This window comes from Talpa europaea, assembly GCF_964194135.1.
Source record: "Talpa europaea genome assembly, chromosome: 8".
Classification (NCBI taxonomy): Eukaryota; Metazoa; Chordata; class Mammalia; order Eulipotyphla; family Talpidae; genus Talpa; species Talpa europaea.
This window is the reverse complement of record NC_140075.1, coordinates 107,303,693-107,364,733: the sequence shown is the minus strand read 5'-3', so window position 1 is coordinate 107,364,733 and position 61,041 is coordinate 107,303,693. Positions and strand designations below refer to the sequence as shown.

Below are 61,041 nucleotides of genomic sequence, written 5' to 3'. Positions count from 1 at the left end.
GTACTTTGTATAGATGAAGGTTATCTTTCAAGACAGGTTTCTAATTTAATTCCAAGCCAAGATGGAATTTGCTTCTCAGTACTTATGAACCACACCATGAATTAAAATTTTTTGCTGTCTTAAAGCTGTGGATTGGATTTAGGGGAACTTTTAGCCCCCAGAGATGGGTTCCTGAACACACTTGGCACCTCTCTCTCCATGGCCTTATCTATTCCTGATTATCACTGAGACTCAGATGTCTTCACAGAAAGATTATGCACACCTAAAATCATGGCTTACCCACCAATTTACTTACAATTTGTTATCTCTTTGCATGTTTTTCTCACCTGTGACATTTGAAATGTCACACCCTGCTTAATAATGTGTTTTACATTAACCAGTGCAAATAATGCTTTTGAAACAGTCCTAGAAAAATAACTTCGACAGATGTGTTACTAAAATTTACATTCATAACAGGAAATAAATTTTCTTCTTATGAAACAACTGTGCTGAGTTTTAGAGTATTACTTTTTGTAATTTGTAAACTTCTCTTAGGGCCAAAATTATGTGTTAAAACTAACAAGTAAAAAACAATTGTACAGGTCCTAATAAATGCATGCTAGTAAAAAAATTATTTGTTATCAATAACTTAAGTAAAACATTTTATTTTGATTACAAATGCTCTTTGTGTGAAAAAAATACTCATAGGGAAATGAATTTTTCTTCATTGGCTATGGCAATGATGGGTAAAAAACTAGCATTGACAATAGGAGTTTAATTATGTGCTCATGAAAATAATAAATGTATAAATCTTGGCCAGAGTTCACTTTATCTGGCAGTTTTTGAATATCTGAGAGCTAAGAGATAATGTTAAGTCAATTAATTTCTAATCATTATGTGTAGCCAAAAGATATGTCTAAATATCTACAGCTCAAAAAACAGGTACATAAATATATAACAGAATTACAAAATAACCACCAGAAGAACTAAAATCAGAAAATAGCTAAAAACGGCTTCTCTGGAGATTGGGACTAGGTATTGAGTAGTATTTTCTCCCCAAATTCATATATTGAAATCCTAATTCCCAATGTGATGACATATGAAGATAGAATCTTTTGGGTTAAATGAGGCTGTAAGGGTGGGCTAGTAATCCCACAGGACTAATAGTTCCTTATAAAAAAAAAGGAAGAGGCATCAGAGATCTCCCTCCCCGTCTCCCTGCATGCACAGAGTAAAGGTAATACGATAACACAGTCAACAGTGGAATATTACTCAGCAATCAAAAAAGATAAACACATGCAGTTTGCAGCAACATGGATGGAGCTAGAAGGGATTATGCTCAGCGAAATAAGTCAGAAAGAAAAAGAAAAATGGATGGTCTCACTCATAGCAGGAATTTAGAAAATCTAAATAAGGGACCAGGAAAAAGACTAATTAATACAAAGTAAAAATCAAAATCAACAAGCAACTATAAAACAGAAACACATTATGGGGGGGGAGGGACAGGGAGAGGAAGAACTAGGGTCAAAACAAGGTGGGGGGGTGCAATTATATGGGGAATATAACCAAAATGAAAATGCATACATTGTGCAAAAATGAAAAATTATGTAAGAATTATATAAAATAAAATATATTTTGAAAAAGTCATAAAAAATAAAAATAATAAAAATAAAGGAGTTTTTAACCACCAAAAAAAAAAAAAAAAACAACAACAACAAAACAAGGGGCCCTTAGCTAGCTGGGAAGAGAGCTCTCACAGGAAACTGAATTTTGTACTTCAGTCTTGGACTTCCAGCCTCCAGAACTGTGAAAATAGTAATTTGTGTTAAGTCCACCTCGTCTGTAACATTTTGTTATAGAAGCCCAAGCAAACTATTATAAATAGAAACGTTTCCAAGGTACTTTTCTCTGCTGATGATTTTTTTTTTATCACATGCATACTTTTAAAAACATGGTAGTGAAAAGTTATATGCTGTGTGATAATAATTAAACATGGCATTTTTTTTAAGGTGCAGAATGGTTAATTTTACCAGCTAGTTGAGTTATTATGTCTTTAGAATTATAAGAAGAGGGAGATATCACATTAAGGGTGATTTGAACAATAATGTAGCATTATGAAATTTAGGTTTTTTAGGATGTGATAAATCTAAGCCAGTGAGTATTAAAGTGCTTACTTTGTAGCAAATTTAGTAAACAAAACACAAGAAAGTAAACTCCTTTATAATTTATTCTATTGGACAGCCTAATCATATTAAATTAGAATTTTTATTTGCCATTAATGCATTACTACAAGTAGCAGAGACAAATGAATCATTTTGTTATCGGTCCCAAATTTGGTAAGGGAAATGTAAAACTTTAAACAAAGTAGAGAAATCAAAATTGCATAAACAACTCAGTTCTCATTTAGAATAATATTGGAGTTCTTTCTGAGAACTTGGGAATGTTTGGGAACATTCTGTCTCATTTATTAAAGTATTTTAGATGAAGAGGGATTAAGAAAGAGATGGGAAACTCCTATTTGACAACATACAATACAAAGTTTAATAACATCTCAGCTCTGAGCCTCCTAGTCATAAAAAAACAACAGTATTGGACCTCCCCTGGTGGTTCAGTGGTTGAGCGCTGGGTTGCGAAGCTGCCCGCAGCCTCTGCAGCGCTGGTTCGATCCCCGGCCACCGGGGAGGGTCCCACATGGCTCGCAGACCTCTCCTGCCACCCATTGCTCCCCTCGGCAGTATATTTTGTCAATCTGCCTGTTCTGTTCCCTGCTCTGGCTCTGGTGAATTCTCTCACCCTCTCACGCTTCTGACTATACCCAGTGCTTGTATAAATAAATAAATAATTCTTTAAATAAACAAACAAACAAACAAACAAATAAATAAATAAAAACTGAAAGTCAAGAAGAAAAAGAAACCTACGTTAGGCCCCATGTTCCAATTTGGGTTTTTTTTAAAAAAAAACAAACAAACAAACAGTATCATTCCTTTTGGTCCCTAATGGGACTTAAGCAAAGGAGTCTAGTCATTAAGAATTTTATGATAGGACCTCCCCGGTGGCACAGCGGTTGAGCGCTGGTTTGCGAAGCTGCCCGCAGCCTCTGCGGCGCTGGTTCGACCCCCGGCTGCTCCCCGGCCACCAGAGGAGGGTCCCACATGGCGCGCAGACCTCTCCTGCCGCCCGCTGCTCCCCTCAGCAGTGTACTTCGGTCCTTCTGCCTGCTCTGCTCCCCGCTCTGGCTCTGGTGAATTCTCTCACCCTCCCGCGCTTCTGACTGTACCCAGTGCCTGTATAAATAAATAAACAAATCTATAAAAAAAATTATGATAAAATAACAACAACAGCACTACAGATCTGCTCCTTACGAAGTGTTTTGAAAAAAATCATATTAATGACTTATTCCTATGACCCAGTGTCTTTCACTACAGGTGCTGTAATTTAAGGGTTAACCCCAAAGGGAACTGCAAAAAAAAAGTCCAAAAGAGCCTCATTTCTCTAGGAGGCTTTGCAAGTTTCTCTGCAAGGGCCATCTTAAACAGATGAGGTAAAGTTTGAGAAAAATAAGACTACTGTGATCCCTGTTGCAAATCCAGGTTTAAATTCTATTGTATTACATCTCTTTTCCCCAGACATCATGTGATAAAGGCTTCTGAAATGATGATGGATAAATTAAGATATTGTCATGTTAGATATTGGCAAACAATTTGTGGATCTGTGAGAATATGTGACTCTTAGAAGCTGTTAGGAATAACAAATAGAACAATTTGATTTCATTCTATTTGCTCTAGATGTTTCTCTAATTTTTCAAAGTTTTCCTTAAGCATTCTGACAGAAAAGGGATTAGGGTAAGTAGTAATAACTTTAGCAACTGTTGGAGATGTGAGATACCCTGACTGATGGATGCACTGTCCGAAGGAAAGATGGAGGTATCTGACAGCATACCTGTTTTCACTCTCTGTAGGCCAACTCTGGAGATGGGAAAAAGTGGCCATTCACCTCTGGCATTCACAGGTCTTCCCAGACATCCAAGTTGCTACTTGATTTCATTTTAATTGGTGCAGTTGAGCCGCTAGTGAGAGCAATAACTGGAAGAAATTCTTTTCTTCTGCTTCTTTCACTGCTTGATGATGCACCAAACTCATTCTCCCTCCAGTCACGGAAGTGTGACTACCATGGCATCATTAAGGAAAGGAACAAGCATGCCTAAAGCCTAGAGGACAGAAAGTAGGGAAAGGAAATTGCTGGTTATTCTCAGAAGCATTCTTCAGGCTTTTCTACTCTGCAGAGACTGACTCCTACAGACTGTTCCATCCATATTCAACTGCCCTCTGGATTCCAGTTGATTTGGCAAGGAGGGCATTGACTTGACATAGGAGCAAAGGAGGAGAGACAGTTGGGGTATCTATCTGCGATCCCTTCCTGACTCTTGGTTGCTTTAGCGGTAGTAGATAGCTCAATGATTACAACTCCTATCTGTGATATCCTGTCCAGGGCCTGCTACCGCCCCTCTTTTCCCTGACCATCCAGCCTCCTGGATGATAACAGCATTGCTGTGGCTGACTCAAGTATTTGATCATCACTGATTGTTTTCCTTACACCTACCCACCACTGTGTAAAAAGTCTATTAAAATCTCCTCAGATTAACTCTGAGTTAAGCCACCTGTTTCTTGCCAGACTTCACCAACACAAGTAGATAAAAGCCAGATCGTGGAGAGAATAGTGTGTGCCAGACTGTACGATTGGCCTCTATTCAGTAGACAGTGGAGATTATCAAGGTTCTTAGCATAGAGTTGTGCGGGCTGTGCACTGTATGACTATGTGCGGCTTCCCACGTGTCTCAAGAAAAGGGGCGATATGATTAAGAAAAATGGAAAGGAGGAAGCTGGCCTGGGAGACAATTCCAGGAGACAAAATCTGATGTCAGATTATCGTAGACACATACTACTAACAGTGGGAAGAGGAAGCAAGGTTTATCAGTTTTAAATCAAGACTGTTACAACTCCTTAAGTCTGAGCTGAACAACTCATATTTTCTCCCACGTTGTAGAGCTCATCATTTGGCGCAATCTGTGCCCACTCATTCACTGTATTTCTGGCTTGGAAATCAGTTTTAGTTCAAGGAGCTTTGGCAGTTACTTCTCAACATCCTCACTTTCTAAGTTGATCTCTGGTGGTTCTGGAAACCAGATAACCAAGTATAAGGAAGATAAGAGATTTTCCTTTTGATTTCAACCAGATTCTCTGACCAGCGACAGCTTTGTGTTCCCCAACCTTGTTCACATCATGACACATGAGAAAAATCATTTGGCATGCACACCAGGTACAGAAGTTGTTGTTCTTGGCCAGAGAGAACTAATAAAGCTGCTCTGGCAGCCCCAAATGTAGTCAGCTTCCCCAAAGTTTAAACAGTTCAAGAGTGACGCCTTCTTGCAACACACTGGAGACGTACTAGTTGTGAAGCTCCACCTTAGAGCTCCAACCCCATCTGTACAAGAGTTTCTTCCTCTTGGACTTTTCTCATGAATTATCGCTGACCTCAGGAAGGGCTTGGTCCTGCTTTAACATGTGACCCAATTACGGACACATGATTTCTCCTTTGATTTTCTGATACACAGTGAAGGCAACAGCTCATCATTATTAGGCCTTTATGAATGAGAAAAAAACACCCTTGTTCTAAATGGACATTACCAGGATGTTGCAGCAGCAGCCAGCCAAGAGCAGGGATATTTAAATAAGGTTTTATTAAAAATCCATGGACTTATAGAAATAAAGAGCAAGTAACATCACTCATGAATTAGTCTTACCTGCTTAACTCAGCTTGGGGCCCATGAGAAGCCTGTCTCCATAATTTACTAGGCACCTTTCCACTCTCTGCAAGTCACTCTGTTTTTGAGGCCTTTTTACTTGGGAATTGTCCAATTCTATTGGCTGTCTTTTCCCTACGTTGCTTATCCTACTCTGAAAGCCATAATTGCATATCAAATTCTGTGATACATTTTCAACTTCCAATGTTGTGCTGAGCTTTAGGATCTATCTCGATGACACCCAAGATTTCATGGAAGTTTGGTCAGTTTACAAACTTTCTTGAAGCTTCTACTCCAATTTCTGCATCTGAACCACCCAGTAGCTTAACTAATCACTCTTATCCACGGCATAACACACCAACCATACTGCATAGTAATAATTTGATCAAAATCCAGCCCCTGCTTCCAAAGGTTGGCAATACAGAAGACTAGAAAAAGCAGAAGTGGAAGGTTTTTTGGTTCAAGTATCTATCCCTTCTTTGTGAAAGATCTCATTCCTTAGTCAATTTGAATCTGGGCTTAATGTTATTAGGGGATTGACAGAAAGTTAAGACATGAAAGAGTCTCCCATGAGTCAAATACACATGCCTTCACAATGGAATATTAGGGCCCCTTGACTAGTTCTATGTTGCACTTGACCACATTTAAGTTTTCTCCTATGTGCTAGGTAAATCTAGTTACTGGACAGATGAACTCCTCAATAGTAACCTAAAACGGATCTGGTAGACTCAATCTCTGAGTCAAAACGTGGCAAGGATGAACTTTTTTTCCAAATGTGGGGAAGGTTAACATGACCTAAAAACCAAAGCTTCTCTGTTCCTTGCCAGATGTAGGTGACCTTTTAGTGAAGAATAAAAAAGTGAGCGCTAATGAAAATACCTACGTCACCAGGTGAGCTAACTACAGACACTTACTCAGCTGGTCTGTCAGGTCAGTGGATGAGGTCAAGAACTGAAGGGTCATTGTCAGCCAATGAAACAAGGAGAATGAAAAAGAAGAGGAAAAAAGTTATTTTTGAGCTGAAACATGAGGCACAGTTTCCTCCCTACAGCTGCTGGAAAATATTTCTCCCCTCTACTCCTGCCAGGGAACGAGGGACCTCTCAACATATTCATGGCCGGCTGATGCCACACAAATCCTCACCTGGACAGCACTCTCTCCCTTTGAAGGCTGCACAGCTGGAGCACAAGGAAAGCACCTCTCCTCACCAGTCTCTAAGTGTGTCTGATATATCTCCTGTGTCCCTCCTTTGGATGTCATTCTCTCAGCCAGCTTCACAGTAACAACTAATTGCTCTACTACTGACTCACGGACCAGGAAATACAAGATCATGGCTGAACGACATGTAGACCTGAAAGTTGGTTCTGTGCCTTTAAGGCAGATCCATGTTAGTACACAGTGGTATGAAAAAACATTAAATAAAAGTGCTTTCTGGGGTCTCCCTCTTGGCACAGGGTTAAGTCTCGGTGCTATCAAGCTATAAGCCAGCCAGCCACTGCCTTGGCCAGAGAGGTGACCCACATGACACAGCAGACCTCTCCTGTCTTGCCCACTGCTCCCCACCAGCAGTGTATTTTAATAGATCTGCCTGTTCTGCTCCCCACTCTATCTGGTGAATATGCTCAGCCCCCACACCTCTGGCCTACACCCCAATTCTTGTATGCGTACGTAAATAAACAAAAAATAAATCTTTAAAAAAAAAAGTGCTTTCTAGCATATTATGAGAACTTCAACTCTTTGTGTTAGTTAGAACTGTCAAAGATCGCTTGTTCTGTCTGATAACACCGGTTGAATTGGAAAATAGTAATTGCACCACTCCCCTCCCCACCCTCCCCAGTCCCACTCTTCTCATAATTATGCAAGTAATTATGAAATGAATTCTCTCTGACTTTAGTGCATACTGTATACCAAGCATCATTCTAAGAATTTCACATGCATTACTTCACTAATGTCATTTTTATAAATAGAGGAATTGAGGTCAGAGATTAAAGATCACCAGAGGAGCTTGAATTAAACTGCAAAAATAAGATTTGTTGGCAATAAATATCTATGATTATTTTAATGATTAAAATTTGCATGTTTCCTGGACAGTCTGTAATAGCATTAAAAATTACAAAAAGGCAAATTGCTTAATGATCCTTTTGAATTATAAAGTTAAAATGCTAGTTACTTAATGCTATCTAAATTAACAAAGTACAGAGTGAAAAAGAAATTAAAGAAAAATTTTAAAAGACTGCCCTCAAGTAATTTTATCTTAACCTATTTTTTTTTTTAAAGATTTATTTATGGAAGCACTGGGGTGCAGGCCAGAGGCATGGGAGGGTGAAAGAATTCACCAGAGACAGAGCAGGGAGCAGAACAGGCAGAACAACCAAAACACACTGCTGAGGGAAGCAGCAGGCGAGACAGGAGAGGTCTGCCATGCCACATGGGAATCTCCCTGGCCTGCCGGGAATCGAACCAGCGCCGCAGAGGTTGCAGACAGCTTCACAGTGCTGCGCTCAACCCACTGCGCCACCCGGGAGGCCCCTATCTTAACCTATTTTTTGATATAGTATTCATTCAGTGTACTAATTATATCAATTTTCAGTTATACTTTGTTGTGAATTTCGCCCAAATGAAATTTCCATGTACCTGGTAAATACAACTAGTCTTTTTAAAAGCTATTAAGAATTTGTAACATAACTTAAAATCTCACACTGACACTCTACCCTACTATTTTAAAGGTATACAGAATATGTTTTATTTAAATAAATGGAACTTATTAACAATGTGAAGTATGTTCCTTTCTAAACTATGGCTTTTAGTTTTCTATATAACAAATGTTATACACACCAATAAGTAAACCAATCAACATTACTTTTTTTAAATAACATCTTTAATTAAAGTTTTTGCAAAGGTAAAATATTAAACTTAAAATAGGTCTTAGTACATCAAAATACTAAGTTCTCTAATCGTATTCCAAGATGGTCTTTAAAACATAATATCCCATATATCACAGAAGAGCAACTTTGATCTGCAATTGTACAGAATGAATTTTACAAACATAATAAATATATTTACGCCCTTACACATAACAGTATGTACAACAGCAGTTGACAATAGTAGCTCAGAACAGCAAAAAGGATTAGCCCCTCCCCCCAAATTGTAGCTGTAGATTGGACCAACTAAAGAAACCTTGACTGAAATAGTAGTTACTAACAAAGTAGTTCTTCCCTTAAAAGAGAAGAAAAGGTTTCTTTTGTTCCTCAAAGTAAACTACTAGGTTCGGTGTACTCTTCCTTAAGCCATAGAAAATGACAAAAGATAAGACTAAGGCAGGCTTAAAAAGGGAATATAAACTTCAGAATAATTTCCGTAGCATAATAGATTAAAATGCAAAACAGCCTAACATAAACCCATGAGGAAATACATAAAACTTTTTTAACCAATGAATTCAAAATCTGAAATAGCTGATTCAGACAGGTAGTTGAGAGACATATATGAAATAAAATGAAAATGTACAAAGATGGATCAATAAAATATTACATTGCACAAAAGATTTCTGAGTTCAAGATGAAGTAATCTGAAAATATAGGAAATTTTCTCAAGTGGAAGAAAATGCTAGGTTATAAAGGGACCTCCCAAAAGGAAATTATGTCTATTTTCCTATACAAGGCATATTTTACCTTCTGAAAAGAATGGTGACATTATTGCTATAAGATAATTAAAAGTTACTGGAGATAACCCTTTTCATTCTTCCATAAAAGCCAGAAAAAAATAGAAAACCAAGTCCTTGTTTTTCACTATAGCAAAACAAAATCTTTATACAAAAGGTATTATATTTTTGTGTTCTTGCTTTCTAAAACCTGAATCTATTAGAATATGCTCTTCAAGAATACATTTTAATCACTATACACACTGCTCAAATCTTGATGTATTCCTAGAAGAATAACATCAAGGTGGCTTTGATTTTAAGAGGCAACAATATAAATGTGGTTATTATGATGGCATTTAATTAACAGAAAGAAATGTGAACACTTAAAAAAATATAAAAGTCCAATATAAAGATCCCCCTCATATAACAGACTTTACTCCAGAAACTAAGTGCACATGAAAGAATCACTTTAGCCAAAAGTGGCACTCCACAGAAATTAAATGTGCTCTCAGGCATCCAAAGGGTCTGATTATCCAAATGACCACCAAGAGTACAAATACTGAAAGGCACACATTTCCACACTTTACCTAGTCCTACTTAGCATTGTTGATTAATGTTAATTTTTTTTTTTTTTAGTAAAAGGTGCCATCAACATCTGCGCAAATCTAAACAAATCCTCCTGTGAAATCTTTACTTATTTCATTAACACCAAGTCTGAACTATTTCCCCTCTGTGAATAAACACGCTATTTTCATTCTAAGATTCTGAAAGTGGGAATCCCTGCCTTTTCAAAGGAATGACATTTTTATGAAACCTAATGAAATGATTTGTTAAATACAATGTTAAAAACATGATTAGGACTTCAAGTACAATAAAAGGTAAGTGGCATAAAGCAAGCCACTACAAAAAAAAAAACAAAACTAAAACATGCTATTTGATTAAAAAGGAACACGATGCAGTAATATATAAGAGCACAATTTGGTATGCAGTATTGTTTGGACCGGCTTTCAGAAATTTCACAGGTGAAAGAAAAGCATTTGCCAAGTATGCCTTAATTAATATGCAATACACAGATGCAATTACAAAGGATTATTTCCTGCTTCATAATAACCCTAACGAGTCACTCTGAAAGCAGTGGTTGTTCATGTTTGAAAAATAGTGGCCAGTATACAACTCTACTATGAATGCAAATGTTTGTCTATATAGAGGGCCCAAAACATGAGCCGAATATCATATAGTAAGCCAAGATTCAGTAGCATAAAGACTACTAGACAGCCAAAGGGTTTCAATCAACACTGCAGCACTACTAAACTTTTATAGGTAGTTTAGGTCATTGACTTCTTCATTGGGTAAATATAAACTTACTAGCAACTATACTGTAGGACAACTAAACAACAGGACTTCTGTGATTTCACTCTCTCCCTTCTCTTCTCACAGTCTCGTTAACAAAAACAAGTAACTCTGCTCTGAGAGTAGTGGAGTAAACAAATAAATCTTCCCCCTAAAAACTAAATGTAGTAAAAATAAAAACCGTATCACCAACTATAACATCTAAATAAAACTTTACTAAGCTTGCTAGAAACCACCATTTACACCAAAGTTCAGAACATAAGTTAAAGGGACCAACTGCTAAGTGAGGTGGGAAATAGTCAAGGGAAAAGAAAAAAATTTCATTAGTCTTTTTGCGAAGTTTAAAGATCTGTGTTAAAAATAATATATAGTAATAGATCACAGTTTTCCTTTGCAATGACTTTAAAGTGTTTCTATGTTACTTCTGGAAACACAAAAGGTAAATAAAAGACAAAAATGGAAGACTAGAATAAATCAATATACAAGTAACTTAAACACATGTGAATTGTCAAGATAAACTATAAAAAGAATTAGTTGTAAGAACACACAGGTGAAGACAAGTGTTCTTACCATTCTCCCAGGCAACTAGGTCACACTGAACACAGCAGTGCCAGATTGCTCTTTAGAGCCTTTTAGAGAATACAGAGCTATGCATTCTTAATATACATATTAAATTTCTATTTTTAAAATACAAGTCAAATTTCTATGCTTTCTTCCCAATGTGCAAACTGGAGCCCATGTTTATGGCCTAGAAGAGCCAGCAAATGAGAGGTAAATATGTATTAGTGGCCCACTCCTTTTACTCCCCAAATTTCCCCCTCAAATTACAAAGTTGCATTTTTTAAAATTTGTTCAATGAAAGGTTTTGAAAGTTTTTACTAGTTAACACAAGAAACTTTTATAATTACTAAATTGTTTAATAAAAATTTAGGTCCTCAACACCTGCTCTTGCTTCAATCAATGCACAGAATGTTCTCTGATGCTTGTTTACCTTAAAATGACTAAGCATGTATATAAGCATACACTTCAGCCCAACAGGGAAATCCATTCAAAAGTAGACAATTTTAGCAGGAGGGTACATTTGTGAAGTAAAACCTATTTCTGTTGAGTGTGTTTGTGTCTGTGTGTAAGTATTTTAAGGAGTGGGACTAAAACAAAATTTTTCTGCAAGGAAACTGATGTTGTCATTTTAATTCTGATCAACTTTCATGGGACCCAAGTATTTAAATTACATTTAATAAGTATGACAACCTAATTAAAATAAATATCCAGTCATGGGGTAAATTCTTTCTCCAAACTATGATCACTTGATTACTTCCTTTAATTCTTAAACAGATGTTTCATAAAGCAGGGAAGGAAGAGGTATATATTACTGAGAGAGAATAGTAAGTAAAAATATTTAAGACCTATTATGAGAGTTTGAAACTGTTTCCTTATACAAGTGAATTAAAGTTCAACACCATAATTCTTACCCTTTTGTAAAAAGCTTACACGTAAGTTTTAGCAAATATAACCACATACAATAAGCAGTTTCAATTCCATCTATCAAAAGGGAAGTTTCTTCCGTTCATTCCAACAAGTATCTTCTGATTGAACCCAAGTTGGAGGAAGGAATATAGACAAAGCTTTACATGCTAATTAGCGGTGGCAGGTACCTGTATTTAAAATCGACAATTATGGTTTACCTACACAAAACCCCAACCTCCCACCCTCAACAACCCCAGGTGCTACAGTTCCATGGCTTGCCAGTTAGGAGTAGTGTCTATGTTGTCACGGTTTCTTTGTTCCAGTAGCTTTGCTTCTACTGCACTTTTCTGACATGCAGAAATTAAGTTTTGGTTGGTGTATGTCCCAAGTTTCAAACTGTCCACTTTAAAATTTTTTAAGTTTCTTTTGTTTCACTTATAAAAGAAAAGAAGCATCTCTTCACCATTCTGCATCGCCAATGGCTTTGGAAAATATATAATCTCTTCCATTGAGATTCATAATGCCATCTTTGAGATGAAATTTCCATTTGTTTTTACTTCTGTGTATCTAAATAAATAAAAACATTATGAGATATGAGTGAAAGACAGTAATCGACAAAAAACCCACTCACACACTAAAAAATTTCTTATTCAGTATTAAATTACAAATTTTTAAACTGAAATATAATTAATACATATGACATTGTATTAGTTTCAGGTATATAACAATGATCTGATATTTGTACATATTGTGAAATGAATAACCACCTAAATCCAGCTAATATCCATTACCATACATAGTTAAAATTTTTGTTATGAGAACTTTGATCTACTCTCAGCAATTTTCAAATATATAATATGTTAACTACACTCACCACGCTGTACATTATATTCCTAAGGCTTACTGATTTTATAACTATAAGTTTGTACCTTCTGACCATCCTCATCCATTTTCCCTACTCCCTCAGCCCCCACAACTTCTGGTAACCATCACCTGTATCTAATAATTGGGTTCATTTTTTAGATTCTACTTGTAAACAAAATCATACACTAGTCATCTTTCTCTACATAGCTTGTTCATTTTGTACAGTGCCGTTGAGGTCCATCCATGTTGACATAAGTGCAAAATTTCCTTCTTTTTACGCTAAATAATATTCTATGGTATGTACATGCACACATAGATACACAGATCACATTTTCTTTATCCATTCTTCCAATGATGGACAAAGGCTGCTTCCTTATCTTGGCCACTATAATGTCATAGCGAACATGAGGGTGCAAAAGTATTTTTTCTCGTTAAATGTTTTCATTTTCTTTGGGTAAATACCCATAAGTGAAATAGCTAGATCATAAGGCAGTTGTATCTTCATTATTTGGGGTCTTTTGTGGTTCCATATACAACAGGCTTTTTTTTGTATACTGTGTCCTGCAGTTCTGTTTCCTGGTGGAGTCTTTAAGGTTTACAATATATATGTCATCGGTAAACAGTGACAGTTCTACTTCTTCCTTTCCATTTTGGATGCCTTTTCTTTTTCATGTCTGATTGTACTAGCCAGAACTTATAATAACACTATATTGAATAAAACTGCCAAGAAAGGGCACCCTTGTCTTCTTCCTTGTTTTGCATGAAAAGCTAAAAGCGGGCCTTTCTGGTGGCTCAAGGAGTTAAGACACAACCTATGAAGTTATCCACAGCCACTGCAGCAAGAGTTCAATCCCCGGCCAGGGAGGTGACCCACATAGCGCAGCAGACCTTTCCTCTCTCGCCTGCTGCTCCCCTCAGCAGTGTATTTCAGTTAGTCTGTTCTGTTCCCCACTCTTGTCTCTGGTGAATCCTCTCACCCCTCCCCATACCTCTGGCCTGTGCCCCAGTTCTTGTATGCATAAATGAATAAATCTTTTTTTTTTTAAAAAAAGAAAAGCTAAAAGCATTTCACTGTTGAATGTGATGGTAGCTGTGGGCTTGTTTATAATGCTGAGGTACATCACCTCTCTATCCACTTTTTCTCAGTTTCTAATATAAGTGGATGCTGAATTTTGTCAAGTGCTTGTTCTGCATCTTTTGAGATCATGTGACTTTTACCCTTAATTTTGTTAATACATCACATTCACTGATTTATAGATACTGAACTGTCCTTGTATCCTTGGAAAAAATCCCACTTAATCATGCTGTATAATCTTGTATGTATTGTTGATTTCAGTTTGTGAATATTCTGTTGAGGATTTTAGTGTCTATGCTCATCAGGAATATTGTCCTGTGTTTTTATTTTCTTGTGGCATCCTTATTTGGTTTTGGTATGTTATAGTTCCATTTGTCTCAAGTTATTTTTTTCTCTGTAGAGGCTGCGGGCATCTTAGCAACCCACCGCTCAACCACTGCGCCACCGGGGAGGCCCTCTTTTGATTTCTTATTTGACCCACTGGTTGCTCAGTAGCATGTTGTTTCCTCTTCCCGTATCTGTGAATTTTTAAGTTTTCTTTTTATAACTGATTTCTAGTTTCATACCGTTATGGTTGAAGGAGTTGGATTCTTAAGCTAAATTGAATTTAAAAAAAAAAAAAACTTCTACTTACTCACGAGGTGGGGTTTTTAAAAATAAATCTATCTGGAATTAGTAGTATTTTATAGCTCTTAGTACTTCTGCTCATAAAAATATTAATACCTGCAAAATGCCTCTACAGGTTTGCATACACACACACACACACACAAAACCTTGTTTTCCCAGGCAAATTTATACTTGAAAACATTTAAAACTAAAATATTCCTTTTCTCCCCTATGCGTCTAGATCACGGCCTTGCTTTTTCTCAGTAACGCCTTTCGGGGCCTCCCTGGTGGCACAAGAGGTTAAGATACAACCTATGAAGCTGTCCACAGCCACTGCAGCACCCGAGTTCAATCCCTGGCCAGGGAAGTGAACTTTGTGGCGCAGCAGACCTCTTCTCTCTCACCCACTGCTCCCCTCAGCAGTGTATTTCAGTCAGTCTGCCTGTTCTGTTCCCCACTCTGTCTTTTAATATTATCACGCTGTCCTGAATCATCATTACTTCTCACAGGGATTACTATAAAATCCTCCATTAGGCCCCTGTTCCAACCTTCACTGCCTCCACACACACTGCTCAATAAAGCAATCCTTTTAAAATTAAAAGGTAGTTTTCACATTTGTCTATCTGAAACCTTTTATTAAGTTTTCAATTCACTCAGAATAAGAATGCATGTCCTCACTAAGTCCCACACCATCTGCCCCAACTTACCTCTAACTTACTACTGTATGTCCCTACCACCACCAACCCAGTCCAGCCACATTTGCCTTTCTCCTTGCACACTAAAGGCAGGCTATGCCCCTAGATAATAACAAGGCTAACTATCTTCAAGTCTTTGTTCAAATAGTCATCCTTTTCCTTTCAAAAGACATTATATGACAATCCCCTCTAAAATTAACCTGTCCTTTTTCCCACTCTCTAATACCAATTGTAGTTTCTAACATATATTAATTTATTTAGTGTTTTAGCATTTCAGGTATCTCAAAAATGTGTGAAATGAGGCTAACAACCTGAAAAACAATGGGATTATATAAACAAGAGAATTCCACAACTTGCAAGAATCAAGTGTAGCCAGTTAAAGAGAATTCCACAACTTGCAAGAATCAAGTGTAGGAAAAAATTCACGGATCAATTAATAGTCCATATACTCAGCACTCAAGTCTTATTGGGTAATAAATGGTAAAAAAAATTTATTGAGCAAAATCACAAAATACAACTTGGAAAACAGGTCATTTATTGGCCTTAACACCTTCATGAAGGAGAATCCTGGATGCTAGGAAAAAGACTGCTGTTACCCTACACTCAAGCCTGTATAGACCCACTCCCAGGCACATCATTTTTCCACCCGCCAAAGTAATTGTCATTTTAGCAACAGGTAGATATGGCAGAATGTCACCTAACACATACACATTTTTTCCTTCCATCAAATCACCCATGCCCTCTACCTTACATATAACTGAGATTCTCACTTGGTTAGCAACATAAATCTCATTATTCTTTTTATGATCACTTCTAAAATCCACTATGGTTGGAATTCTAACTTTAGGCTTTGAAAACAGATTACCAGGGCCTCCCTGGTAGCCGAGGAGTTAAGTCTCGGCATTATCACAGTATCACCACTGCAGCCTGAGTTCAATCCCTGGCCAGGAAGCTAGCCCACTCACAGCACTGCACACCTCTCCCGTCTCTTGCGGTGCTCCCCTTACCAGGGTATTTCAGTAGATCTGCCTATTCTGCTCCCCACTGTCTCTGGTGAATCCTCTTACCCCCTGCACCTCTGGCTTACACCCCAGTTCTTGTATCCATAAAATAAAAATAAATCTTGGACCTCCCCTGGTGGCGCAGTGGTTGAGCAATGGGCTACGAAGCTGCCCGCAGCCTCTGCAGCGCCAGTTCGTTCCCCGGCCGCCGGTGAGGGTCCCACAAAAAAAATTTAAAAATAAAATAAATAAAAATAAATCTTAAAAAAAAATAGACTACTGAACTTCAAACCATATCCAATCTCATTTTAAGCAGTCATGGAATGCTACTATTCTCTATTGTTAGCTAATATGAAATACATACCTCAAATCTCCAGAACTCATTTGATTCTAAAAATCAGATCTCTGAAAACTATAAAATCATCATTTCAACACACTACTTAAAGCTATCTTCAATTTCTTAGTTAACAAAATGTTTCTGGGGAGCAAAATAAGACAATTTTAACATTTAATATACTATGTACACAGTCTGTACCTAAGTAGAATACAACCATTTCTTATTTTAAGATTTATTTATTGGGCCTCCCCAGTGGCACAGCGGTTGAGCACTAGGTTGCGAAGCAGCCCGCAGCCTCTGCAGTGCCGGTTCAATCCCCAGCTGCTTCCCAGCCACGGGGGGAGGGTCCCACATGGCGCGCAGACCTCTCCTGCTGCCTGCTGCTCCCCTCAGCAGTGTACTTCGTCAGTCTGCCTGCTCTGCTCCCCGCTCTGGCTCTGGTGAATTCTCTCCCCTTCCCCGCTTCTGACTGTACCCAGTGCTTGTATAAATAAACTAAATGAATAAATCAATCTTTTTTTTTTAAAAAAAATACTTATTTATTTGTTTGTTTTGCAGAGAAGAACAGGGGTATAGGCCAGAGGTGGTGAATGGTGAAAGGATTCACCAGAGTGGGGAGCAGAACAGGCAGATATACTGAAATACAATGCTAAGGGGAGCAGCGCACAAGACTGAGTGGTTCCCTGCATCACATGTGGGTTAGCTCTGCGAATTCAGGCCATAGTGGTGATAGCACTGAGACTCAACCTCTAGGCTACAGGGAGACCCCAACCATTCTTTCTTAATAATAAAACAGTTAAAAGCACATTCTTCAGTCAAGTTAAGAAATCTGACATCTTGTTATCATGAAATTGTGTTCTCAATGAGGTTCCCTTTAACTGCCTGAAAATTAAGGGTTGGTTTCTCCTGTTTAAACCTCAATTACTCTTCCTCTACATGAATGTAACAGGGAATTACACTTATTATGAGTGTGTCTGGTATAAGGAACTAGTAAGTCATAATGTACAAAAGTGGATGCTCTTCTTTTGCACAGCAAAAGAGACAATAACAAAAACAAAGAGAAACCCCACCGACTGGGAGAACATTTTTGCACCCAACACTAATGATAAAGGACTGATCACAAAAATCTGCAAAGAGCTGATGAGACTCAACAACAACAAAGAAAATAATCCAGTCAAAAAATGGGCAGAAGAGCTAAAAAGAAACTTCTCTGAAGAGGAAATGCAAATGGCCAACAGGCATATGAAAAAATGTTCAACATCACTTGTCATCAGGGAAATGCAAATCAAAACTACCATGAGATACCATCTTACACCAGTGAGAAAGGCACATATTAAAAAAACTAGCAACAACAAATGTTGGCGAGGGTGTGGAGAAAAAGGAACTCTTCTGCACTGTTGGTGGGAGTGCAAACTGGTCCAACCACTGTGGAAAGCTGTGTGGAGATTTCTGGACCTACTAAACATAGAGCTTCCATATGATCCAGCAATCCCACTCATAGGTATTTACCCAAAGGACACAGAAACATCAATTCCAAAGAACACCTGCACCCTATGTTTATAGCAGCACTGTTTACAATAGCTAAGCTTTGGAAACAACCCAAATGCCCAAAAATCGATGACTGGATCAAGAAGATGTGGTACATATATACCATGGAATATTACTCAGCATTCAAAAAAGATAAACACATGCAATTTGCAGCAACATGGATGGCGCTGGAAGGGATCATGCTCAGCGAAATAAGCCAAAAAGAAAAAGAAAAATACCGGATGGTCTCACTCATAGCAGGAATCTAGAAAACTTAAATAAGGGACCAGGAAAATGAATATAAGAAAGTGAAAATCAAAATCAACAAAAAACTATGAACCAGAGACACTTTTAGGGGGGCGGGAGGGGAGGGATTGGGCTCAGAATGGGGGGGCTGCAATTGTATGGGGAATATAACAATAAAATTTATTAAAAAAAAAAAAATGAGTGTCCACTCACCAAGAAAACAATAAAATAACTGCTTTTGAGTGTAAAAAAAAAAAAAAAAGTGGATGCTCTAATAAGTATGAATAATGACCTCACTGACTTTCTAACTTCTCACTGCTTAACTTTACTTTTTCATTAGGAAGCGATAAAACCCATAGTGTTGACAGGCTCCTAACACACCTGGTTTGCAGTAAGCACGGCTATTTATAAATTCATTTCTATGAAAGCAACACAAATTAAAGAATTTTGCCATCCGTAATGTTAATTCATTCAGGACATAAAATTCTGCATGATCGTTACTATAGCTTCCATGTCTGGCCTATTTAGGCACTTAACAAAAATTCACTTAACGAGTAGCAGTTACAAATAAAACCTAATCGCTTCTGTTAGAATTTTCAGCATTTGGTAAAAACTCCTGCTGAAATTAAACATACATGCAACCTAATAAGTAGATTTATTATGAACCAAGTGATTGGAGTCAGAAAACATTTTTTGTTCTGAATTAAACGTTTCAATAAATAAAAATTTCGTTAGTAACTGTAACAGAAATACTTAAAAAGTAGCACCCTTTTAAGAATTAAGAAAACAAGAAGTCAACAGCTAATTTTCACAGAACCTAGTTTAAAAATCCTTTAATGTTACCAAAATACAGCAAGGCTAAGTGATTCTCTAAACTATTTTCAGTAAAGACAAAATTATTAATTACCAGTCCTAATTTACTGCCTTAGGGGAGATCGTTAAAAAAAAAAAAAAAAAAAAAAAAAGTTATAGTAATAAAGGAAACAGGCTTATCCCACTAGGTTACTATTGATATTAAAGGACAAAACCAAAGAGGCTTTGTTTAATTTGTTAGACAAATTAAGAGACAGTCTAAACTGGGAAGAAAAAAAAAAAAAACCATAAATTTCTCATTTCATTCATAACTTATTTTTCAAATGTAAAGTTACACAAACTAAGTTTTCACTCTATTAAAATAACCTATTAGAATGTTTTTGTTCACATTGGTGATACTGAATATGCAGCGTCATGAGCTGCCCAAGCATTTGAAAAGGTAGAAACAAAGATTTAGAGAATCACAACAGAAAAATATGTCAGTAATCTGGTGATAAAATCCTTACCTTATCATATTGGCATACAACAACATTTTCTGTATCAAACAGTTCCTGTCCTTCCTCATCACTCACATCATCTTCACTATTGAGGGGCTCCTACAAACAAAAAAGGAGAGCTCACTTGTTTATAATTCATGTACTAATTACCAGGAAAAAGTTCTTAATATTCAATAAAAACAGTGACCTTGATGTTAAGAACCAAATGCCAGTTGGTTGCATACACATAACACAAACACATTGTTAACCGGCTGTGTTAAGATCAATGTTACAGAAATTAAGAAATTAAATGACTATTACAATAGCTAAGGCATACAACTAAGTATAAAAAGGTTTTTTGCTTTATTTCCTTCATTCTTTCAGAACAGCAGCACAGTAGATAATTCTCTCCTATAACTATTTAAAATGCCTAGAAATAGTTCTAAAAAACTATGAAGGTTTAACAAGATAAAGGCACTTATGTAGTAGAAACAGTATCAAAGAATAAGCAATAGTGAAACTAGAAGAGAGAACACAAGGCTATAAAATAGGTCAGCAATCTGGCTCTTTACATTAAGGACTAAGACTTTAAATATTCTACCACTCTGATGGTGATGATGGATACTCAACAGTACAATTAAGAAAGACAATCCAATTAAAAGGGGATGGTAGGGGGAGGGATCTGGACTTCAGTACCAAAGACAATAGTCAAGATCTATATAGCATAAAATCACCAACTTTGTTAAACTTGACCTCAGTCATGTCAGAGGATAAAAAACTCAGATTTCTAATTGGAAAAAGAGGCCAAAATAAAAGCAGAAAGGTGAATTATAGAGATCTAATAAGTCTTGGCCTATACCTACTCGAACACACACACTCTACAAATATTTATTTTTAATGTAAAATAGACACCACCAATATAAAATTTAAAAAAAAAAACTGACATGAAATTCACAATAAAATTCACCATTTAAAGTGTAAAATTCAGATCAACCTTTAGTACATTTATAACGTGTGAAACCATCATCATTACTTCCAGAACAATTTCATCACCTTTACCACTAAGCAGTCACTCCCAAATACACCTTTCCCCAGTCCATGGAAATTACTAATCTGCAATCTCTACATATTTGTCTATTCTATTTTTGGAATAATACACATACACAATATACACATATGTGGTTTGGCTACTTCAACGTAATATTTAAGGTTCATCCACAGTATAGCACTACTTTCTTACTTTTCATAGCTAAATAATACTCTACTGTATGAACACAGCACATTTCATCCGTCTATCAGTTGGTGAACACAGGGCTTGTTATACCTTACAAGGTTTGTGAACAGTGCTGTTATGAATATTCTTATAAAAGCTTTTGTTTGAATACCAATTTTTAGTTCTCTTATAGGGTGGAAATGCTGGATCACATAGTAATTCTATGATTAACTTTTTGAACTACCAAATCAATTTCCACATTTTATGTCCCCACCAGCGATGCAGTAGGAGTTGCAATTTCTCCTCATTCTCACTGATATTTATATTTTTTCTTCCTTTTCTGATTATAGTCATACCTCATTATAATTTTGAGTTGCTTTTCACTAATGATCATCTTTTTAAATGAGCATCTTTTTAAATGCCTGTTGTCTATTTGCATTTAGAGGTATGTCTACTAAAGTCCTTTGTCCTCTTTTGAGTTAGGTTGTTTTGCTGCCAAGAGTTCTACATATATTCTGGATAGTAATCCAAGTATATGATGTTTATATTTTCTCCTATTTTGTAGGTTATCTTTACTTTTTTGACAGTGCCTTTTGATGCACCAAAGTGTTTAATCCTAAATCATTTTTCCTATGATAGCTTGTTGCTTTTATTGTCATATATAAGAAACCACTGCCAAATCTAACATCCTGAAGCTTCTGCCCTGTTTTTTCTTTAGTGTTATGTTTTAGGTGTTATGTTTAGGATTTTGATCCATTTTGAGTAAAATTTAGTATATGGTATTGGGTAGGACTTCAAATTCACTCTTTTACATGTGGATATTCAGTATTCCAGTCACCATTTGTTGAAAAGACTATTCTTTCCCTACTCAGTAGTCATGAAATGCAAAAATCATAACATGATAGCACATATAGCTGTATTCCAAATGACAAAGATATATCTAAAGTTTAATAAGGATCAAAAAAGTTTGAAAGTGAAAGAATGGGAAGCAAATTCTAACCAAAATAAAACTAGGATGACTATAAGCACTACACAAAATAGACTTTATGGCAAAACACACACAAATGACCCATATTATTGGAGACAAAACAGGACACTATGTAATCATAATGATTCAATACACTAGGAAAATACAATTTTTAGGTTATTTTTAGACTCAAACCACAAAAAGCAAAAATGATAGAAAAGTGAGAACTCCATCATTATTTCAGGAAATATGAACATTACACTCCAAATATCCAAAGAAACTACTTACAATCTAAATCTAATAGACAAATAGAGAAAAAAGTACCAAACAGCAGAAAGAACACTGGAAGCATATGGAAAAATTAATCATATAAAGCAGTTTTAAACAATTTCAAAAGACATGTGATCATACAGATCACATTCTCTACAAATAAGGTAAATTGGAACAGAGATTAATAAAATAGGGGAAAACACTCTTGAGAGAAAAATAAACAAAAGCTGATTCTTTTGGAACAGCAGTGAAATCAACACACCTCTGGCAAGACTGAACAAAAAAAAAAAGATCAAGAAAGCACAAATAATACAGGAATAAGAATATTATAAAAGAAAGAAATAACTACACATGATTCTGGCACTGGAAGACTATGGGTGCCTTATTGGACGTGGTGTGGTGGCACGTACATGAAGAGATGGGATCCTGTATTTCTGAACCATGTACAATGTTGTAAATCAATGTTACATTAATAACAAAAGTTTACAGAAAAAAGATAACAACTTTAAGCTAAGCAATTAGAAAATTTAGATAAAACAAAGTCCTAGAAAAATATAACTTGCTAAATAAACTCAGATATTTTTAGCATATTTAAACAAATATATTAAAAAACATTTTTTTAAAGACGGGGAATACTTGCCACAATCATTTTATAAGGTTGCCATAAAACTTGAAAACATGATAACAAGAGTATGAGAAGAGAAAATCACAGTATCATTCATAAATATAACCTGCAAAAGTCCTGAACAAAGTGAACTCTGTAATTCATTAAGATAGGTAATAAATAACGATGAAGTTGTACTATTCCAGGAATACAAAGTCAGTTTACAAAGAGAAAACCAATTAATGCAATTCACATAAATAAGGATAAGAAATAGTGTATCAAATAGTTGCAAAAAAAAGTGTTCAATGAAAGTCAACATTCACTTACGACTTTAAAAAAAATTCTTAATTTTAGTATGACTAGAAGAAATGTTTTTAATTTGATAAGGGCATTTATAAAAAGTCTACAGTAAACAGTATGGTGAGCCATACAAAGGTCTCCTTTTAAGATTACAAGATATGGGTGACCGCTACCATCATTTCTAATTAATATTCTCCTGGAAGGACTAGCCAGCAGGGCAAGAAGAGCTGTCATTTTTCGTATATTATTTGTCTACAGAGAAAATATACAAGAATCAAAAAGGCAAATCTCTTTAGTAAACAGAGAAATGCAAATTCAAACCAAAATGAGACACCACTTTCTAGCCACAAGACGGACAAAAGGAAGCCTGACAGAATCAAGTACTGGTAAAGATGTGCAGATATCTGCCCAATTACACCTTTTGCATATGTGTACCCACAATATATACTACAGTATCTTGTAAATATAGAAAATAAATAAGTGGGAACAATTCTAATGTCCATCTTATTAGAAAAATGGATAAATTATGGTATATAAAACAATGAAAAGAGTTCTAGGTTCATGAAACAATTTGGATAAACCTCAGGAATACCATCTTGAGAATAAAAAACAATTTGCACATGAATACCTAACCCATTTCTGTTATAAACAGGCCTGTCAAACTAAACAATATGCTATTTAGGAATAGAAGTACATAAAGTAAGATACAAAGACAAGTTAACGTTAAACACAAAATCCATGAATATCGGTTACTCTGATGGCAGAAGAAAGGGGAAGGAGATTGGGAAAAGGTACTTAAAGGACCTTAAGAAATGGAATTTTTAAAAAAACTGCATGTGGGCACCACAGTGCTTATAGCTTAAACTTTTTTATTCATTTTTATCTATTTAGTATTTATTAATAAAACAGTATTTTTAAAAAAAATTTAGATAATTTTAAACAATTTTGTACTAAGACATACAAGATTCTATCTTAGGCTGAAGGCAGCAATTAACAATGAAAACTGTGGCATAACAAATATCTTGAATATCCAAGTAACTACCTTGGAACAATAAGGAAAACATATTACATGCTTGTAGAAATATTTAAAGATGAATAAGAAAGGATGGTTAAACTGCACGCAGACAACAAGCATAGATAAGGTTATCTAACGTACTGATGTGTAATACGGACCAAAAAATTTTAAATAAATGTCTTGCTTAGCTTTTTTCTCTAGATTCCTCTCTTTCCAAATGTTGCCATGCCACCTTTTTAACTACTAAAGCAAAAGATTAACTGCATCTTTCTAATCTACAAATATCATGAAATCTTAAGTAAAAGAATCAGAATCATTTGTACAGTCTTCAGCATCCTTATAAATACAACTTAATTTGGTATACATTCATTTATTACCAAGTATATAAAACAGTGTTTTATGAATTAGTACAACCAGAACAATCTGAAAACTGTATTATATCATATGGTGTACAGCACCATAACAGCCTTAAAAAAATGAGATGTTAATTTGTCATTCAGGTACCAAACAAAGGAGAAAATGAGCAGCTTCTCATTTCAAGTCTTTTAACTAGAAACTTACTTCTTCTACCTGCCCATCTTCAGCTCCATCTTTCTCTTTGTCTTCCTCTTCATCATCATCATAGTCTTCTTCTTCATCTTCATCTTCCTCAGAAGATGTGTCCCCAGTTCCATCAACTTGTAACACCAAAGGAGTTTGTTGTTGAGCAGGCTGAGCCTGTGGCTGTTGTTGGCCAGTTGCAGTTATCTGTGCTTGTGCTGGTGTAGGAGCCGCCACTGTTGTAGGTATAACTTGAGTCTTATTTCCTGTAAATAAGATTTGCTGAGGCTGGATGATGACACCTGTCTGTGGTGAAATTCCTCCAGGAAGAGGGGCCAACACCTAAGGCAATAAAAAAAAAAGTCATATATTAGGCACTAGTTAGAGGATCAAGTAGCTCAATTTCATCACTTAGTATACAGAAATAGTCCCAAATGCTGAAGAATCACTGAAAATGGCTGCATTTCATATATAGCTAGAGCTACTAAAACACCAAAGGAAAACAAGATTGGTACACAAACCAACCAGATTAACTACTGCACTGATTCACAAAATTTCCATTTTACCATTCTAATTTCTAAAGGGGGAAAAAAAATCTTTTGAAGGTAACTGCTTCATTTATGGAAAACACATCTGTATATATGCCAGATTCCACATCAAAAGTTATTGATTTATATACTCGAGTATGGGGAGATTTAGTAATTTGCAAAGCTTGCAGTCACTAAAATTTCAAATTATGATGCAGCAGAGGCAAGTCATTAGCCTCTCTTGGCTTTAGTAACTTCACTGAGACTAGGACCAATGCAACCTTGGCTGCAAATTAAAACTGTGTGGTAGGGCCTCCTTGGTGGTACAAGTGGTTAAGCATCAGTACTATGGGGCTATCTGCAGCCACTGCAGCAACAGTTCCATGCCAGCCAGGGAGGTGACCCACAAGGTGCAGCAGACCTCTCCTGTCTCGCCCACTGCTCCCCCCAGCAGTGTATTTCAGTCAATCTGACTGTTCTACTCCCACTCCGTCTCTGATGATTCCTCTCCACCCCCCCTCCACCCCCCCTCCACCCCTGTACCTCTGGCCTACACCCCAGCTCTCGCATGCATAAATAAATCTTAAAAAAAAAGTGATAGTTTTAAAATCCTGATACCTAAGCCCCACTCTTTTTTTTTTTAATTTTTAAGAAATATTTATTTATTTATTTATTTATTTATACAAGCACTGGGTATAGTCAGAAGTGCGGGAGGGTGAGAGAATTCACCAGAGCCAGAGCGGAGAGCAGAACAGGCAGACTGACACTGTTGAGGGGAGCAGAGGACGGCAGGAGAGGCCTGCATGCCATGTGGGACCCTCACCCGGCAGCCGGGGATCGAACTGGTGCTGCAGAGGCTGCGTGCAGCTTCACAACCCAGCACTCAACCGCTGCGCCACCGGGGAGGCCCAGCCCCACTCTTAATAGTCTCATTTAACTGATGTGAGATGTAATCCACTCATTTTACTTATAGCTTTCCAGGGGAGTTTAATCATGCAACCATGGCTGAAAACCACCATCATATTATGATTTCTCTAAAGTTTCTTCCAGCTTTTGTATTCTATGATTTTAAAGTAAAACACAATTCATAAGAAAATACATGAATATTAATTGTAATATTATAGGGAACATATTTATACAGTGGGTCTTCAAATAACATCATTCATTTTAACATCAACAAGGAAGAGAATTGATTCCAGATGGGAGCTACTGTCTGTGGAGTTTATATATTCTCTCTGTCTGTGTGGGTTATCTCTAGGAAGTCTGATTTCCTTCAGCATGCCAAAGACAGGCACTGACATGTCTAAATTGTCACAGATGAGTTGAGTGTGGGTATGCTAGTGTACCCTGATGGAATGACTTCCTGATTAGGGCTGGTTCCCACCTTGTGCTCTCAGTCACTGCCAGGATAGTTTCTAGCCATCCCAGACTTTAAATTGGAAGCAGGTTGAAAAATGAATAAAGGACTTCCCTGGTGGCTCAAGGGGTTAAGACGCAGCACTGTGAGATTATCCACTGCAGCATCAGTTCCATCCCCGGCCTTGGAGCTGACCCACAAATGGCGCAGCAGACCTGTCTGCCTCGCCTGCTGTTCCCCTCAGCAGTGAATTTCAGTACATCTGCCTGTTTTGTTCCCCACTCTGTCTCTGGTGAATTCTCTCATCCCCTGAATCTCTGGCCTGCACCCCAGCTCGTGTATGCATAAATAAATCTTAAAAAGAAAAATGAATAAAAATTATTGCTTAATATTAGAAATATCTGGGGTCTTCATTTGTAAGTATAGTGACCAGAATACACCATAGGAAGTTTACGGTAAAACTGGTTTCATTATTTGTTGTCTCATTTAAAGTCAATTTCCAAAAATCTATCAATGGTGTTGAGTACTTAACTATAATTATAATTATTAATAAATCTAAAAAGCAGAGAATGCCTAAGCACTGAATGGCAATAAATTCAATGAATGCAAAAATCATGTCAGTGTTTCTATTAAGAAGTTACAGATTAATGATGCAACAGACAATGCAATAAAAATTCAAAAGAAAAACACAACATGGTGTTATGAGAACATAGGAAAGAGTACTAAATTTAGCTTGGGGAACAAGGAAGGCTTCTTGGTAGTTAATAACTAAATTTCTGTTTGTGCTTTGGGATATTGCTCAGGCTTTTCTGCTTGGTTAGTTTGTTCAGGGAGAGTGGAGGGAGTTGTTAGAAGGAAAAACCAAGCCTGCAATTTAAATAGAGTATCATCAAAAGAAACCCATAAGTGAATGAAATTTGCAAAGCTATAAGTAGCCTGGGTTAATGCTCCTTTGATCTTACTTCTTTCATCATACTAGCATACGTGGTATTATGTGTTAAAGTGTCTCTTTTTTAAAATACCTAAGTCCCTCAAGAAAATAATCACATATCTTTCACCTTTGAACTCAAAGTACAATTTGACACCTGACACACACACACACAAGTAGGTGCAAATATTTGTTTACTTTGATCTAAACAGCAGCTGAAGCATATAACAACTGTAAGCATGGAAAGAAATAAACCTGGAGAAATCAAAAAACCAAGACTCACCCCTCCAAAAAAAGAGCTTATGCAACATGCTGAGGTCTTTATAGACTTTTTTCCAATAGGCAACGGGAAGTCACTAGATTTTAATATTTTCACAAGAATCACTATAAATAGAGTTGCAGTTGCAGTCAAGTTAAGAAGGTACAAGACTAAAAGCAGGAAAATAGATTAAGAGGATAAAACAGGATTTTAAGTGAGAAATTATGAGTATGAACTAGAAATGACAGAGTGCAAAAAGAAAATTCACTGCAAATGTATTAAGGGACTACAAACAAATTAAAAATAATCTTTAAAAAGCAACTATTAGGAATTGGTGGAATTTCAAGATACCTTAGATACTTGGAGTTAAGAAACTATAGGAGTATCATAAAACTGAAATTCATGCCCGTCTTTTTTACTCCCAAATCTCCAGCAACTTGCAAAGACCCTGATACAGTCACTGAATAAATGCCAAATATCCAGCTTAGGAAGCTGGAGGGGGAGTGGTTACACTAATGGAAAAACACATTGAGAGGGATGATAAAGTAGAAGTACAAATTACAGGTTTAACATATTGAATGCAAATAAGTGAGGATATAAGAGGAGTTTAGAAAGATATGCAGTTGTGACAAAGAGTATAATTTGTATAGCTAAAACCACAAGAAAGGGAAGGAACAACCCAGAGAATTCATATAGAGGAAAAAAAGAACCCCAAGGTCATCATCCACTTAAGATTCTCTCACCTGTTGTATAACAGGAGCTTGTACTCCGCCAGGCTGCATTTGTGGTATAACCTGTTGTTGTAGAACCACTGACTGCTGCGGCTGAAAGATGTACTGGGCGCCATTGGCTGCTCTAACCACTTGAAGAAGCTGACCTAAAGCAAAAAGTATGCATTTCCAAGTTACGATTTTAGCAGTACAATTTCAAATTCACAGTGAATGTCAAACCACACAAAGGCCCTAGATATTATCAAGTAAAAAGGATAACAATTTTCTTAAAGGCCGTCATACATACACAGTGAACTGTAATACCTACCTTCTCTCCCTCCATGTTCAAATACATTACTTAGAATGTTCTATTTCCTCATTTATCATCCTTATAAAGTTGTTTCCCAACAAAGTTTTGATAACATATAGACTTGATTAAAAGTTTAAGTTATCTGTTAGCAGTCATTAGCAAGAGTAAGATCAGACAATTCAGGGGCTGCTCATGTTTAAAGTTTTAAGAAATCAAAGCATTAATATTCTGACCAAAGCACCAAAGTACTTATCTTGAAAACTGCTTAAAAATAAAAATTTGAAGAACCAATTATTACTGCATGTAACACTAACTGTATTGACTGACATATACACACGGAACTGAATCCCTCTGCTATTTTAGATGACCCAGAATCTGGAATTAATTAAAAAGTAAACATTTTTAAAGCAAAGTACTGTATTTTATTAAAATAGGTAGTAGCAAGGTTAAGTTCCTGGAGCTTGCCCCTCAACAAATTTAGAAATTAACGAAAAGTTGTATAATTGATAAAATACTTAATATTGTTGTAAATAAATTCTTCAAACATTAATATGCTAAAAAATACAAGTAAATTTCATCAAAGCAGAGATACTACATAAAATATAATGCAATAAATGCTCTTATAATATCATAGGATTTAATCTGGTATCACAAATTAGTTCAAGTGAATCAATTGCTATGTAATCATTCCTCATTCAAGTAAAAGGATTCTCATTCACAACTAAAAGTTCCTGAGCAATTCTCATGTATACTGCACCTTCAGCTATGACTACAGATTAATGTGTTTCAGTCCTCAGATATCTTATTTTAATAACCTAGACCAAACAGCAAAAGAAATACTAAGATTTTATTAAGAAATTATTAAGAAATATTATGTCTTTCAATGAAGACAAAACAAAGGTTAGATGGTATACACTTTTCTGAGTTATATAAATAATGGTTCTGTTACCTGAATTTGTTAGTATCTGTTGAACAGGAGTCACACCTGCAGGGAGTGCCAAGGTAGCAGCCGTAGCAGCAGCACTCTGAAGAAACAGAAAAAAAATCAAAAGCATGTATGTACAAAGTAGTACTGCAATTTATCTCTGGCATATTTTAATATCATATTGATATCATCTGGCATATTGACTGAAGTTTATCACTGCATATATAGAAATTAATATTCTAAGAAGACCAAGTCTCCCCAAATAAGACTAAATCCCATTTTCTAAAATGGTCCAATAAAGATCACTTAGTCTACATGCCGTAAATAATTATTTCAAGCAATTAAGTAGAATTATATAATTGGGCTCCTCCCCACCACCACCCCCAGAATAGCCTAAAGAAATCATCCTCACTAATAATGCTACACAATGTATGTGTAGCATATATATATGAAAAGCCTACTCCATTATTTTCTCTTCTGTTTCTTATTCCCAATTCCTTATTGTCAATAATATGTACTTGAGTCATAAGTGTATCTTTCACTTAAGTGTATCTTTCACTTTAGCAAGTTTTAACACTTCTAATTTATACTAGAACCAACAGGTGTCTATAGAAAACCTTCTGTAGCAAGACTGCACTTGGAGAATAACAGACAATTTTTCTAAGCTGCCATAAGATGACAATATTGGCATTAAATTCTAGATGGAACATAAGTAATATTTTTAAAAAGAAAAAATAACTTAAAATCTTAGAAAAGTCATAAGCTTTAATTTCTGACACTTAAACTGTAAAAATATACATGTAATTATACCCTGACTTAATCTTTAAGTACAGGACAAATTCTTGATTTGCTGTTTTCAGAGACTTTTCTTCTGCCCTTTCCTCTAAAAGAATTATATCACACTCTTAAGTTTTTTTGGTCTGTGCTTATAATATATCCATGTATTTCACCATAGCTATGTTCCAGTATGCTTTCCTTCTCTGCCTTCAATCTTCATTACATACTCAAATCTAACTTTTTTTTTTTTACAACACCCCTATATGAATAAGCCCAGAGAAGTAAATATATCTGTGCTTTGGAAATACTAATGTTGGAGAAGTCAACAAAATTTAGAAAATTATACTTAAGTAGATTAATGATACTACTATTTGTATAATAGCACTGTCTAGTTAGTCTAGCTTCTAGTTTTCCAAGAATATATGTTTGCTGTTACCAAATATGTTTGCTTGTTTGACAAGTCTAAGTAATTTCCATGTCTTAAGCGTGAAGTACCCACTATATACCCTGAAACCGGTTACACAGTCCACAGGGTTATCTTTTATGAAATGCAGGATCTACGCTTGTGTATTTGAAATGAAATAGCTGCATATAAATCTTGTCCATATAGTCATATGAAAGGTAATATAAATTTAAGGAACATATTAACAACCACTTACTACTGAGAAATACCACTTAGTAATATTAAGTGCCTATTAATTCATATTTACAAAATTAGATCCCCTCTTGGCATACTGACAAAGTTCCAACAGAGCATACATGACACAATAACCATCTATTGATACAAACCTCTGCACACCTGAGATGTGATCAATAAATACTGAGTAACAAGCACTAAGCAGACCACCTTTCAGTAATTACTGACTGAAAACTTCTACTCACATTTTATGAAACAGCCCAAACTTGAGTAACATATTTGAGCAATCACTTCATAAAGAGAAACCTACAAAACTGATTTGATATAGATCATGTTTTATAAGCTCCCTGAAATAGCCTCTACCTAATATTTTATTGCTAGCTCATATTCTTATAAAGTCAGTTTTTTTTTCAGTGTTCATTTCAACAAATTAAAATAATGAAAGCAGAAATCTTTCAATGGTAAAGAGCATATTCTGATTATGTTTCAGGATATGTAAAACACAAGGAGCAAATACTAAAAACATTAAGATGCTGAAGTACAACATAATGCTAATACATTTTATTAACTTGTTTCCAAGCAATGATCTGTTAAAATATACACGCTCTCAGAATCAAGGAACCCTAAGAAGTCAGTAAGAAGAAGGTCACTGAAGCAGCTTTGCCTTAGTCTCTTTAAACACAATTTTAATTCAAAAATTTCTCCCACAATACTTAAAATTCTTCAAAACAGATGAGACTATTTCAAGTGATTCTACCAAATTTTGTTTTAAAGAAGCATGGGCTTAACCACATATACAATGAAAATAGTAAGCATCTTCCACGTCACAGAAGTGTTGTATAAATTCATATGACATACTGTATAAAGGACACATACTGTATATATGACACAATGTATGAAGGAAACATTTGCCAAGTGTAAACTTCTACATACAAAACTGATAAATCCTAGTAAGAGTGACTATCAACAGTATTAATTACAATAGTAATAAACATTTTGTTATTCTATCTCTGGGTACAGAATGTCTGTGTACATGCACAGACATGCCTGCATGTTTTAAAAGGTCTATTTACAAATATACTTTCCTGCTGTCATTTCATCATCGGGTTGTGCTATGAATATGACATCATGCTCTTAGTGCAAATAGTGTTGGACTGGAACACACAAAATTGCCTTTATGATGGGACCTTTTCCTGAACTAAATACTAAGAGGGATGATGGTATGGTTAAAAGCAAGTTTCCTGGAATCAGACAGATTTGGGTTTAAATACAAGTTCTATCACTTATCAGTTCTGTATTCCAGAACTATGGAATATGTGAGTTTATATAATTATGTGGGTTTATATAAAAGTAGAAAATGGGTATGAAAAAGACAGGAAATGACTCCCATTTTTTTGTGCAGTTTCCCTTATCAGTGACTATATTTCACCAGAAATCAAGATGCTATATGCATACTCTTGTGGGAAAGGATTCTCTGGCTAAATTTTGTGAATCTGAAGAAGAGAACAGTATTTTAGTATAGTGAAGATTTATTATTCTTCACTGCTTCCAAGAGTTATTCTTTACTTTTCTATGAATGAAGAAAAATTCTAGTCTGTTTTTTTTATATTTTTATTGTCAGAAATCCATTATAATTATTAAAAGTCAAGAATACTAATTATTAAATAATTAAATAATAATTATGAAAAGTCAAGAATACTAATAATGATATAAGAACAAAAAGGTACTGCAAAAAAATTAAAATGAGTTATTCCCTAGGAAACAGTCTCAATAGCACCACTGCAATATAGATTCTAGAGTGAGAATGACATTTTTAAGGGTAGAAGTTAAAAAAGAAATTTGGAGTAGACTTGAAGTGGAACTTTTTAGTAATAAAATTCTTGAGCTATGGCAGCATGAATTTTGTGACATTCATGTAAAGTAACCAATTCCAATAACTTAAACTGGCAATACAAATAAATTCTTGATATATATATATATATATATGAAATTAAAAATTGCAATTTCTTCTACCATACAGAAATTTGTAATTCTGTCAAATTATAAATCTGTGAAGCTGGTATAGAAAAAAGGAAGTCACTCGTCTAGCAGCTGAGTACTGTTTCCTATCTGGTTATAAATGAGAAATGAGCTTTTAGGTTCACTGCTCATCACTCACCAGAATAGAAATGAATTTTTTAAATAGTAATTTTTGGTTCAAAAAAAATATGAATCTGACTAAGGGTAGCTGTGGTGTGGCAACAAATATCTGAAAAAATATCTGTAGTTCTGCATCATACATACTATGTAAACCTCACTATTTATTCGCAAATGAATTTAGCAACTGGCTCACAAAAATTGCTAAAACAACTGACTTCACCAATCAGGCTCTAGCATCCTACTGTCATGACCGCCCATACCATGTTCTTTTATTAAATAACATTGACTCCAAAGTTTAAAAAAAAAATCTCATTGCTAATACTACACTAAAAGCTCTTTAAAAATGATTCTTATAAACACATGCAATTTGCAGCAACATGGATGGCGCTGGAAGGGATCATGCTCAGCGAAATAAGCCAAAAAGAAAAAGAAAAATACCGGATGGTCTCACTCATAGCAGGAATCTAGAAAACTTAAATAAGGGACCAGGAAAATGAATAACTATAAGAAAGTGAAAATCAAAATCAACAAAAAACTATGAACCAGAGACACTTTTAGGGGGGCGGGGAGGGATTGGGGTCAGAATGGGGGGGCTGCAATTGTATGGGGAATATAACAATAAAAAAAAAAAAAAAAGAAAGAAATGTAACCAAAAAAAAAAAAAAAAAAAAGACATAAGTAAAAGGAAAAAAATTAAAAAATAAAAAAATAAAAATGATTCTTACCTTTAAGTAAAATATTTGACTGAATTTAAGAATGAAATATCAGAGCTGAGACTCCACTAACAGTCTATATATTTTAAACACAATAAAGAAAGGCTATTTATGAGAAAGCAATGGAGCAACTATGCAAATCAGACTTTTAATGTTCTAGTAAAAATAAAAACTTTTATGAATATAGGTAAAGATTCTCTAAGGATCTAAAAGAACAATTCTATTCTTACTACCTTTGTTGCAAATATTACGTGCCCTAACTGAAATATGAAAATCTAAACACTTTTCAACTTCAGTGGATAGCCCTCACAAATACCAAGTCTAGTGTATAATAAATTCAAACTAACTAAAAATATATCAAAGTAGAAATTTATATATTATAATAAATTGTATTAGACAATGCTATGGTTCTATCAGATCAAAATTTTTTTTAATGTTTCATCTTAAAAATAGTTAATTTGAACTATCTAAACAGTTTATTATCATTTAAAAAAAATTTACTAATCTTATTAGCACTCCTGACCACTTTAGTGGGTCTCTTGGCCTATTGTGTTTGGTAGGTCCCCTAAACATAATTTCCAAAAACAGCAGTGGCTCCATTAGCTCCCACAAAGCATCTTTTGGGGGGGGGGGGGTATTTTCAACATAAACTTGTCTAATTTTATGAACCTCGTTGTTTAAGTATCAAGTTAACCTTTACGGTTGCTGCTAAATTCAGTATTTAAAAAAAACAAAACTAAATAACCATTTTACTCAAGTTCTAAACAAAGTTCAAGTTGTAAATATACAACATGCCAGGAATAATCACATTAGGTTAGAATAAGCAGAGCCAAGCAAGGTGCTATGCTCTGAGTCATACCATGTTTGATGCATTCATATGTTGTATCAGCTTAGAATCAGGAACAATAACTTGTGGTGCTGCAGCTATAACATAAACACAAGCACACATGCAAATAAGGAACCACAAGAATTTCATAATCATAAGATACTATATACAATGCTAAAAACTTTTATTTTGCTTTCCACATTTTCTGTATTTGAATACACTCAACCATTTGGTATCTCAATGTTTTAAATTTCTATGGTAAATAACAGCTGTGACCTACCTACTTTATACCGGAAAATGTCAGTTAAAAAAGGATTTAATTAACAATACCTAAGGGGAAAAAAAGGAATTGTGGAAAGTAGTAAAATACCAAACACCCAAACAAACATATTTTCTATGCACTCTTAAACTGGAAAGTCTCAAACACAATGTAATCTTGCCTTGCTAACTAAGCACTGTTTTATTGATATAACAATACTATATAACAATATAACAATACTAATACTAGTTATTAACCCATTAAGAGTGAGTTCAAATCTTCAAATCTTGAAATGTCCTTACTTCCAATTTGACAGTAGCCAGAATAAGTTATTTTCCTTATCTTTTTTAAAAAATACAAGTCAGAGGGGCCTCCCTGGTGGTGCAAGGGGTTAAGCACCACCCTGTGAAGCAATCCGCAGCCTTTGCAGCATGAGTTCAATCCCTGGCCGGCCAGGGAGAAACCCACGTGGCGAGGCAGACCTCTCCTGTCTCTCTTCATCAGTGTATTTCAGTCAATCTGCCTATTCTGTTCCCCATCTGTCTTGGTGGATCCTCTCTCTCTCTCTCTCTCTCTCTCTCTCTCTCTCTCTCTCTCTCTCACACACACACACACACACACACACACACACACAAACACCACCCCCCGCCCCACATCTCTGGCCTGTGCCCCAGCTCTCGTATGCATAAATAAATACTTAAAAAAAAAAAAAACTATATAAAAAAATACAAGTTAGAAATGAGTTACTTAAGTGTAAAAGTGTTTGATTCCGCAAATTTCAGAGAATAAACAGATAAGGCCATTATCTTAATAATCTCTGAGTGAAGAAAATCAAATGTTAATTTATGATGACCTAAAATCCTAGTGCCAGACCTGAAGGCAGTAGGAGGAACGGTCATCAAAACAGGTTAAAAGGATAATAAAATTAATGATGCAAGATATAGATTAAAAATCAATTATTAAAGTCTTATTTGACATAAACTGTAATATTACTCAAATGGATATTTCTACTGTGTATCACTATCAATTTTAAATTTGTCTTCAAGGAAATGAGGCAAATGGACAGTTACCCTAAAGTAAACTTTTCATTTATCTTTGCTGTGCTCTCCAATAATAAGAGCTACAAAAACTGGAACACCCAAGACATTTATGACAAAATACTACGTGTAACAGATCAAACTTCTTAATATTCTCAGGACCCAGACTTACTTCAGCTACAAAATACTGCCAAAAGCTACCTTATAAAAAAATCCTTTGAAAGGCTATCATGTAACAGCTATAAAATGACTTGCACAGAACAAAGCACTATGGGCAAAGTCTATAAACACTTCTTTTCCTCACCTTTAAGCTTAGCAATATAAATTAAGATACATTTTATACTTGACTCAAAAGAAATCTAAATCAGACTTAGAAAAATTACTATAGACTTGAAATTTCAGATTTCCAAAGTTTAATTCAAAAATACTTGAGTGTCTGATAGATTTATAAAAACTAAACTCAATGTCACTGAAAGAACTTTCGTGTTTTCTTCCTAACGTAGATAACAATTTTACTATAAAAAATAAATTTTTACTATATTATTTTACTATATAAAATAAATAAAATCAATTTGATTTTAGGAAATCCACTACTATGTAGCTGTTCAAAATAAAGTATTAATACACTTAACTGAATACAACTTAAGCTTTCAATTAGTACATTACTTGTCTATCATAATATATCAAATAGGATCCACATTTACACAAATTTATATGCACAAACATATACCCACTCTTAGTCAATAGAAAAGAGAAATCTAGAGCATTTTTTTTTTCTTTTCAAAATGACAAATTTCTTTTCAAAGTTATAAGAAGAAGAAAACAAATCCAGCTCACCTTGCTGTGATGCAGGAATAAGGACTTGCTGGGTCTGTGCTTGCTGAGGTACTGTCTGCTGTGGCTGAGCTTGCTGATGGTGGTGGTGGTGATGATGCTGCTGCTGCTGGGGTTGATGCTGTTGCTGAACTTGCAATAAAAGCTGCTGCTCTTCTGAATGAAATCCATCTACTGCCCTCGACTGCATTAGTTTATTCTCCCATAACTAAGGTAAAGAACATTTAAGGTTTCTAAGTCAGAGAAGACACTCTAAACATACGGACAAAACATTCTGTTCATTAGTCTGTTATAAAATTTTTCTGTTTTCAAAACTAATACAACCACATCAAGTAATCTCTAATACTTAACTAATACTTACTCTAATATTCTAATACTTAAGTGTATACAATAATGAAAACCAATTTTTTTTCAAGAATCAAACCTCATTTTTGCTACCTTTAAGTATTTAAGAATTTTGTTTCTTTCTGTATCTTCAACAAATTTTCATAGTACTTCTTTAATCAAAGTTTCACAATTTTTTAGTAATCATTTTTTTAGTAATCAAAGATTATCCCTTTAAATACTAAATCTAGTTTTACTAACTTTCCATAACATATACAGGGCCTCCCTGGTGGGCTAGGGGTTAAGTCTCAACCCTATCACCTCTACAGTCTGAGTTCAATCCCTAGCCAGGGAGCTAACCCACATTTGCCATAGCAGACCTCTCCAGTCTTGCCCACTGCTTCCCTTAGCAGCGTATTTCAGTAAATCTGCCTGTTCTGCTTTCTATCTCTGATGAATCCTCTCACCCCCTGCTCCTCTGGACTACACCCCAATCCTTCTACACAAAAAGAAAAACAACTAAAAAAATAATAATAAAGATCTCCCAGTTACCCTTCATTTAAAAAAATAACATACAACATAAATTCATCTTTTCTTGATTAAAGCAGTAAGACACATAACAGGCAATTCTTGAGTAAGAAAGTCTGACTTTCCATATGTCCAATCGACAAGTCCAATCTGACTTTCCATATGTCCAATCGAGAAAGAAATAGCAATGCCTGATGCTTCCAGAGGTATTCTCAACCTTCCACACTTCTTAAAATTCCCCTCCTTCAAGGATTAACAATCCTTTTCTGTATAGCCATTTCTATTACTCATCTTCCCTAAGGACTTTACAGGATGGTGGGGCGGGGGGGGGGGGGGGGGGGGCATTGTTCAGAAGTGAGCAAAGGGACAGAAAAGTTATGCATATAAATAAAATTTAATTCTACTGTTTTGAAAATAAGTATCTATACAAACTTTGTTTTCTCCTCTGCTAACTAAAGTTCAAATTAGTTGAATGTTTTGTTTCCACTTTCTTAATTGTTAAAATGCTCTATTATTTAAGTATCAACTGTTTAAATACTGTTGTGGCAACAATAATCATACTAATACTACTATAGAAACCAAGAATACTGAATTGCTATTTTGCCTAGAAAATAGAACTCTTCCCTCATGTTTATAGTACTCTTTTCCCCAACGCAGTAATTTGCCCATACAGAAAGATCTATTCTCCAACATCATTTCTAGGTAACCCAGAAGTGTATGTTTTATCCAGGAACTGGATGTTTGGTGCAGCTAGGAGAATGCTAGAGAATTTTTTGCCCACCATACTGCCAGGATTCAATAGATATAATCACATTTTATAGATCAAAAAACAGACTCAGAGGGAATAAGTTTGAGGAAACAGAGCAGTCTATAATGGCAAAAAAAAAAAGTAGAAAATAAGGCCCAAGTGTTTATATATAACTAGAGTATATTTAGAATAGCAGTTCTCAATTGGGGGTAGTTTTCCTCCAGCAAGGCTGTCTGGCAATGTTTGGAGACATGTTGACTGTAAAAACAAAGGGATGTCACTGGCATAACTGGCCTCTGTCAGTTATGTTGCTAACATCCTACTGTGAACACAACAGCCCTCTCTAAAGAATTAACGTGTCCAAAGTGTGAACAGTGCCAAGGCTGGGAAATCCAATCAAGAGGCAGACAAATGAACTTCAGATTATCTCCAACTGAGGGGATGCTTTTGCTTTTTTTGTTTTATTTAGAATAGCGGTCATCTTTCACATGTTTCACAGCACTTGTTGTTTGAACCGGGTTGTTCTGACAATCTAGAAATCACAGTAATTTTATTACTCACTTTAAAAAGGATTTCTAGACTATCTTTCCAGTCTAGTCACCCACCAACCCCAAACACAATTTATATTCAAATACAGTTACAGAAAACCCAAGTTATATTTTGTTTATCTTTTCTCTCTCTCATAGCTCATACATTCAAGTAGGTTCCTAGTGTTTCAAGAGAGAATTTCAAGAACTGGGTTGAATTTTTTTTATCACTTACTATTTAGTTAAGTTTCAACTTTCCTGTACTCTCACTACTCTTCTTAATTCATAATCTAATTCATCATTGTACCCTTCACTGCATCCAAGCCACATGGAGATTTTTGAGAAAAGTTTGTGAAAAGGCCTAGAAAGGGGGAAGAGAAGGCTAGAGCTAATAAAAAGTTCTTTATAAATCATAAAAAACCAAAATTTTGTATGAACAATGTCTAAGACTGTGGTGCCTGATATGGTAGCCACTAGTCACACGATCTAAATTGAAAATTAATAGTAATTAGTTAAAACTCAATTTTTCAATTCCACTAACCACATTCCAAGTGCTTAACAGCCACACATGGCTAATGGCTCCCACATTGGAGAACACAAATACAGCACACTTCCATCACTACCGAATGCTCTACTGGATAGTGTTGGCTGTTAAACTAGGGCACATTCTGGAAATTCTAAGATCCTGAGAAATTCAGTGGCAAGAATTAAAATAACAAATTCATTTTAGTTTAACCATATTTTTAAGCTCAAAAAAGAGTTTCATTTTAAAAAGTTATCTATTGCTAGAACACATAAAACAAGGTAACATTTTTTTTCTTTCCCATCTTCGGGTGTGGGATCTGTTGGTGGCTCCCCCACTGCTGCACTGTTACTCTCCGAGCCTGTATTACTATCACTGGTCTCTGCCACTGCCATGCTGCCCACGCCTCCTGCTTGCTCTCCTTGTCCTCGGGAAGAGGTGCCTTCTTCACCATTTTGTTGGCTTCCCATCATTTCTTCAAGATGTGTCTTCCTCTGTCCCCAGTGGCACGTTCTCATCTTCTTTCTTTTCTTCAATCTTATTAGCTCCGTGCTCTTCCTCAGGATCCATGTTGCCCTGACTGTGCTCAGTGTGCGCTGCTGCCTCTCTCTCCCTTTCCTCCTGCCTTTTGCAAGCTATTCTGCCTGTGCAATTTCAGCTGCAATTTTCTTCACATCCCCTTCTACTTTCAAACCACACCTTTTCAGTTCATTGTTAAATGTATTTGTGCTTTCCAGGAATTTCCTTCTTTTCCTGGAGTTCTTCTATTTTATGTTCAGCTTCCAGTTTCTGCTAGTGAACCCTTCAGGACTGGCCCTTTCATCAACTGACTGGGACATCTGGCACCACATCTGAGAAAATGGTTTCTCTGGGATGGGCAGTGCCTATATGCTTCACTGAAGAGTCTTCATCATAATCATCTGGATCTTCAGCAGGCTGAGTGCTCAGGGAAAGAACTTCTTTCTGCATTTGAGACTATCTCTGTTGACTCTTCTGCTAAAGCAGTTTCTACATGTCTTTTTGCATTTATGGATGCAAGGTATGTGGGGAAAAAAGGACAGCCCTTCACAGATACATTGTACTTTTCTTCTCTGCTTTCTATTTGTTTAAATATTGTTGCTTTTCTTCATCAGTAAGATCTTGCCACACACCACCAATAATATTGCTCATCTCCCACAACTTTGTTAGGGTTGAAAGCCTTTACTTGGTCTAGACCTTTCTGATGCACCTCATGTAGGGTATTAATAACTTATCTGGTGACTTTGGGCGTTTGGGAATTATAATACCAGCAAATGTTATGGCCGGCTACTAGTGCCCAGGTTCCGTACCAGCCTGTAGCTGCGGTCCAGATGATTATATGGATTGTACCCCACAAACCCTAGTGTGCTAGGCATTTGTGTTGCAGAAGCTGGGGTGCGAGATCGAGAATAAGATGGTCTTTTTTACATACTGGAAGAATTTAACTTCTTAGTTTCTTAGGAAACAAATCTGAGACACCACAAGCAGAAAAAGGAACAATTTTATTTTTAAATATAGTAACAACTCAAATTGGAAGAGTCTGTCTCATTTAAAAAAAAGTGTCTGTGTGTATAGGTATACACACACACACACACACACACACCAAAATACATATATATCTACACACACACACACACACACCCCAAAAAGTTTTGGTCAGTAAGATTCTGGTGCCACATTTGTTATTAACCAATTCAATTAAATCACACATGCCAGGGAATATGGTCAAAACAGGAGATTCAAAGCTGGTAAGTCACAATTTTTATCATTAAAAACTAACCATTAACAAAAAAACAGTGCATGACCTATAAAACATGTACATGTATGTACACATGCACTGGCTCTCTCCTCACAGGTGGAGCTATTTGATCTCAAAGGCAACGCATTCTCTTTGGCAAGAACACCTTTATTCCACTGAGTACAGTGGGAAAAATCAATTCCCCAGCTTAGTGAAAAGCTAGAGTAAATAACCTGGGATGATCATGAGGTTGACCTACTATAATTGTTAAGTCTTTGGAACTGATTTTCTAAAAATGTGCCTTCTAAATAAGGTCACAGAACAACAAGGGCAACCATTATAAGAACAAAACATTAATTATAAAATATTCACTCCAAGTAACACCAAGGAATCAAAATAAGCATCTCTCCTTCTTTTCATATCCCTTAGATATTTTATGCTGTTTGAGCAGTTTACATTGCTGTTCTTCTAACTCATCGCAGAGTTGGCATTCTTTCCCTTGTATTTTTAGATACCCACTCTTCACTATCAGATTTCTGTCAAGGTAAATATACATTTCCTCATCTCTTAACATTTATATACATATACATATTTTTTTCCTTCTTCACATGGGAAGATTATTACTGAGAACTACAGTAATGTAGTTCTATGTTCTAGGATGTTTCATCAACCACAATAAAGGTGAGATTTGCTTCATTTAAAATAATGAGATGCCAAAAACTGAAATTCCATGCCATCCAGCTATCCACTTTGGGTTATTTACCCAAAAAATACCAAAACACTAATACATGTGCACCCTAGGTCTACTACAGCATTATTTGCAATAGCCAAGAGCTTGTAACCATCTAAGTGTGACCATCAAGGATGTCTAAAAGATGTGGTATATATACACACAATGGAATACAATCCAGGTATAAAAAAGATAAAATCCTGCCTTTTGCAACAACATGGATGGATCTAGAGGGTAATAGGCCTTGTGAAGTTAGATGGAGAAATGGCATAGGGTTTCACTCATGTGCTATTTTTGTAGCTAGCTCTAAAGAAGCGCAATTACCCAATTGCTAAGCTAGTAGTTATAACATTTTTTGATCTCAAGATCCTTTTTATCACTTTCAAAAATTATCAAGGACCTTAAAGAGTTTTATGAAATTACAACTAAGATTTTTAAAATGTTTACCAAATTGTTTAAAAATAACAATATATCTGTTACACATTAATATAGCTAAGTAGCTGAGAAAGGAAAAACTATTTTAAGGTTTCTTAAAAGTGAGCTGCAATATTGAATACAAAATCATACACCAATCAACTTTTTATACTAAGATTTAAATCTATCTTTCATTTTGAAGGAATTCTGCAACATTATATATTCATTTGCAAAAAAATGAGTTCAGTGATTTGAGTAGTAACACATTTCATTATAGAATATCAAATAACTGCATTTCTTAGTATCAACACTAATCCCATCTTGACCCTAACAATGCATTGCATCAAAATGGCAAGATACATAAGCACTTCTGCTACATATGGAACAATTATCTCAAGGAAAATAACTAGTATACTTGAGCTGTGAGCTGAATTGGCTGGTAAACTTTTTCATGAAACACATCTGATTCTTAAATCAGATGTGGGTGTTTAGCCAATTTCACTGACCCCCCTGAAGGAATCTCGAGAAACCCCAGAAGTTCATGGACCATACTCCAAGAATCATTTCATGAGTCATTACAACACCAGAACACAAAAGCTAAACTAAATACATAAACGTTTCTGCTTAAATCCAAGGACATATCAGAAAGAGACCACCAGTTCCCATAATATATTACAAACCTAACATCTGGCCCACAAAAAGAATCATTCAAGAATGTAAACTTCTTTTATTGATAACTTATTCAATCTCCACAACACCCTACAAAGTCTCGGTGCATTAAGACCATAAAAAGGGGAAAAGGGGAAAAAAAAAAAACACCTTACCAGTTTGTCAAGTAATTAGACTATAAAATGTAGACTTTAACTGTCCATTAATAATAGCTAATGCCATTGCCAGGCACTATGCTAAGCATTTTATATGGTTATTACATTTAATCCTCAAAACAACCCTGTAAGTACAACCAATTCTCATCCCACATATAAGGAAACAAAAATATAGTTTGCCTAAGGTAAGAGAAAGAATATGTGGTAGAGCAGGAATTTAAACCTAGCAACTTTCACTTATTATACTGCCTCCTCCAACAAAATCAAACATTTATCCTATGGAAAAATTAAGGATCCGTCTCTGGCTGAAGAGTATTTTTTTTTTAAAGGAAGGTATGAATATTAAACTTTTTTAAAAAGGAAAACTCACAGTTTTCAGTTCCATCAGAACTTGTTCATCGACTCCATCATCCAGAAAGATGTCTCTCACATCATTAATAACATCTTCAATCACAGATCTATATAATTTTGGCTTTAAAGGAAAAAGGAAAAACTGTTGAAAAAGAACGCTTTCCACACATTAACAGTATAACATATTTCCTCAAATTCAAAACACAATAATCATTTTCCAACCATCTAAAACTTATGTTAGAAGACACATTTTTAGAGACAGGGACAGCCTAATAAATATCATTTGACTTAAACTGGATTATTTGATGACTGCCTATTTTATTAAGTTTTAAGACTATGTAATGCAATTCATACACAAAGATCCTTTTGCAGATAAGGCTCATACAATTTCCAGTTATGATTTCCTATGTCATTGTAGTAAAACACCTGTGATCCAATAATAGCTTTATGGGTTGCTATATCTGGTTCCTATCATTCCTTGCTTGGTTTGAGTATCTTAAGACTCCACAGAATTTTGTGTCTGGCAGTCATTTGCTTGGTAGTAAACTGCAACTTGATGATGCTATGGAAAATAATGGTGAACAGCCAAGATTTTTTTCCTGAAGAGTATTTTTTTGGGTTACTATTATTTTTGGCCAAGGGGGGGCGACTTCCAGAAAGATAATGTAAGAAAAAATGTGAAAGCACTTTGAAAGGTATGAAGTATTTTTAAAAAAAAACAAAAAGTGGGTCTTCCTGGTGGCGCAAGAGGTTAAGATGCAACCTATGAAAGCTGTCTGCAGCCTCTGCAGCGCGAGTTCGATCCCCCTCCCGCCAGGAAGCAACCCACACAGCACAGCAGACCTCTCCTGACTCGCCCACTGCTCCCCTCAGCAGTGTACTTTGGTCAATCTGCCTGTTCCTTAACCAGCTCTGCCTCTGATGAATACTCTCACCCCCCACACCTCTGGCCTGCACCCCAGCTCTTGTATGCATAAATAAATAGATCTTAAAAAAAAAAAAAAAAAAGGCAGGAGACAGAACAATTTGCTCAGCCCATACCCTATTTTTTAACATGTCAGAGAAAAGAGTTTTAATGTCAGGGTGATAAAATTAGAATTGCACGGGTTATAAATCCTAGCCATCATGAGTGTTAAAGTTAACAGCTTTTTTCTTTTAATACTTTGTTATTATTTGTGTTTTATAATTTGCTTAAGGTAAAAGTTACTGGTTATCCAATAAAATCAAGGGCATACTCTCATTAGCTAGCAAACCTCACACAAAAAGTCTCAGGAGCATCTCTATCGGCAGCAACATTGTTATCACAGGGGAATGCTCTTTAAGAAAATGTGTTCTTGGCCCCTCAAAAACAGAAATGAACATCCCTGTACAATTTACCTCTATTTAAAACCGTTCCTTTTCATTACTACCAGAAAAATAATTCAGATCGGGGTTCCACTAACTTGCTTTCATTTTGGCAAACTGCCTTTCTGAACACTATTCATGTGCAAAAATGTGTGTCTTTACAGTGTCTCCTTATTTTAACCTTCGAATTCTGACTAGGTATCATCTTATTTAGAGTGATTTAACTACTGACTTGCCATAATGCACTTAGAAAATTTTTTAGCCAATAATGACTCCTTACAACAATGCAAAAAGGCAGCCTAATATTAAACTGGTAGTATACTGAAAACATAAATTGGTTTTTTTATAGCAACTAGCTGTTGTTTTGGTGCTTCAGCCAGTCAGTCACCCCTAAAAATCTTCTCGGACATCCAAGAACATCTATAGGTACAACTGTGCTTTCTCCTGGGCCTCCACATTTAATGATTCCAGCCTGCACATTTTAACATTTTTCTTTTGTGTTTAACCAACAGCTCAGCCATTTAATGGATTCACAAGTAGTGCAGTTGAAGAAAATGATTCTTTATGAACTATATATGCAAAGAATTCAGCAGAACTGTTCTTAAAGTTCTCCAAATACTGGCTTTAAAAATATGTGGATACATGGACACTTTGACGTATCAATTTCCAAATCACTGTATACAAAATAATTTAAGTCTGTCCTGCTTTTCAAAAAGCAGACACTGCAGACTTAAAAACAGGTATAAAATTAGAGGACCATTAGCAGTAGCATTATCAAATGATAGAAGGTTCCTTTCAAGGCTCGTGGTGTAATACTGAAAAACTGCTGCATTAATTTCTATACTGGATCTCATAGTAACATACAATGCAATTTAAAAAAAAAAAAAAACCGGCTTAGAATTTTAATTTTTTAAATCCAGTTTGCACTAAACCGCCTGACTCTCCTTACAATTCTCCTTACCCGTAACTACTATGGACATCAGGCCCTGTGCTGAAGCGTTAAGCACTCGTCTATTTCTTTGAAAAGCTTCATTATTGCCAACATATCAGAGAAAAACAAAAAAGAAACACCAGGAGCTGTAGCTCCAACATTCCCCGAATACCGAACGAAAACACTATCGAAGCCAAGCCCTCTGCAGCCACCGACGAAGACAGCCGCGTTTAAATCCCCGACAACACGGCAAGCAGCACCTTCTAGCACAAAAAGCCTCAGACCCAAGTGCTAGAGCTCCATCTCTTTCAACACAGGAAGGGGCAGCGACTGTTCCCCTACCCCACCCCACCCCACCCCACCCCCCGAACAAAGATGGCAAATCCCAGCCGCCGCATCAAAACAAAAACTCGGGACCCCGCAGGCAGCCCCCTCGGGGCGCGCCCCGGGCGCGGGCAGGACCCGGAGCCCCACGGGCTCGCGCCGGCCTCGCCGGCCTCTCGCCTCGGGAGCAGCACCTCCCAGCCCGCGCGGCCGCGCTCACTATTTAAAGCCGGATCTGGTGTTTAAATGGAGAGGCGGTGACGTAGGCCTGAAAAGCACCTTCCCATCCTGGCAGAGTCTATATTAGAGAGCGGCAATGGCTCTATATAAACAGGGCAGCCAAAGGGAGGAGGCCCACACGGCGCGGGGCGCAAAGGCAGGCTGGGCGGCCGCAGCCATGATGGCTCCGCGGGCCGGGCCGGGCCGGGCCGAGCCGGGCCGGGGCCGGGCGAAAGCGTGTTTTATTGTCACGATCAAAACCAGAGCGTGGGGTGGACTCGTGAGCACACTGCGGTGGAGACGGAAACGGTTATTTATGTGACTGCTTTTTGCAAACCTACGTGAGCGCCAGTGACCAAAAAGGGGCAAACGGGGGGCAAAGGAGGCAAACGGCAAAGACGAAAGCGGGGGCGCTGCGGCCACCGACGGCCTTGGGGGGGCAGGTCCTGGTGCTTTTGCTCGTCGAGGACACGATGGGGGTTTTGCTTCCCCTTCGCCATTTTACCGATTCGGAAGGAGCCGAGAAGTGCTTTTCAACCTTCGTCCTGGTTTTTTTTTTTTTTTTTTTTTTTTTCTAAACACATAAAATGGCCCCAGTGAAGGTTCCCTAAGCACAACCGCCAGAGCGCCCCGAGTCAGCCCGAGGGGCCCGAGCCTGCCGCTACGCCACGCGCACCCCCGAGGGAACTGGGGGTGCGCCCCAATTCCCCAGACGCGGTTTCTGGGTCGCGGCGGCTCGGGGAGCCCTTCCTGAGCCGGCGCGGCCGGGCCCGTTTCGGGGGGACGCGGCGGTCCCCGCCCGCCCGGCCCGGGCGCCCCGGCCCAACCGCCTCCGCGGCCCGGACCGCCCCGCGGCGGCCCCAAGCCCCGCCGGCGCCCCCGCCCCGCCCGCCGCGGCCGCGAGCCCTCGGCGCCCCCCCGCGCCCGCCGCCCAGCGCCCCGGCCCGTCCGCCCGAGGCGGGAAGCGGCGGCGCCGGCGGCCGCGCGGGCGGCTGAGGAGAGTCGAGGCCGGGAGGCGCCGCCGTCCCCGCCCCCGCCCGGGCCGGCCGTTGCTGCCGCCGGAACGAAGCCCCCGCCGGCCACGAGCCACGTCCTTACCACGGTGTTTGTGTTTGCCGAGTTCGCCATTTCCACACACAACACAAACAAGAGGGGGGCCACCCCGAGAAAACAGGGTCCAAACCAAAAAAAAAGAAAAAGAAAAGCCAAAACGCCCGGGGGATGCCCCCAGCCCCCGCGAAACGGGGGGAAAACGGGGAAACAAAATCGGAGCGTGAGGGGCCGGCGGGCGGCGGGGCGCGGCGCGGCGAGGCGGCGAGGAGGCGGGGGCCGTCCTCCCGCGGCGCGACACCTCGAGAATCGCCCTTCAAAAAAAAAGCCACGACCCTTCGGGGGGTCCGGGGGGCGTTGCCCGCTCCCCACCCCGCGCCAAGGAGGGAAACCACCACCGGACGCCGCTCCCCGCGCCGCCGCTGCCGCCACCGGCTGCAGCTCCAGCCGTCCGGTCCGCCCGCTTCTCCCCTTTATATAGTGAGCCAACGAGCTGCGCGAGCCGCCGCCGCCGCCGCTGCCGCCGAGAGACAGGGCGGAGGGGGAGGGAGGGGCGGAAAGGGCGGGGGCAGCAGTGGGCGGGGCTGAGCGCGAGACACCGCGAGAGCCGCGTGCGGAGGCCACCGCGGGCCGCGTCGTCACGCGCCGTCGAGAGAGCCGGGCGGGCGGAGCCGAGGGGTGGGAGGGGAGAAGTGGGACCGCCGCCGGCCCAAGTCTCGCGCGATCACGTAATTGGCAGCCAGGCGGAAGTCTCCCGTCCGTCCTTTGGAACGGGGAGCTGGCGAAGCCTGGCTGGGAAAGGCGTGCGTTCTGGTGGCCCTGGAGCCCCGAGTTCGCTGGGGTTGCATTCCTGTCAGGGGTTTCCGCGGTCCCGCGCTGGAGGAGCTAGGAAAGGTGGATGGGACGGCGGCAGCTGCCTCGTTAGGAATGGCCGCTGACGGGTGGTCACGTGACCGAGCTTCCGGCCCCTCGCGCGCTGGGACTCAGACCCGAATTTTAAATGCGGAGTCATCTCGGAGCGGGAGCTGAGGGCAGGCGGGGAGCCGCGGGGCTTTCGCGCCACTCGCGGAGGGTGGGCCTTTCGCCCTGCGGCGTCCTGGGCGCGTTCTTGAAGGAGATGAAAGCTAACTTGGGTCCATTGTTAACACATTGCAAAATTAATAACAGCCTGAAACCCGCTGAGGTGTTTCCTCCGCCAGTGCAGCTGTTGAAGTCTTTGAACTAAACTTCCCTGGCAACCCAAGTACTGGAAATTAGTTTTTTGATGGAAACACACACACACACAGCCACACTGCATTGTGACGGTGCGGTAGCATTTTCTGGTTTTAAAATAACGTGGCTGCACTCGCTCAGCAAGTAACGACATCGCAAACACCCACTCTACACCCACCCTACACCCACCCTACACCCACCCTACACCCACCCTACACCCTCCACCTCGTTGACCGCTCCCTGGGCGAGCGAGCTGGGTGAAGATGTCCATGTTCCGAGGTGCAATTTCTGAACTGCACTTTATGTCAATCTTTCACGCCCAACAGAGAATGCATCGCATTTTCTTATCCCTAGGAATGTCCAGAGACCCGGTTTGCATGAGTGAGGGAGTTTATTCCCAAAAGGCAAAGCAAAGCAGAATGTCCAAGTTGTGTGCGGCTGCAGTCAGATTTAAAGGACATCAGACTTGATACCAGAGGGCGGAAAGATGCGACCCGCCTGGACCTGGAGGAAGAGAGCGGAGGCTGTGAACACACAAACTGGGAAGCTGTGGATAATTTTTGCGGGTTGAAGATGTCCATGTTCCCAAGTGCCAGTCAAATCTTGCCTAATAACCTCGAGTTTTAACACCATCTGATCCGCTATTTCCTCACAGCACACGCTTGTTTCTCAGCTCTTAGCCTAGTGTGTGGGGACATTTTAGAGAAAACAACATTCCCGGGGAATCACAGTGTTCTTGGTATATGAAATTATGATTCCTTTAACATTTGTAACTCATTTAATGTTCCTTGATCATGAGCTGGAAAAAGTTAGATTAAAAGATATTCCTGTTAAGTTTCATTGCTTATTGCCTTAAGAAGATTTCTTGTTATCTCCTTATATACACACCCAACTATTTGTACATGCACTCTTTGGCCTTATACCCTATTTTCCTCCTTACTGTATTCTTAACTAATTGATCGAGTGTTTTGTCATCAACTAGGTTTGAGATCACTGCAGACGGGACCTAGGAAAGAATCAGTGAAATTTACCCTCCACAGAATTATTCCTAAAGGGATTAATAAAATGTTTGTTTTGATTGTGTCTTACCTAATACTGAAATAGTGTTACTAGGTTGAAAAGGCAGGAAATTCAGCCTGGCCTCCTTAAAACTTGGAAACTCCCTGGAGGTTCTGAGTTTGCCTGCCTCTCTCTTTACAAACCCTAAATTGCAACATTGCTTGAGGGCTGGATTAATATTTACCCAGTTACCTGTAGTATTGGGCACTCTGGAGGACACAAAAGTAAAGAGGAAAGCTGTTCTATCTCAAGTATACCCTAGTGAAAAATCACAACATTGATTCAAGACACTGAAAGCACTAATGAATACACAAAAAATCACACTATTTCAATGTTTCACCTACTTTTTAGATCTTCACGCAAAAAAAAAATTGATTTCCGTGTGCAATAATATTTAATGCAATATGTAAGAAGAAATTGTGGACAACACAAAGTACTTCTACACATGTGCAATTTTTTAATTTTTTTTTAAATTTCTCTTCCTCTCTTCTAAGTTATAGGTTGAAATTGCTGGTCCATGTCTTACAGTAATTTTCTGTACACCAAAATATAGAAAGTTTGTGCTGATTCAGCAAAAATAACACTGGGCTTGGAGCATTTGTTGTGGAATCAGGCTTAAAACTCTACCATTACTTTACGTGAGATCTTCATCACTAACTAAATTTCTCTGTGTTGCTAAGATATAATATAGCCACCACCTATGACTGTTGGGAAGATCAAAGATACTAGAAAGTACTATGATTAAGTATTTGATGAATGTTTTTATTATTAATGATAAATATGTAACAGCTACATTGACAACACCAAATCAGGGGAAAGGTCTTTTTAACTCACTTTGTACAATACTACATTAAATTTTAATAATGCTATCAATGGTTGAGGATTAATTTATCCACAAGAAATTTGACCAAATTTGATACTCCAAGTGGTACATATACAATATAGTTATTACATAGAAGTATAATAATTATGTGCTGTCATGAGATAGGACTCCTTAAACTAACATTGATGTTTCAGTTGGAATTTATCAAGTTGCTTAGTCACAGATGTGCCCAGTTATATACAGCAAAGTTACATACGCTGCCCATCGACTCAGTAATGCCAATTCTAAGACAATGTCAGACACTCTGGGTAGAATCCTTCCTTGCCTCTCTCCAGCTTCTGGTGGCAGCCAGCAATCATTTGGCTTGTACTTGTATCATTCCAATTTCTGCCTCCATCTTTACATGATACTCTCTCTCTGTCTTTAGATTGATTCCCCTCTGTGCATGCTGTCTATAAATATTTCCCTTTTACGTAAGCATCCTATTTACTTGATTGAAGATGTACCTTAATGACCTCATTTTAACTTGATTTCCTCTGAAAAAGGCCCTATTTCCAAATAAGATCACTTTCTGACTTACTAGGGATTAACTAGGATTTCAAACTATTGTTTTGGTAGGCTACAATTCAACCCACTAATCTTATCAGTGTATGGTTAAGAGGGGCAGAGTGGAAGGTAGAGAGAAAGGGAGAAGACTGCCCAGTAAACTATGGTGGAGGATTATGGGGGTTTTGGAGGTGGGTATGTTATGATAACACATCTATTGAGGTATGAGCCTGTACCCCTTAATTATATAAAATGTTGTAAACCAATGTTACCACAACAACCAAAAAAAATGTTACAAAGAAATAAGAAGATGGTCAGTATTCTTAAGAAGTAATGTTAGGGCCTCCCCAGTGGCGCAGCGGTTGAGCGCTGGGTTGCGAAGCTGCCGGCAGCCTCTGCAGCACCGGTTCGATCCCCGGCCGCTGGGCGAGGGTCCCACATGGCGTGCAGATCTCTCCTGCCACCCGCTGCTCCCCTCAGCAGTGTACTTTGTCTGTCTGTCTGTCTGCCTGTTCTGCTCCCTGCTCTGGCTCTGGTGAATTCTCTCACCCTCCCACGCTTCTGACTGTACCCAATGCTTAAATAAATAAATAAACAAACAAATAAATAAATAAATCTTTAAAAAAAAAAAGAAGTAATGTTATAGTGTTACAAATTTAATTAATATTAAACATTTTTAATTACATGTGTTTCCTCCTCTGATTCTTATATCTCAACTATATATGCCTTATCTTGAATTACAAGTTGAACAGCTGTGATTTGGGGCAGGTCAAAATGGTAAAAATGAAGGTGCTCGCTCAGACGTTTTAATAAAAATATTCTAATGACCAGATGCTCTTTGATTTATCTGTCAACTTTATCTTCTTACTCACATGCCATCAACTTGATAGACTTCTGATGTGACAGAGAATTCCGTAAAGACAGCTTTCTGATAAAATATATCATGGCAGGTAAATCAAATCTGCTAGTGAATCTACAAATTATACCTTAGAGAATTAGTACTGAAACTAGACTAATTGGGCCAATTTCAGTTTCCAAAACAGCAGGATTTGGAGAGGAAGATAGACAGCTAGGTGCCAAAATCTTCAAAGAAATAGTAGAGAGTTGGCGGTCATCAGGCTAGCAATATTTGAGGTTGTAGTCTCTGATCTCATGAACTTCAAAGCATCTAAGTTTTGAGGAGAAAGCAGAAGGATTTATGAAAATATTGGAAGCAAGGAAGATACTGGTCTTATAGCTCATCTTCAAGCCCAGAGACATAGTATAATAAAAAACACACATCCTTTTGAGAGGACTGAAGAGAAGCAGAAACAGTGCCTTAGGGCGTTAAAGGTTTCAGTCAGGGAACCGGGGTTGCACATTTCCAGAAGTTAAGGGAATATTCAGAGAGGATGTCACAGATAAAGACTGATGACAGGGCATGAGCTTCAGAGGACACACAAAAGCTTCAGGGAGTTGAGATCATATTCATGAGTGAATTGGGGTAGAAGGGTAGAAAGGTTGTGGACTTCTAGTAGCACATGAGGCGTGTTGAGATTGTGATCCTGAGGGTCAATTAAAAGAAGATGAGGAATTAGTTTAAGTAAGGAAGAGTGGGGGCCTCCCCGGTGGTGTAGGGTTGTCTCAGTGCTAACATGCTATGACTGCTGTGGGCTGAGTTCAATCCCCAGCCAGGGAGTTAGCCCACATATGGAGCAGCAGATACCTCCTGTTTTACCCGCTGCTCCCCTTAGCAGTGTATTTCAGTAGATCTGCCTGTCGTGTTCCCCACTCTATCTCTGGTGAATCCTCCCACCACCACCACCTCTCAGCCTACCCTGCACCTCTGGACTATACCCAGTTCTTGTATGCATAATTAATAAATAATTTTTTTTAAATAGAGGCATGTTTTTATTTATTTATTTGTTTGGTTGGTTGATTTATACAAGCACTGGGTACAGTCAGAAGCGCGGGAGGGTGAGAGAATTCACTAGAGCCAGAGCGGGGAGCAGAGCAGGCAGAAGGACCGAAGTACACTGCTGAGGGGAGCAGCGGGCAGCAGGAGAGGTCTGCGCGCCATGTGGGACCCTCCTCTGGTGGCCGGGGAGCAGCCGGGGATTGAACTGGCGCCGCAGAGGCCAAGGGCAGCTTCGAAACCCAGCACTCAACCACTGCGCCACCGGGGAGGACCAATAAATAATTTTTAAAAAATATTTGGGGAGCCAGAATTCCCGCAGCCAGTTGGGGATCTGGCAGCTAAAAGAATAAAACAAAGACGTCTTCTGAAATGCCATCTCTTAGATGGTTTGGGGTGATGAGCTACCAGAAAGAGCTGTAGTCTCACCAGAATTTCTGTTAACTAACATTATTTAATGTCTCTGGACTTTGGTTTATTTGTCAATGAAATGAATTAAATGGGGATAATAATGGTACTTAGTGGATAATTATAAAGATGAAATATGTAATAGATGAATTAATAGTTCCTATTCTTCACCCCTCCCTATGAACACACCTTTTGCCTTTGCCTTTGCAGTGCAATAAATAGGTGGAGCCTATTTTCCTACCTCTTCCAACCGGGTCTGGCCATCTGACTTGATTTGGCCAATAGAAGTCACCATTTCTAGTGTTAGGCTTCAAGAAGTCTTATCTATTTCCATTCTTGTTCCTTTGCTGCTGCCTCTCCATGAAAATGACATATCCAAGCCAGTCTGTTGGTCCCAAGAGAAGGAATCACAGACATGTAGAGCACATCTGTCCTAATTAAATTGCCCCAGCAAGCCCACCAGGGCTTCTAGTCAACATCTAGACAATGAGTGAGACTGGGCTAGGTCAGCCAATGCCTATAATAATAAAGATGTGTGAGTTATAACAATAAACTTCTATTGTTATAATCCACTGGGGCTTGAGGTGGTTTATTACACAGAATAGCTAACTGATATTAAATGTAAGGTACCAGCACAGTATGGGGCACCCGGAGTCACTCACTAATAGTGTCCCAGTTACTACACCTATGAAGCAAATTATTCCAAATGTATTTGTCTGAAACAAGCATTTATTATGCTCATGGACTATGTGGATCAAATGTTTTGTGACTTCTCTGCTAGAAGACTCAGTCTGACAGCTGGGATCATCTAGATCTCTGTGCATGTATGTGGTGGTTGATTCTGGCAGTCATCTGAGTTCCTTACAGCTGGGCTGTCATCTTTAACACCTGCATGTGTCTCTCCACATGGCCTGGACTCCCTCCATACGTGATAGCTGAACTCCACAGGTGAGTGTTCTGAAAGAAAACCTCACAGACGCTGTGTCCTTTCGTGACTTAGCCTTAGCAGCCATAGAGCCCCATTCCACTGTTCTCTATAAGTTGGAGCAGACATAAGCCACCCAGAACAAAGAAGTAGGGAAATCAACTCCAGCATTTGATGGTGGTTGGAAAGTTCTGGAAGAATATGTGGGACTGGTAAAGTTTCTGTTCATTGCATTTGTTTTGAGAAAATACAGCTTGCCATTTTTCTTATTTCCACTCTTACCATCAGTTACACATTAGTCTTCCTACTTTACTTACGTGATGGTGTTCCCCATACTTGGTTTATTCCGGTGCTTCTTGTCTGCCCCACATTGTCTTTTGAAGTGTTACCCTATTATTTCAAGAGCAAGCTCAAAACACAACTCTTCTCTAAATCTTTCCCCTGATTGTAATAATCCATTTAACTTCATCCCAGGCTTTCTAAAATCTTTTCAAAACCATTTATTTGGTGCTTGTCTTTTGTACCTTGCATTATACATTATCATCTTTTATTTAATTCTTTTTAAGGCAAGAATGACAATATAGTTTTGAGATAACTGGTGACTAAAACCAAGTATTTTCCTAATCCTAAGAATTCTTTAAATGTTTGTTATAGCTGATGTGGATGATGATAATATCAGAGGATAGGGAAAATATTATTTTGATGAGACTTTATAAGTGCTTATAAAATATTTCTTGTTGCAACTGCACTGCAGAACATTTCTGCATGTGCTGGTTTACAATCTACGTACCACCTTTTCCTAAAGTTTCAATAATAAGGATGCGCTTTTTCCTCCATAGGTCCTTCATAGGTCTTCCTTGCTTCCTTAGTTTTCCATTTATTCATCCATCCACTCTTTTCCACTGGAATAACTTTATACAGTGTTTCCTACAGACTAACTTCCATTCCTACCTTTTATCCATATTGTTACTGAAAAGAAATATTAAACATTCAACTCCTACTCCAGTATTTCCTTACATATAGATTTGTGTTTTTTGTAAATTCTAAGCTTCAGATGTTATGGTAATCTTATCTACATCTGAAGAATAGACCTCCATAAGCTCATAGTGTGGGTACCAACTGTGAAACTGAAGAATCCACTCTCTACACAAAAGAACGTTTCTGAGAAGGTAGAGGTAAGTTCCAGTGTTTGCTTGATCTCCTTGCACTATTCTCTGTGCTCTGATGTGAGGCTTTGTCAGCCCAGAAAGCAGGGTACCCTTTTTTTTTTTTAATAGAGGCATGTTTTATTTATTTATTTATTTATTATATTTGTTTGTTTGTTTTGTTTATACATGCACTGGGTACAGTCAGAAGCGCGGGAGGGTGAGAGAATTCACCAGAGCCAGACACACCGCTGAGGGGAGTAGCGGGCGGCAGGAGAGGTCTGCGGACCATGTGGGACCCTCCTCCGGTGGCTGGGGAGCAGCCGGGGATCGAACCGGCACCGCAGAGGCCGCGGGCAGCCTCGCAACCCAGCGCTCAACCGCTGCGCCGCCACCGGGGAGGCCCACCCTTTTGTAATTCAAACTTGACATTCAAAAATGTCAAGTGTGTTGCCCTGGGGCTTGGGCAACTGTGCATTTGCTATCAAAACCGTCTTCTGAACAGGGTATCACTGGAGGACTGGCCCATGTTTCACTTACCTTGATCCTTTAAACCTCCTAGAGTGGGCGCTTCAAATGTGACTACTATATTGATTAGACAGAGGACTTTGCTGTTCATTGCTATCACCTGGAGCCGTGTTGACCCACTCAGGATCTCCTGTAGATGGCAGAGCAGTACCCAGATTAGAGTGTGCACCTGAGTCAGACAAGTTCCATCCCCCATCAGCTTTATGAATCTTGAACAAGTTAATAGATTTCTTTGTGCCTTAGATTTTTTTTTAACCTGTAAAATGAGGACAGTAATGACAGGGGCTAGGGAGGGGGTGGAGATCGGGCTGGTATAGCAGGACATCTGCACACACGTATTGTTTATGGCCTGCCTGCTCTGAGTTGATTTTCCAGCCCAAGGACACATCTGGGGGAGTGTGGGAGCCAAGGCTATCTGAAGACCAGCCTCAGCACAGTGGGATGGGCTTGACGCCAGGTGTCCAGGAGGGTGATAAGGAGCTCCGTGGGCTACACATCGCAATCTCCTGGCAGCACTGAAGGCCTGCTTGCTGCTGAACTGTCTTTATTCAACTCACTATAAAAAAGGCAGCTGGAAATGAAATGTTAAGGTGGTTTCTTTAGGGTGTTAACCCCCGTCTTCCAGATTGCCGGCTGTCTGATTAAAGCTCACTTTAAAGATTCAAATCCTGTCTCTGTTGGCATTTGGTGGTGACAGGTGGCCCGAATTCCGGTCTTCCGGTTACAGTAATGCTATCTATTTAATAGTTGCTGTGAGGATTAAATGAAATAGCACATATAAAGCACATTGCAGAGTGCTGGCCACTGATGGATAATGTAGAGGGAAGCGTGTTGGGCTAACAAGGGAATGTATGGGTTAAATGAAATTCATTTGAAAAAGTTTTGAAGTGGAGAATATGTATTTTGTGTTTTATGTCTAGTTAGAGACATGAAATATATTAAGAGAAGAGACTAGGTACAAGAGGGTCAACAAATTATGATGAAAAGGAGAAGGAGGTAAAGAAGGTGAAAGGGAAGGAATCTTCACAAAAGCTGGCATTTTTGAAAAAAGGTCATAGATCTCAAGTAGAAATCAGGGCCATTCATTCTTTTATTAATGCCCTCTTATTAATAATGACCTTTTATTAATGACCTTTTATGAGTGACCTCTGTGGGTAGGTGTCATGATGTTTTGCTCTTTTTCCTTGGTTATGCCATTTCTGTCTTATATTATGTTGGGGAAATCACATAGACTTTATTGTTAGCTTTTCCCAAACTGAGCAGTGGACTGATATTTTGGCTATTTTGAATTGAAAGAATTCAAAATTAAAAATCTCAGGAGAATAAATTGGGGGGCAACTCACTTGGTATTTTGGTAGCAAAATTAATAGCAACTTTTTATTTTAAAACAATGGGTTTAGATAGGCTACTTGAAGACTTATTGAATAGCTATGACCAGGTACAGCATTTGGTTTTAATTTTCCATTTTTTAATTAATTAAATGATACAAAATATCCCTCATTCTATAAATAACCAAGAACCCAGCTGGTCCTTTTGCTGCTAACCCTCTCCTCCACCCTTCTTTCTCTCCCCCTGCCCCAGCCCAGGGACAATCTTGGGAGGGTGCTGAGTCAGAGCTGAGACAGGCAGCAATAGCCTTTGGGGTTGGGGGAGACATTAAGAGGGGTAGACTATTAAAGATCCTTTTTATTCAGGTTCAGCATTTCTAAATGGCTAATTCTTCCTCCCTTTCCCACGAATCAGTCTAGTCACCAAGTACTTGTATCCTTGCTATTGTACTGAGCTTTTTTTGTTTTTTTCCTGCAGTTGCCTTATTAAAAGTGTTGTAACAGAGCAAAGGGGGATAAACACGTATTGCCCAGTGAATCAGGAGAATTAACATTCTTGCAGCATTCTTGAGAGCAACAACCTGCCTTGCAAAAAGAAAGAAAAGCAACTGAGACTTTCCAGACTGCAGTGGCTCAGATGTGAAAGGGAGAATTGATTTTAAGATAACAAGAAAGTTATACTAAAATACAAGAGTGAATTTCAGTCATAGTCAATTGCATTTTGAGTTATACTTGCTCATTCATATTTTTTTGGTGTGCTTTTGCTACATAACAAGAAAGTTATTTCTCCTGGTTAATTTTTGCTTCCTAATGAGGATAAACTCAACAAATAGAAAATAGTGAACCAGCAGATGAGATGTGAAATAAGGGTTCGTTTAAAAAGAGACCAATCACTTTAGCCTCAGATTTGTCCCTTTCTCTGCCACTGCTACCAGATTAGTGTAGGATTTGTGGACTTATGGCCATTAATGAGAAAGAAGAGAAGGGATGAGAAGAACAGAAGGGAAAAAAATATTATGGACCCTGAAATTCACTCTCAACAAGTGAATAGATTTTATTTAGTTCTTGTCTTGGTCTAGATTAGCAGTGTTGAGGGAAGAAAGTACACAAATTTTGACTATAGCTCCTTTCAAAATTTTTGTTTTTTCAATGATTTATTTTTTTGGTAAACGAACTGGGGAGTAGACCAGAGGTTCAGGGGGTGAGAGCATTCACCAGAGGCAGAGTGGGGATCTAACTGAGAGTTAACCCCTAGGCCATCAGGGAGGCCCAACAGATAAAGTTTTGAAAGATGGGCCTCCCTGGTGGCCTAGGAGTTAAATTTCAGTGCTATCATTCCTATGGCCTGAGTTCGATCCTGGGTCAGGGAGCTAACCACATATGGCGGAGCAGACCTCTTCTTTCTCGCCCACTGCTCCCCTTAGCAATATATTTTAGTAGATCCAACTTTTCTGCTCCCCACTCTGTCTCTGGTGAGTCCTCTCACTCCCTGCACCTCTGGCCCACTCTCCAGTTCTACAAAATAAATAAATGAATATTAAAAAAAAAATTTCCCTGCAATGTTTGAGATGTCAAGAGAAAAAAGGTAGGGTTTATGTAAGTCATTCGTGGAGATTTAAAGTGGAATTCTCTTTGGTTTAGAAAGATACTTCAGTGGGCCCATGGCAGGATGCCATGGAGTGGAATTAAAATTGTGTCACATAATAAAGTATAGTGGAATCTCATTATACTTCTATTCAACTTTTTTTGTCTGCCACTCTGCGTAGTTGGTCCATGAGGTAAGTAAAGAATGCTGTCAAGCCTGAAAATCTGCATTCACAACAATTAACTCAAGGGATAATTGTGTGACTCATTTAATAACTTCCCCATATTGACCATGAACTGGTACACTTTGTTGAAGTGGTTGAGAATTTTCGTGACAATGACTTGGTTAGCATCCTCTGTGAAGAAACTGAAAAAACTGAGGGTAATAGAGTGACTTTCATTAAAAAAGACATATCTTACACTTTATGAAATGGGGAATTTAAGTGGTTTTCAAGAGGATTGACTTTAGAATTTAATCCTAAGATTTTAGAATTTTCAGTTTTCTCTTAGCAGTCAGAAAGAGCAGTTTGAAAATTTGAAGAGTTGGCTCCATTAGCTGCAAAAGAAAGGTAATCCATAAAGATTCCTTCCTTGGGGTGTGAGCAATGGTCTTTAGGAACAGTCTGATACTCAGTTTTAAGCTCTTTCCTGTTTTGTAAATCATCACCATTGACTGCTGTACCTACAACCTTGATTATTTCATGCCTTGCAGAACGGAGAGGGGGCTGCCTTCATTAACGAGATAATACATCTGAAATACTTAGTACAAGAGGTTGCATCAGAGCATAAGCACTACATAAATGTTAACTGATATTATGTTGGGAATACAGAAAACTGCCCAGCATGACGATTAAAAGAGGAAATGGTTGGAGATGATCAAGAAGCTTGGGGAAATTTGGAATCAGAGCTGACAAATGAGACTAAGGACATTTAAATTCTTATCTTCACTTCCTCTCACCCTCAATTTCTCTTCCCTCAAATGCAGAGGAACATCAGGGCACATGCTTGGATTCAGTTACATGCGTAGTTACTGTGCATAGATATTAAAGGTAAGGGAGGGGCCTTAGAAAGTTAAAATCGTGTAACAATGTGGAACCTAGACAATTAGCTTTTAAAATTTACTCAAAAAGGGCCTCCCCAGTGGCACAGTGGTTGAGCGCTGGGTTGTGAAGCTGCCCATAGCCTCTGCTGCGCCGGTTCGATCCCCAGCCACCGGGCGAGGGTCCCACATAGTGCGCAGACCTCTCCTGCCGCCCGCTGCTCCCCTCAGCAGTGTACTTCGTTGGTCTGCCTGTTCTTATCCTCACTCTGTCTCTGGTGAATTCTCTCACCCTCCCGTGTTTCTGACTGTGTCCAGTGCTTGTATAAATAAATAAATAAATCTTTAAAAAAAAAAAAAAACTTACTGAAAAAGACTCTGGGCAGCAGGTGTGGAAGAATAGTGGGAAGGAGAAGAGTTTCCTTCCAAATCCCTAGCTTAAGAAAATTGTGTGCTTTTATTTGGCTATTAACACTTTTTTTATCCACCTGATATCAGTTACTAACATTAGTTAATCTTATACTGACGAGGTTGCAAAATTCTACACACTCTGTTCAGGACAGAATTTCTCAATGACAAGGGTTACTGAACTGGTCTGCATTCTACCCTTGTAAATATCTGTATTTTGCAATAAGTTGTCTGAGCAAAACACAAATTTGTTTCTGTCTTGCATTGTTTACTTCCCAAAACCTTAAATTATTTTCTTTCTATAATCTTTCCCCTACTCCAAAATACCTAACCCAGGCACTTCATAGGTTGCGTCTTAACACCTTGCACAACCAAGGAGGCCCAGGTATGTTTCTTTATTACATGTTCTTTTATATTTCTCACTAACATATGTTACTACTGTCAAGACAACCTTAAGGATTGTATCATTTGTTTTCTCATAGAATTGGGCACAAAATAGGAATGCAACACATATATCTTGAATTAACTA

General features: G+C 38.0%; 1 protein-coding gene across 1 annotated transcript; it reads right to left on the bottom strand.

Annotated features, from left to right (window-relative positions):
- Positions 1 to 12,692: 12,692 nt before the first annotated feature.
- On the bottom strand, positions 12,693 to 47,691 carry GTF2A1 (general transcription factor IIA subunit 1; the record flags this gene model as incomplete). Its single annotated transcript, XM_084240933.1, has 9 exons — positions 12,693 to 12,800; positions 19,904 to 19,993; positions 24,804 to 25,124; positions 28,597 to 28,730; positions 29,823 to 29,898; positions 34,924 to 34,988; positions 37,024 to 37,228; positions 43,765 to 43,866; positions 47,662 to 47,691. The coding sequence occupies 9 exons, from the start codon at positions 47,689 to 47,691 to the stop codon at positions 12,693 to 12,695; spliced, it is 1,131 nt and encodes a 376-aa protein (XP_084097059.1).
- Between the last annotated feature and the right edge of the window lie 13,350 nt (positions 47,692 to 61,041).